Consider the following 72089-nt stretch of genomic DNA (forward strand, 5'->3'; position numbering starts at 1 on the left):
ACAGCATATCCAGTATGAAACCTGCCAGAGGTGTCAGCATATCTGGATCCATCCATATATAACGTAAGTTCTGGATCATCCAAGGGTACTTCCCCCACTAAAACAAGTGGAGTTGACTCCGCATTAATTTGTTCTAGACAGTCATGTGGTAGAGCCTCTTTCCCCTCTCCTTCAGGTGCTGGTAGCAGGGTGGCCGGGTTGATGGTGGTGCACCCATGTAATTTCACATTTTCTGGCAAAATCAATGAACACTGCAGCCGCAGGTGTCTCTGTGTGGACAGATGTTTAGGTTGCTGTAAAGCCAAAACAGCCGCAATATCGTGTGGAGCATAAATGTGAGTCTCATGTCCAAGGATGATGTCCGCCGTCTTCTCAAGTAACTGCTGTGTGGCGTGAACCGCTCGTAGACAGCTGGGGGAGGCCCTAGCTACCGGGACCAGATGCGCTGAATAATAACCGACTGGGCGCTGCTTTGTACAGTGTCTCTACGTGAGTACCCCGGCTGCATGCCCTCCAGTCTCAGAGACATACAAATGGAAAGGTTGAGCATAATCTGGGTTTCCAAGGGCAGGGGCTGTCATTATCCTTGATTTTAGTTGCTCAAAGGCTTGTTGCAGCTGTTCTTGGTGGTCCTTGTTGTTTACATCAGCCAGAGTGTCTTCTTTTAATGCATCATATAGGGGTTGCATCAGACGTGAAGCGTCTGGGATCCATTGTCTGCAATATGTACATAGTCCGAGGAATCGTTGCAGCTCTATGGGATCTTTTGGGAATGGTAGTAGGTAGATGGCCAGCTTTCTTTCTTCTGTGAGATGTCTGGCACCCTGAGTAAGGCAGTGGCCTAAGAAAACCACTTGACCAAGGCAAAACTGAAGTTTCGAGGCTGAGACTCGACAATTCAGTTTTGCTAGATGCTTGAGGAGGCTAACACTGGCCCTGATGGACATTTGCTCCATGGGGGCACACAAGGGAAGATCATCAACATATTGTAATAGTACTACCTCAGAGTTGTCCAGCTGCCACGGCAGCAGACAGCTAGACATGTTCTTTGCAAACTGATTAGGGCTATTCTGCGCTCCCTGCGGCATCACCGTCCAAGTCAATTGCCTGCCCTGATATGTAAATGCAAACAGAAACTGACAGTCTTTATTACAGAGCTAGATAATTTTCCCTTCTTGACATAAAGATAATTGAAATAACCAGGCTTCATCTCCTCCTCTATTTCAACATATCCTTCATCACAAATCTCATGTGCAACTTTCCTAAACTTTTCAGCGTCTTCCAACAATCCACAGTCAACTAGTCTACCCCTTTTCTGCCGGATTCCTTCATCCCACAATGTAGGCTGAAGTCTCCCCTCCACGGGAAAGTTTAACACCTTAAACACTTTCGGTGCATTCTTAAATGATCTTTTCCCTTCTCGACTGACCATGATAGTCATCACATCCTCTCCCTCCTGAAGGGGAGACACTTGCTTTCTGCTCCACAGAAACATTGATTAATCACTGCACTGCTGCCTTTCGACTGACAAAGATCCTTGATTTGTGCACAGTACGAGTCCGGCCGGCCTCAGCTGTTGTTCCACTGACTCACCCCTCTCGTCGGGGGAGTCACATACGGCACTAGGTGAAAGGAGGAGAGCTCTCGTCCGCAGCTCTCCAGACACTCGATATACTTATATCTATGTGCGTGTCCTACCCAATCTTCGATCACCTGCCGTGACTGAAACTAATAGTGTTCAGTCTCCTAAGAATCTTTGTCAGAAGTCAAGGAAGATTCATACAATATTCACTTGTCAATCCGAGGTGGTATTGTTTTAATAGTTATCAATATCAGACCCCTAATGGGACTACACCCTTATAGTCTCACCTCTGACTATATCCAACCAGGACGTCCGGAGATACTGCAAACAACCACGCACCACGTGGAAACCACGCCAAACGGTCAGTATCGCTAGTAAAGAACTCGTGCACTTACCGTGGCTTTTGTGGGGGATGATCAGTCCCAATTCCAGTGGGGGAGGTCGAAAGCAAGTCTCTCTTTGTGGACGTACAGGGGTGGTGGGGCGTCCCTGGTTTGGGATCCAAGTCACGTCACCAAGCTGTTGAGGGAGGGCAGCAATGACCCTTCACGGTTGACCAAGTGAGTGTCAAATTATTATGTTACAAGGTTGATTACAATCAGGAAACCAGATGAAGACAAAGCTCTGTAAGGGAGGATTCGAGAATCTCTAACCCCATTTATTTCTACTTAGCATTATATATTGTTTTGAGTATATCAATAGCCAATCACCTACAGCCATACTACAGGCTTGAACCAATGTTAGTACAATTATTACGTAAACACACATATGGTCATATTATCGTTAGTTCGGTGCATGATGGAAAGTTACAAGGCTACACATCCCGGCTCAGACTAGTTAGATAACAGGAGCAGGGTGTCTCATAGAATGTTCTTGAGAGAAAAAGTTCTTGTGAGAAAATTGCGTGTGAAGCAGGATAAGAGAATGAAAGAATGTATATAGTAATAATAACATGATTTTAGGAGCAAGCTGCAAAAATGGAGTAGCTATAGCATGACTATCAATATGTCCTTTACACTGCCACTAATTTGTCACGGATAACAGCTGGGGGGTTGCGCAGATCCGCAACTCCGCTGCCACCAAACGTCAGGACAAGTATGCAATTGACAGGTGAGTGACGGACGAGGCCATGGCTGCTTCCACTACTAGGCCAGTTATTGGGGAACTCACAGTGAGCATATGGTATACAGTGGCTTTCAAAAGTATTCAACCCCCTTGGCTTTTTACTTAGTTACATTACATCCTGTGTTTAAATATTTCTATAATCCGATTTGTGTGTGATACATCAGCACTAAATAGTTTAAGTTGGCGAAGTGAAGTGAGAAAAATATAGGCATAAATTACATTTATGGGATGAAATGACTAAAAATTGGCATGTGTATATGTATTGAACCCTTTTGCAATAAAGCCTCTAAAAATTTCTGGTACAAGCAATTACCTTCATAAGTCACATGATTAGTGAAAGGAAGCTCACCTCTGTGCAATCTAAGTGTCACATGGTCGGTCAGTATATACACACCTTTTCTGAAAGGCCACAGAGGCTGCAACACCATTAAGCAAGAGGCACCACTAACCAAACAAAACAATGAAGACCGAGGAAATCTCCAAACAAGTCAGGGATAAAGTTGTTGAGAAGTAGAAGTCAGGGTTGAGTTATAAAAAAAATATCCTAATCTCTGATTATCACCCTGAGCACCATCAAATCCATTATCATCAAAAGGAAAGAACATAATATCACAACAAACTTGCCAAGAGAGGACCACCCACCAAAACTGTCAGACCAGGCAAGGAGGGCATTAATCAGAAAGGCAGCACAGAGACCAAAGGTAACCCTGAAGGAGCTGCAGAGTTCCCAAGCAGAGACTGGAATATCTGTTCATACAACCACAGTAAGCCGTACACTCCATAGAGGTGGCCATTATGAAAAAGTGGGCAGGGATATTCGTAAGCAAAAGCTGTTTCAGTCTGTCAGTGATTTGAGACTGGGACGGAGGTTTACCTTCCAACAAGACAATGACCCAAAGCATAATGATAAAGCAACACTCGAGTGGTTTAAGGGGAAACGTGTAAATGTTTTGGAAGTCAAAGTCCAGATCTTAATCCAATTAAGAATCTGTTGTCAGGATTGAAGATTGCTGTTCACCAGAGGAAAATATCTAATCTGAAGGAGCTAGAGCAGTGTTGCCTCAATGAATGAAAAAAATCTAAATGGCAAGATGTGGAAAGCTCATAGAGACTTATCCAAAGCTACTTGCAGCTGTAATTGCCGCAATAGGAGGCTCTACAGAGTACTGACTTTAGGGGGGTGAATAGTTATGCACACTGAAGTTTTCAGTTATTTTGTCCTATTTGTTGTTTGCTTCACAATAAAAAGAAAACCAAATGTTCACAGTTGTAGGCATGTTCATGGAGTTGAACACATTCACTATAATGTACACTAGAAAGTGTACTAAGTACAATTGACTGAAGTACATTTTATGACTCTAGTGCATGAGCAGCCAAAAAGATGTACCTATTCAGTCTTGAAGAATACCCACAAAGCTTACAGTGTCTAAAAATGTGAATGTTTTGATATATATACCCTGAATTATTCAGATCTAGACACATCACAATATATTGCTAAAATAATATGTACCATAAACGTCTACAAAAATGGAAGTAAGTCTTAAACATAAAACTTTGCAGGAAAGACTTAAAGAAGTTGTCAACAACTAGGACAACCCCTGTTCATACCCCTCGCTTGGTCCCCATAAAATAATATATATATCTTATACTCATCTCCGGTGCTGGCGCCATTCATGCAGTGTCAGCACTCGCTCTCCCGGGGCTCCTGTGTGGTTGTTGTGACGCGTGACGCTGGCGCCCAATCAGCGATGGCGTTACTGTACTTGCCTCCTGTCGAATTGAGCATGAAGAGGAAGTCCGAGATCAGCTGCAACCCGGACATCCTCTTCATGTTCGTTTTGTCCGAAGGCGGGGAAAGTGACCCCAACGTTGATTGGGTACCGGCGTCATGTGCCAACACTGCGGGAACGGCGCCAGCACGGGAAGGGAGTATAAGCTTTATTATTTTATGGGGGGCAAATATTTTGTTCAAGAAGGGGTTGTCCTAGTAGTGGACAACCCCTTTTAAAGGGTTAATCTCAACATATCTTTAGAAGTGCACTGCTTCCCAGCTTCCTGACTTGGCTGTTGCTAAGGGGTCCGCACTCCTCCATAAGTGATAGTTCTGGTTCAGCATCATTGTCCTGTTGCTGACCTGAATGTGCTACTGTAACTGACCATGCACTTGTTCTAAAGTCTGCACTGTTATCTCTATATTAATGTTATAGGCTTACCTAGTGAAGTGGATTCTGTAAACTGTACGTCAAGGTAGGTAGCATGAACTGGAGGAGGTGATGACCTGATAATCAGTAAGTGGATCAGCAAGAACAAGGACACCATGATATGCAGACAGACAAGAGGAGCACAAAAAAACTGATCAAACAGAGTTGAGTATGTAGATACATATAGGAATAGTAGATGTATATGCAATCCAGGACTTGCAGCAGAAAATGGTTATAGCAGATATGTATTCAATCAGAGACTTGCAGCAGACAAATGGTTAATGGCAGGTTTATGCTTATAGCAGAGAGATGGTTAACCACAGGACAGCAATGATGAATATGCAAACTGGTTACTTGCTAGTAGTGATGAGTTACCTTGATTTAAAAGAATAAGGTGTGAACTGCCCTGAGAACAATTACAAGAAGTTATTAATATGTAAACTTGATTGTAGATAGGTGTGGACTACTATATCTAGGTAAGTTTGATTGTGTCTGGAAAAAATTGATGGTAGCTGAACAGAAGTTAGAATTAACATGAAATAATCAACCACCTAGCTGGTGCTTTATCCAAGTTTAAGGAGAAGCAACTCCTAAGTAGCAGATTATTGATATCTATTGAGATAGCATTGCACATGATTGCAATGCTATATCAATGGTCAAACAGCATATGCATGCATGAGTCAGTCTTAAAAGGCCATTGGTGATGTAGTCAGAGGTGGAAGTAAGAGAAGAAAAGGGGTTGCATGATTGATATCTTTAAATATGTTAAAACTAAAGTTTAATAATTTTCAGGAGGGAAGTGTTTTAATATGAAACTAAAGAGAAGAACATGAGGGCACAATCTAAAAGGTACATTTCATCATCATACTTTAAATCGTTCTGAGGTCTCAAAACTATCCACTCAGATCATTTGTTTGAGACATCAATATTATCATTTTCGAAGAAATTGACATGACTTTACATGTAGTTTACTGTAATGTACAGTACAGTTACATCTCAGGGATGGCACAAGCACAAGTGTTGTACAAGCCCACGCCATTTGCAGCAGAACCCAGTACACAGCTAAGCTACTGCTGCATGTGCTGGGACCAGACCTAGCTCAGATCCCAGCATATTAACCCCTTTCTGACATGAGATGTATCCATACTTCCCTGTGGCTTGGTACTTATTGACCAGGAACATATGGATACATCTAGCCTCTGTGCACGCACGATCGCCGTCGGGTGTCAGCTGATCCGCACCGCTCCTGGCACTTTAACCCACTAAATGCTGCGATCACAGCATTTAGCGTGCAGGCAGAAGGAAGAAAGCCCCTCTGCCTTTGGATCGGAGACCCTGCAAACTCTTCGCGGGGTCCCGCTCGTTGCTATGGTGACCCGATGTCATGACGACATCTGGGTCACCAGAGCTAGGAAAGTTGCCAAATCATGCGTAGTGCATGATTTGGCAACTTTGTGTCAGTGCAGGATTGGCAGATTGCATAGTATATGAATGCTCCATCCCTATACTATGCAAGTGATCAGCCTACAGTTAGTGAAAGTCCCAAACTGGGACAAACTGTAAAAGTTAAAAAAAAAAAGTGAAAAAAGCTTATAAAAATATTTTTTTAAATATCACAAAATGATAATAAAAAAATAAAATTATATTGTACCGATAAATAAATATTTTTACTAAAAAGAAATAAACAAAAAAAGTACACATATTACAAAAAAAAGTACACGTCCAGAACAACCTGACCTATAAAACTGTTCCACTAGTTAACCACTTCAGTGAACACCATAAAAAAATAAAATAAAAAACGAGGCAAAAAACTTTGCTTTCTCATTATACCACCGGACAAAAAGTAGAATAAAACATGATCAAAAAGATGAATGCAAATAAAAATAGTACCTCTGAAAACGTCCTCTAGTTCTGCAAAAAGCAAGCCACTATACAGCTCCATCAACTGAAAAGTAAAAAAGTTATAGCTCTCAGAATAAAGCGATGCAAAAATAATTATTTTTTCTATAAAATAGTTTATATTGTGTAAAAGCGCCAAAACATAAAACAATGATATAAATGTAGTACCACTGATAATCGCACTGACCCGAAAAATAAAGCTGCCTTATCAATTTTACCACATGCAGAACAACATAAAAAAAAAACAATTCCTGAATTGCTGGTTTTCGTTCATTCTACCTCCCAAAAATCAGAATAGAAAGCAATCAAAATATGTCACGTGTCCGAAAATGGTAACAATAAAAACGTCAACTCGTCCTGCAAAAAACAAGCCCTCACACGACTCTGTAGTCTGAAATATGGAAACATTATAGCTCTCATTTATGGCAATACAAAACTTAGTCTTTTCAATAAAAAGCATGTATTAGTGTGTGATTGCAGCCAAACATAAAAACCCAATGTGACGATACAGCTTAAAATCTTAATCAGCCAGACAATTAGATTTATTAAGTCAAGAGAAATACACTATTATCTTTGCGTTTCTGTTGACTTGTAAATGTATGTGTATTTCAAGAAGGACAGACCAGTATTTGTATAACCCTGTGTGTTATCTCCTCTTGGGTTTGGAAACAATGATGTTTGCTAATATGCTAATTACATACCGTACTAAAAGCCAGCTGAATGTTGATTTAAAGAACCAACTGTATACCAACTATGTAAATTGATTAGCTAAAAAAATGAGATCTGAGCACTGCCCTCTCCCCCCAGCCTGTGACTGGTGACCATACACAGATGTAAATATAAACAGAGATGTCTGTAGTGCAGCAAGCAGAGTCAAGGAGCATCAGAAAGACTTTACAAGGAAAATTAGAGACATCCTTCAGGACAGTAGATGGATTGCATGGCGGCTCCATCCAAAGAGACACAGATTTGGATTCTACATGATTTCGGTCTTAGGGCACGAGGCCCTGACTGGAAAGATATGGATCTACTCCATTGACCATCAGAGAGCCCATGGATACGTTTGGGGAGACCAGGTTGGGACGATGAAGTCACTTGGCCCCATGGATATGTTGTTTGGGGTTGCCATGTGGGACGCTCCGTTCGCCTGGAACCCATGGAGACATTCGTAGAAGCCAGATTGGGACCCACCAGTCATCTGGTCTCAGGGAAACACTCGGAGAGGCCAGGGTGGGACCCTCGGGTCTCCTGGCCTTGTACCTCGATGGACTGCTAGGTTCCTAAGCTTGCTGCTACCTTCTCTCTGTGGGAGCCCCCCAGAAGTGGGGAGTGAGGTAGTTGGCCCTGGAAGTCCCAAAGTCACAGCTATTCTATCCCAGGTGGGCGGAGCGGAAGGGTGAGACTGTGTAATGTTGTAACATCTTGGGTACTTGCTGGGACTGTCCTATGTGTTTATTGTCCGTTTTGGGGTTCAAAAAAGTAATGCCACGCTGTTTTTCTCTCACCCTGTGTTGTCTGAGTGGTACGACGCCCACGGAAGACCCCGGGTCTTCACAACCGTTATAAATTTGGTATCGTTGTAATCGCACCGACCTAAAGAATAAAGTCGCCTAATCAATTATACCGCACGAGGAACGGCATAAAAAATAAATAAAACCAATTCTTCACCTGCTGTTGATTTGTTCATTCTGCCTCCCAAACATCGCAGTAAGGCTCAGCTCACATTTATTCTGCGCTCTGCGCTTACACCGGGGTTTCCGTGTAAATTTCTGAAATAAGTGAGTCAGACAAAACCTATAATGAGGCAGATGGAGGCACGATGGCCTATGATCTGTCAGCGTCCGTCTTTTTATTATCATGCATAAAAGTGCCATCACACACAATTTTGTGCACTTCTGAAAAGGACAACACTGAACAGAGGCTAGGTGCAGTCCAGAGCAACCGTGCTGCCTCATTATAGTGAACTAGCTATTGAACCAGTTCTACGCCTAGGTGGCGAGCATTTTTATTGGTATATGGCTCCCCATCCTGGCATATGCTCCCCCATTCTGGCATTTGCTTTCCCATCCTGCGCCCCCATCCTGTTTTGTGCTGCCCCCATCCTGTTATGTGCTGTCCCATCCTGATCCCCCATCCTGTTCTGTGCTGCCCCCATCCTGTTTTGTGCTTCCCCCATCCTGCTCCTCCATCCTCCTTTGTGCTGCCACCATCCTGCTCCCCCATCCTCTTTTGTGCTGCCTCCGTTTTCCTCCCCATCCTCTTTTGTGCTGCCCCATCCTCTTTTGTGCTGCCTCATCCTGCGCCTCCATCCTCTTTTGTGCTGCCCCATCCTCTTTTGTACTGCCCCCATCCTGCACCCCCATCCTGTTTTGTGCTGCTCCCATCCTGTTTTGTGCTGCCCCCATCCTGTTTTGTGCTGCCCCATCCTCTTTTGTGCTTCCCTCATCTGCTGCCCCATCCTGTTATGTGCTGCCTCATTCTGTACCCCAATCCTCTTTTGTGCTGCCCCATTCTCTTTTGTACTGCCCTTATCTTGTGCCCCCATCCTTTCACATGCTTCCCCAATCCACAGCCCCATCCTGTTATATGCTGCCCCATCCTGCTCCCCCATCCTCTTTTGTGCTGCCCCATCCTTTTTTGTACTGCCCTTATCCTGTGCCCCCATCCTGTTACATGCTTCCCCCATCCGCTGCACCATCCTGTTATGTGCTGCCCCATCCTGCTCCCCCATCCTCTTTTGTACTGTCCCCATCATCTTTTGTGCAGCTCCCATCTGGCACCCACATCCTGTTTTCCTGTTTTGTACTGCCCCCATCCTCGTTTGTGCTGCCTTCATCCGGCACCCCCACCCTGTTTTGTGCTGCCCCCATCCGGTGCCTCCATCCTGTTTTGTGCTGCCCCATACTCTTTTGTACTGCCCCCATCCTGCACCCTCATCCTGTTTTGTGCTGCCCCCATCCTGTTTAGTGCTGCCTTCATCCTGTTTTGTGCTTCCCCCATCCTGTTTTGTGCTTCCCCCATCCTGTTTTGTGCTTCCCCCATCTGCTGCCTCATCCTGCTCCCCCATCCTCTTTTGTATTGCCCTTATCCTGTGCCTCCATCCTGTTATGTGCTTCCCCCATCCTGTTATGTCCTGCCCCCATCCTGTTATGTGCTGCCCCCATCTGGCTCCCCCACCCTGTTTTCCTGTTTTGTACTGCCCCCATCCTCGTTTGTGCTGCCTTCATCCGGCACCCCCATCCTGTTTAGTGCTGCCCCCATCCGGTGCCCCCATCCTCTTTTGTGCTGCCCCTACCCTCTTTTGTGCTGCCCCTACCCTGTGCCCCCATCCTGTGCCCCCATCCTCTTTTGTGCTGCCCCCCTCTTGCGCCCCCATCCTGTTTTGTGCTGCCCCATCCTCTTTTCTGCTGCCCCCATCCTGCGCTCCATCCTCTTTTGTGCTGCCCCATCCTGTTATGTGCTGCCCCAATAATGCGCCCCCATCCTGGTTTGTGCTGCCAGATCCTCCATCAATTAAATAAAAAAAACACTCCTATTTACCTTTCCATCACTCCCCTGCAGCACGTCGCCTGTGTTAATTTAATAAAATGGCGCCGGAATCAGCACAGGCCCATATCGCGTAGTTCGGCGCCATTTTGTTGCAAATGTGTCTTCACTAAAATGCCGCCGAATAGCGCACACGCCGATTCCAACGCCACACTCCTCCCCCGGCCTCCGGACCAAACAGAGGTGTCCTGGGAACACTTCTCCCAGTCAGGTATGTACTTTTTGCGCCGGAAATCGTGGTATGCATTCAGTACCTATGCATACCGCGATCTCCGTTGCCATACTCCTCTTAACTGTAACGACTGGATGTGTTCTTCTGTCTGGGGACAGACTGAGCAGGTGCATCGCGCTTGCGCAGTCTATAGAGGCTTCGGACAGATGGACACATCTCTCGTTATATTATAGATGGATCCCTTGGGGGTTCATCTGAATCACGTCGCTCAGAGATTTAGATGGAAACCCCGATAAAAGTGCTAAGCGTAAAGCGCAGGATAAATGTGATCCAAAAAGTCATGTAAAATGTTCCCAATAAAAACTTCAACTCAATCCACAAAAAAAAAGCAAGTCCCTACTCAGGTCCGCCATCTGTTATTGGTAATTTAGGGGCTTCCACATTACTGGTAGCACAAAGGCTCTGGAAAAGCTCCATGGCATATTGCCCCCCAAAAGAAATTGAGCAAATTCTGTACTCCAAAATCCAAATGCCCCCCTCCCTTCTGAGCTCCAGTGTGTGCCTAAACCGCAGTTATCGTCCACATGTTTGGCATTTCTGTAGTGATGAGAGCCTGCCTAATTTGTAGGTGAGTGTCTTACTCACTTACTGGTCGCTACAATGGCACTTTGCAATTTTCACTCAGCAACATCCACTGCTGCTTGTTTCTGGAAAAGACCCAAGGAGTCAAAATCGTCCCTGCACCTGTAGATAAATTCCCAAAGGGGTATAATTTCCAAAATGGAAATTCCAATTTGAGGGGGGATTCTGCCATTCTAGCACTTAGGGGCTCTGTATATGGAATCCGCATACTATTCTAGAAAAATCGCTGCTCCAGGAGGCAAATAGTGCTCTGTGCCTCCCGATTCTCCCCGTATGGATACGCAGTACTGTACAGCTACATATGGGGTATTTATACATTCAGCAGAAAATGTGGGACAAATTTTCGTGCCATTTTTACCCATTTCCCAGTGTGAAAATGTAAAATCTGGGGCTAAAACAAAATTTTGGTGATAAAAATGTAATTATTTTTTTCTTCACTACCTAATGGTATAAGTTTCTGTGATCCACCTGTGGTGTCAAAATGCTCACTGCACCCCTAGATTAATTCATTGAGAGGTGTAGTTCGTAAAATGCGGTCTTTTATGGGGGTCTGCTGTTCTGGCACCTTAGGGGCTCTGCCAATGTGACATGGCACCCTCAAACCTAGCAAAATCTGAACTTCAATTTGGTGCTTCTTCCCTTCTGAGTTTTGCACTGTGCATCAAAAGTAGTTTTCGACCACATATGGGGTATTGGCATACATACGAAAAATTGCACAACAAATTTTTGGGTCCATTTTTGTGGGAAAAATATTTTTGTTTTATTTTTACAGATCCATGTTGTAAAATTCTGTGAAGCATCTAGGGTTTCAAGATGCTCACCACACATCTAAATAAATTCCTGGAGGGGTCTAATTTCCAAAATGGGGTCACTTGTGGGGGGTGTCCACTGTTTAGGCACATCAGGGGCTCTTCAAATGCGTTATGACACCAGCAGACCATTCCATCAAAGTCTGTGTTCCAAAATGTCACTCCTTCCTTTCTGAGCCCTGCCATGAGCCCAAACAATAGTTTTTACCCACATATGGGGTATCTGCATGCTCAAGAGAAATTGCACAACAAATTTTAAGGTCCATTTTCCCCTTTGAAAATAAAAAAATTGGGGCTAAAAAACATTTTTGAGGGAAAAATGTGATTGTTTTTTTTTACGGCTCAATGTTATAAACCTCTGTGAAGCACCTGGGGGTTCATGGTGCTCACCACACATCTAGATAAGTTCCTTGAGGGTATGTACCCACGATGCAGATTTGATGCAGAGCGTTTTTGCCTCTCCCTGGCAGAAAAAATGCATGTAAATCTGCAGGGAGAAGCGTTTTTTCAGCGTTTTTACATGCGTTTTCGCAAGTGTTTTTTCAAGCGCTTTTCCAAGTGATTTTGAGCATAACTTGGAAAAGTGCTTGACAAGTTGGTCACACAATATAAATCCATGCAACTGACATGTAAAAAAGAATTAAAAAGTTAAAAATAAAAAAAGCCAGTATACTCACCTCTCCGGTCTCCTCCCGGCGGCGGCGATCCTCTCTCCTCGGCATCCCTCGGTGTACTGACAAGACCTGCGGTGACGTCATTTAGTCAGTTGATGGTCACGCGACCATCACCTGACCGCTGATGTCAGCGGTCACGTGACCATCAGCTGATTAAATGACATCACCGCAGGTCCTGCCAGTACACCGTGGGATGCCGAGGAGAGAGGATTGCCGCCGCCGGGAGGAGACCGGAGAGGTGAGTATACAGGTTTTTCTTATTTTTAACTCTTTTATTTCTTTTTTTCACAGTGTGGTAGCTGGGATGAAGAGGAGTTGTAGTCTCCTCTTCATCCTGGTTACCACACGCACCGCGATTATGCAGCGTAATCGCGGTAGAAATGGTCATGCTGCGATTTGCAACGCAATGCGAATTCGGTGCGCTAATTAGCGCATCATGTGCACAGCACATCCGAATTCACATTGCTTTGCATGGCAGATGGTTTTACAAGTGTTTTCGTGGCCGTAAAAACGCCGCAAAAATGCTACAAGAACGATATGCGGGCACATAGCCTGAGGGGTTTTGTTTCAAACAGGTGTCAAATGTGGAGGTTTTTCACTGTTTAGGCACATCAAGGGCTCTCCAAACGCGACATGGCGTCCGTTAATTATTCAAGCAAATTTTATATTCAAAAAGTCAAGTGGTGCTCCTTCCCTTCTGAGCCCTGCCATGTGCCCAAACAGTGGTTTTCCCCCACATATGGGGTATCGGCTTACTAAGGAGAAATTGCACAACAAATGGTATGGTGCAATTTTTCCTGTTACCCTTATGAAAATGCTAAATTTGGGGATGAAAAAACATTTTTGTGGAAAAAATATGAATTTTTTTTTTTACAGCTCAATGTTATAAACCTCTGTGAAGCACCTGGAAGTTCAAGGTGCTCATTACACATCTAGATAAGTTCCATGAGGGGTCTAGTTTTCAAAATGGTGTCACTTGTGGGAGGTTTCCACTGTTTAGGCACATCAGGGGCTCCCCAAACACGACGTGGCATCTGCTAATTATTCAAGCAAATTTTACATTCAAAAAGTCAAATGGCACTTCTTCCCTTCTGAGCCATGCCGTGTGCCCAGTGGTTTTCCCCCATATATGGGGTATCGGCGTGCTGAACAGAAATTGCACAACAAATTTTGGGGTCCATATTTTCCTGTTACCTTTGCAAAAATAAAAAAAATTGGGTCTAAAGTAAAATTTTTGTGAAAAGAAGTTAAATGTTCATTGTTTTCTTCCACATTCCAAAATTCCTGTGAAGCATATGAAGGGTTAATAAACTTCTTGAATGTGGTTTTGGTCACCTTGAGGGGTGCAGTTTTTAGAATGATGCCACTTTTGGGTATTTTCTATCATAAAGGCCCCTCAAAGTCACTTCAAATGTGATGTGGTCCCTAAAAATATGTTTTTTGTAAATTTTGTTGGAAAAATTAGAAATCACTTCCTACCAAAAAAAATATTTTTTTTGGTCTTGCTGATGTCAAGTAGACATGTGGGAAATGTTATTTATTAACTATTTTGTGTGACATATCTCTCTGATTTAAGGGCATGGAAATTCAAAGTTTGAAAATTGCTAAATTTTCTACATTTTCACCAAATTTCCGTTTTTTTCACAAAAAACGCCAGTCATATCAAATAAGTTTTACCACTATCATGAAGTAGTGGGATCCACTGAAGAGTTCTAGAATTATTACCTCATAAAGCTACACTGGTCAGAATTGTAAAAATTGGCCTGTTCATTAACATGGAAACAACCTTTGGGGGTAAAGGGGTTAATTCCTCAGATGCTAGTGACAGCAGCATGTGAGAAGACTGACTGTGGGAGATCGCTTCCCTCTGTTAGCCCATCAGCACTCCCACAATGCAATCGGTGTGGTTGGTTATGACAAGGTGGTCTAAAAATGGTCTTGGTGTTTGCCATAAATGGCTGCCTATAAGATCTTGCCAAGCACTGACAGGTTAGATAAATGCACTGTACTACATAGGTAGTACAGTTTATTATCAATGTGATCAAAGGATACTTTTGTCCTTGTGAGACTAGTAAGAATTGTAAAAAATATGTTTTTACGTATAAAAAATTGTAGCATCGGCGTCTCTGCCTCCTGCTAGGCAGAGACGCCGTCCCTCTCACCTTCCTGTTCAGCGCGCGGCGTCCTCCAGCGCTCCTTCCCTCGCTGCTGCCGGCGCGTGCTCCTTCCCGTGCACTGTGCTTAGGGTGCGCGCGCGCGCTCCCCCTCTCTTAAAGGGACCACGCGCGCCACCCTAAGTAGTCCCCGGCCAATAGCCGGAGGACTTCCCATACATAAGGTACCTCCTCTAAAATGGAGGTGCCCGAGCAAAGTTGTTGCAAAGCATACTCACCTCTGCTTCAGCCCTCAGGTCCCTTTGCCAGCCAGACGTCCAGTCCTGTCTGCCTGCTTGTCTTCCCTTCAGCCCGACAGTCTGTCTCCTGCATCCACCAGTCTGTCTATGGGCAAGTCCACCTGCGGTACAGGAAGCACCTGCCAGTTACCTGCCTGCTACCTGCCGTACCTGCTAACCCGCTCACCTGGGAGCGCTCACCTGCTACCCGCATGCTAGCCTACCTGGAGGCTCCACCGTCATTTGCCGTGACCACCTGCCTGCCAGCCAAGAGACTCTTACCCGCTCACCTGGGAGTGCTCACCTGCTACCTGCCTGCTAGCCTACCTGGAGGCTCCACCGTCACTTGCCGTGACCGCCTGCCTGCCAGCCAAGAGACTATTACTCGCTCAGCCGTCACTTGCCGTGACCGCCTGCCTGCCAGCCAAGAGACTATTACCCGATCAGCCATCACTTGCCGTGACCGCCTGCCTGCCAGCCAAGAGACTCTTACCTGCTCTTCCGTCACTTCCCGTGATCACCCGCCTACTCACCCAGAGACTGCTACCTACCAGCTGTGTCCACCCGCTACTCCGGACCTGCTCTATTACAAGGTCGTCCCCAGTATAACATCTGCCCCTCGAGGTTCCGCCTTGTTCCTGGGCACAGAGGTTCCACCACCCGGCCCCGTTACAGTTTGCTCGGGCCATGGAATCCGGTGGCGCCCAAGCTCCCTCGCTCTCTGACCTGTTCCACGAAGTCTCCCGTCAGAGATCCCAACAGGAATAAATCCTGAACCACCTGCGTAATGTCAACTCCCGCCTGGACACACTGACTGCTCCACCTGGACCGGCCTCCAGTCGTACGACTCACGCCCCGGAACACCGCTACCCATCAATGCCATGGTACCCGGTCCAGGTCCTCGACTCTCTGCACCGCCTCGTTTTGGTGGAGATCCCGCCTTGGCTTGAGGCTTCATTAACCAGTGCACCCTGCACTTTGAACTCTTGGCACATTACTTTACCACCGACCGTGGCTTTCATCATGTCCCATCTCACTGGGGAGGCACTGGCTTGGCTAAATCCCTTGTGGGAGAGAGGGGATCCCCTGGTATCCAAACTGTCAGCTTTCCTCACGGCTTTCCGGAAAGTCTTCGATGAACCGGGACGAAAGACCTCGTCAGCCTCCTCTCTGCTACGTCTCCGCCAAGGGAGTCTCACCGTAGGCCAATATGCCATATGGTTCCGTACCCTCGCTTCTGAGGTTGCCTGGGATAACGAGGCCCTGCTGTCCGTCTTCTGGGAGGGACTTTCCGGATGGATTAAAGATGAACTTGCCGGTCGGGACATCCCTACCACCTTGGACGACCTGGTGTCACTAGCTACCCAGATTGACATCCGGTTCCAGGAACGTACCAAGGAAACCACACGTGAGAGAAGGTTTCCCCGCCTTGCTCCTAACTTCCAGAGACCTGTCTCTTCTCCAGTCACTCCCCAGGCGCACTCACCCGAGCTCATGCAGGTCGACCAGACCAAGTTGGTCAAATCCCGCCAGGAGTCACGCCGGGCCGAGGGGAGCTGTTTCTATTGTGGCAGCAAGGAGCACCTGATCCGTTCCTGCCCGGAGAGGCTGGGAAACGCCGGTGTCTAGGATCACTCAGAGAGGTCGTCCTACACAAATGTAAGTCCTCTCCCTCCCTGACTTTGTCTGTCTCTCTCTCCTGGGGAGAGGATCGGCACTTTGAAATCGCCCACCTAGACTCTGGAGCTGCTGCGAATCTCATCTCCCAGTCCTTGGTAAAGAGATACCGTATTCCCACCAAGCCTCTCACTGAACCTTTGTCAGTTGCCTCCGTGGATGGTAGACTCCTTCCAGTACCCATCCTGCTCGTCACTGAACCCTTAACTCTGCAGGTGGGAATGCTGCACTCAGAGAAGATCTCCTTCCATGTGCTATCCGGACTCTCTCACTCCCTGTTGCTAGGGCTACCTTGGCTCCAGACACATGAACCTGTATTGAACTGGCGATCCGGTGAAGTACTCCGGTGGGGTCCAGACTGCCATAAGACTTTCCTGGTTCCGGTCCGCCCAGCTCGCCCTCCACCTACTCCAGCTAATCTGCTCGGACTCCCGGCTCCATACTGGCCCTATGCGGACGTCTTCGGTAAAAAGGAAGCAGAGACGTTGCCACCCCATAGGCCATATGACTGCCCGATCGACCTGGTACCTGGCGCCACTCCTCTCCATGGGCGTATCTACCCGTTGTCTGCGGCCGAAACCCGGGCCATGTCTGAATACATTGAGGAAAATCTGACTAGGGGATTTATCCGTAAATCTACCTCCCCGGCTGCAGCCAGATTCTTCTTTGTCAAAAAGAAAGACGGCTCGCTACGTCCCTGTATAGACTACAGAGGACGCAATCTAATCACTGTAAAAAACAAATACCCCCTGCCGCTCATCTCCGAATTGTTTGACCGTCTCAAGGGCGCCAGGATCTTCTCCAAGCTGGATCTACGAGGAGCCTACAACCAGGTCCGTATCCGTCAAGGAGACGAGTGGAAGACAGCATTCAATACCCGGGACGGTCACTATGAGTACCTTGTGATGCCCTTTGGTCTCTGTAACGCCCCTGCTGTCTTTCAAGAGCTGGTCAACGACATCTTCCGTGACCTCCTGTACTCCTGCGTAGTGGTATACCTGGACGATATCTTGGTCTTCTCTCCGGATCTCCTCACACACCGGAGGGATGTTCGCCAGGTCCTGCTTAGGCTTCGGCAGAACCACCTCTATGCCAAATACGAGAAGTGCCTCTTCGACCAGACCTCCCTTCCATTCTTGGGCTATGTTATCTCCCAGACAGGCCTGCAAATGGATCCCGAGAAGCTGTCTTCCGTTCTAAAATGGCCCCGTCCAGAAGGTCTGAAGGCGATACAGCGATTCCTGGGCTTCGCCAATTATTATCATCTTTTCATCCCACATTTCTCGACCCGGACTGCTCCCATATCTGCGCTTACCCGCAAGGGGGCAAATCCCAAGGTATGGTCTCCTGAAGCCGAGGAGGCCTTCATTTCCTTAAAGAGAGCCTTCGCCTCTGCCCCCGTTCTGCACCGTCCGGACTGTAATAAACAATTCTACCTGGAGGTTGATGCCTCCTCCTCCGGAGCCGGAGCGGTACTCACCCAAAAATCCTCTACCAGGAGAATGGTAACCTGCGGCTTCTTCTCCAAAATCTTCTCCTCATCTGAGCGCAACTACTCCATAGGAGACCGCGAATTACTAGCCGTCAAATTGGCACTGGGGGAGTGGCGCTATCTGCTTGAAGGGGCTCTTTACCCGGTAATCATCTACACGGATCACAAAAACCTGGCATATCTCCAAAATGCCCAGAGACTCAATCCTCGCCAGGCCCGGTGGTCGTTGTTTTTTGTCCGCTTGGACTTCATTCTTCTTTTCCGCCTGGCGGACAAGAATGTCAAAGCTGATGCCTTGTCCCGATCCTTCCTGTCCTCCGATCAAGAGGAGGAGCCTACGCACATCATTGACTCCTCCACGGTGATGAATGTGGCCCTCTTGGATCTGACTCATCTTCCATCCGGTAAGACTTTTGTAGCAGTACCAGATCGGGAGAGGGTTCTTCGCTGGGGACATTCCTCTAAACTAGCTGGCCATGCTGGCCAAAAGAAGACCTTCCAGCTCATTTCCCGGCATTACTGGTGGCCTACCCTGCGAAAGGACGTCGTGGACTTCGTCGCGGCCCGTTCATCCTGTGCCCGTCACAAAATTCCCAGACATTTACCAGCTGGCCATCTCCAGCCCATTCCTGTACCTGCTGCTCCATGGCAGCACATTGCTATGGACTTTATCACCGATCTTTCTGTTTCTGCCGGTTGTACAGTTATTTGGGTGGTCGCTGACCGCTTTTCTAAAATGGCCCACTTCATTCCCCTGCCTGGTCTCCCATCTGCACCCGAGCTGGCTAAAGACTTTATTCGCCACATCTTCCGTCTCCATGGCCTACCTCTCCACATTGTGTCGGATCGTGGGGTTCAGTTCACCTCTCGCTTCTGGAGAGCCACATGTAAGCTGCTAGACGTCACCCTGGATTTCTCCTCCGCTTACCACCCACAGTCCAATGGTCAAGTGGAGCGGATCAATCAGATCCTGACCAGCTACTTCCAGCAGTTCGTTAATGCCCACCATTCGGATTGGGTGGATCTCCTGCCATGGGCTGAATTCTCTTATAATAACCATGAGAGTGAATCCTCTTCCAAATCCCCGTTCTTTATAGTCAGTGGCCAACATCCCTGGATTCCAGTTTCCTGTCTCCATTTCTGTGGACAACCCTGCCGCGGAGTCTCTTGTTAGCGAATTTTCTACTATTTGGGAGAGTACCAGGTCCGCTCTTCTTCTGTCCTCCGAGTGGATGAAGAGATATGCTGATAAGAGACGTCTGGATCCGCCTCAATTTCGTCCGGGAGACAAGGTTTGGCTCTCTTCCAAACATGTGCAGCTCAAAGTACCCTCCTACAAGTTGGGCCCTCGATTCATCGGACCCTTCGAAGTCCTCAGGCAAATTAACCCAGTGGCTTACAAATTAAAACTCCCGGCCACCCTATGCATTCCCAACTCCTTCCACATATCCCTCCTCAAACCCGTTGTCCTTAACACTTTTTACGACAATCCAGGTACTCCTCCTACTCCGGTTTCTGCTGAGGACGTCTCTGAAGTGGAGAGTATCCTGGCCACCAAGAGGGTAAGAGGGAGAACCTTTTCTCTGGTGGATTGGAAGGGGTTTGGTCCTGAGGAAAGAACTTGGGAACCTAGGGAGAACATCAGCGCTCCGCTTCTCCTTGAGAAATTTCTCTCTGGCCTAAAAAAGGGGGGGCCTAAAGGGGGGGTACTGTAGCATCGGCGTCTCTGCCTCCTGCTAGGCAGAGACGCCGTCCCTCTCACCGTCCTGTTCAGCGCGCGGCGTCCTCCAGCGCTCCTTCCCTCGCTGCTGCCCCTCTCTTAAAGGGACCGCGCGCGCCATCCTAAGGAGTCCCCGGCCAATAGCCGGAGGACTTCCCATATATAAGGCACCTCCTCCAAAATGGAGGTGCCCGAGCAAAGTTGTTGCAAAGCATACTCACCTCTGCTTCAGCCCTCAGGTCCCTTTGCCAGCCTCATGTCCAGTCCTGTCTGCCTGCTTGTCTTCCCTTCAGCCCGACAGTCTGTCTCCTGCATCCGCCAGTCTGTCTATGGGCAAGTCCACCTGCGGTACAGGAAGCACCTCTCAGTTACCTGCTTGCTACCTGCCGCACCTGCTAACCCGCTCACCTGGGAGCGCTCACCTGCTACCTGCCTGCTAGCCTACCTGGAGGCTCCACCATCATTTGCCGTGACCACCTGCCTGCCAGCCAAGAGACTATTACCCGCTCAGCCGTCACTTGCCGTGACCGCCTGCCTGCCAGCCAAGAGACTCTTACCTGCTCTTCCGTCACATCCCGTGATCACCCACCTACTCACCCAGAGACTGCTACCTACCAGCTGTGTCCACCCGCTACTCCGGTCAGTCCCAGCTACCTGACCCGTGGGAGCCACCTGCTCTATTACAAGGTCGTCCCCAGTATAACATCTGCCCCTCGAGGTTCCGCCTTGTTCCTGGGCACAGAGGTTCCACCACCCGGCCCCGTTACAAAAATATATGTAAATATAAAAATCTAAGGTTTCATAATAAAGAAAAATGGTTTATTTGTGGAAAAAAATTCAACTCTCCATCATCAAAAACACTTATTTGGTGTTGCCTTGTTAGTAACAACCCATACTATAAAAAATATTTTATCATTTATCTCACATGTTATAAATATATGGAAGTTTTTGTATCACCAACTATATAGCCTGGAGACATAAGCTTTTGGACTTTTACTCACGTGTTTCGGCTGGACGAACCTTCACTCCCTTTGCTTATGACCACCGCCCTTTGCTGTGCTCCACATGGAGTTTTACAAGTTTCCCAACTTGTTTCAGTGACATAATCTCCCTAAGCCTTTTAAGGCCAGGTTTGACACACTCATGTGTCTCAGTGTTAAGATGGTACTGTGTTAAGCTGCTTCGTGTTTGGACTCTGTCAAAGGCCAAATTGGTCACTCTCATGTGTCTGACTATTAAGATACTACTGTGTTCAGCTGCCATATGTTTGGAATCTGTCAATATCCAGTTTCTTCAGTTCCTACTATCTCCACAGATGTCTGTGATTCTGGAGCTATCACCTAAGGCTCCACAAGACCAGCTAGTTAACCATTGGTTTGCAGTAAGCACTATCAACTGTCATTTAGAGGCTAATGCACAATGCTACACTTATGTTTAAAAATTCCTGTAACTTCTACAAACACTCAGGCATGCTGGTTGACCCTCTAACTCTCCGTGGGTTAACCCATTGTTTGCTGTGAACATCATGAACTGCTATTAGAGACTGTTCATATTAAGCTATTATGCCACTAACCATTGTGTGCTGCTTCAGAACTGCCATTATCCTCTTCATCTCCTGGTTCTGTGGTTTCAATCATGTCCTACCTCTCCTTTTTGCATGCTGTACAGCATAACCAGTTGTCAGGTTCCTACTGTTTCATCTGCCTTTCAGCTTGCTGTGCCAACGCCTTGGATCCATGTATCAACCCTTACCTGCTGCTTTATGAATCCATCTCACCATATGAGCTTCAAGCACACCTGTCAGTAGGATTATGCTCAGTAAACTACATACACTGTCAGGTGGGCGACATTACACTGATTAAAATGGTACCTTGGTTGACGAATTCCGTCCTGTGGTTCTTGTGTAATCTTTACTTTCAGTTTGGAGATAATATGTCCGTGCTTCGGGGTGGCCGGTGTGTGTGTGGGGGGGGGGGGGCTCTATCTGGTGCTCTGCTTAAATATTCATCTGTATGCTCTTATGACAGCTCACTGTGCATTCACTGACCTGCCTCCTACTTTACCTAGCCCCGCACTACTAGATGCATTAAGTAAAATAGGAGGCAGGTCAGTGAAGGCATAGTTTTATAATAATAATAGTTTTTATTTTTATAGTGCCACATATTCCGCAGCACTTTACAAATTTTAGGGGGGACATATACAGACAATACAGAATAAGCATATCTCATATCGAAAAGAGTGAGGGCCCTGCTCGCAAGCTTACAGTCTATGAGGAAATGGGGGAGACACAAAAGGTAAAAAGTACATATATTGTATAATGCAGCCTTGATATACTAAATAGTGTTGAGCCACCCCCGTAGTGTTCGAGTTCGGTTCGGTTCGTCGAACACCCGTGTGTTCGCCGAACTGTTCGTCGAACTGTTCGTCGAACACCTTCGAACACCGTTAAAACCAATGGCAGGCAAACAAAAACACATAGAAACACATAGAAAACACCTTCAAAGGTGTCCAAAAGCTGACAAACTGCTCAGAAGACATAACTAACACATGGAAAAGTGACAAGTACATATAGTCATGCGAAAATAAAGGAGGTGGAGGAGTAAAAGGAGGGGGAGACACAGATATAGGCATGTCATGCCCTTCTAAAATCCAAAAAGTGAGAAGCCGACACGGCCAGTCCGCTCCTGCCCGTGCCACCTCCGTGTCGCCGGGTTTGTGCCAGAGCCGCGGTGAACCCTGACGGCCAGCCCCCCTCTCCCAATACTGGTGCCTGTCCGCTGGTGGGTCGAGCGAGCCCCCCTGTGGTGGAGGCAGCTCTAAGCTTTTTAATTTAAATTGTCTCTCTAATTTGAATGAATACACTTTAAATCCATTTACAAGGATCTATTGGAGGGCAAGTCTCATGCCAGCAGCCGCGGTAATTCCAGCTCCAGTAGCGTCCACTAAAGCTGCTGCAGTTAAAAAGCTTTTATAAGGATCGAGCTCGGCTGTCCACCGCAAGGCATCCTACTGCCAGTCCCAGCCCCTATGCCTTGGGGTGCCTCCTGATGCTCTTCACTAAGTATCCCATGGTCCCGAAGCATTTCCTTTGAAAAAATTAAGTGTCTAAACTACAGGTGGTGCAGCTTGCTTAACAACCGGGATAATCCGCTTACTAGCAGACACTGCTACTAGGCACAAAGTATTTCCTGGGCTAGATGCAGTTAAAAATTTGTAATTAGATACTCTCGTTGGATGCTGAGAAAGCATTCCATAGAGTCTCCTGGCACGCCATATATGATTCTCTTAAAAAGCTTGGGGTAGGGGTCTAGGGGACCCTTTTATAGCCAAAATCACGGCCCTGTATCGCAATACGTCACCTAGGCTGAAGATAAATGCCCTGAGGGCTCGGTTGCTAAAGACGTATTGCACCTCACCCAGAGGTGTGATATCTCACTCTCAGGTAAGGATGGAGTGTGGATCAGGACCCGACACCTGCATGCATTACACCACATTGCCGTGGGGCAGGGCGACCAATATGCCCCTGAGATGGGCACGACAGTCCCTGTCCCTGGCTGGAGTGGGGGGAGGGAACACTGAGGAAGGGGAACCCTGTAGTGCAGGAGCAGGGAGGAAGCAGTTCCTGGGCGCATTGAGAAGGGAGTATAAAAGGTGGGCACCATCTTAGTTCAGTGCAGAGAAGTCTGAGCAGAAGTGGCAGGGAGCAGGGGCTCTGCATGAGCTCTGCTCCGGAGGCGGGCCTAGTAACAGAGGCCCAGGCCTGGAAGAGGGAGAAGGAAGGAAGAGGAGCGGAGAAGGCTCCAGGAACGAGGAATGAAGGGATCCCAGGGGTGCGGACGGGCGAGTCGCCACCGCACGCCCGAATCCACCTGCGTGGAGGGGTCAGGCCAAAGGGGGAGACAGGTCCCCGAACTAGTGGAGGCAGGAAACGACCCTCAGCTAGAAACCGGAGGCTCTGACATTTTATGTGGCGCAGCCCCTCGCTACACCCGCTAGGAAGGCACCACATAGGGTCAGGGAAACTGGCGCCAAGTTTACCAAGAGGAGGCCCGAGGCAGCCGGACAGAAGTGTTGGTAAGAAAGGCCAGACAAAGGACACACAAAGGGGGTCCTGTGAAGTGCTCCAAAGTTATCTGGGAGTTGTCTGAGCCCCTCACCTGGTGAGCACAGTACGACGTGGGCAGCCGTTACCTGCAGACGTGGTCTGGATAATAAGAACTGTGAGTAAAGGCCCTGAACTGCATCACTGACTCCGTGTCGTTACTGCTGCTGCCCTGCACCATCACCCCCATCCTCCGCATACACTGCCCTGAGGCTATACTCCTCCCGTGGGGAGTTATGCTACGCTCTGCTGCACCCACAACACCAGCCTCAGTGGTCTGCCCTGTAGCGGCGGTTCACTCTGACCGCAATCCACGGGTGGCGTAGTCGGACATTTAAACATGAAAACCACATAAATAGTTCCGCCACTGGTTTGACCGCCCTGAGCCACGGAACTGGGTCGCCGCCACGAAGACTACAACCACCAGCATCCACCAAAAAGGGTCGGGCTCCGGGTGTCCCAAGGCCCAGGGGGTGCGTCAGAACATTTTCATCACCTTTCACAATCACCAATGGGACAAGGCAGTGATGTCCTCTGTCCCCTCTCTTATACATCCTAGTGACGGAGCACCTGCTCTCATCAATTCGCCATAACCCCAATATTAGGTGGATTGAGGTGGGAGGCACCGAGTACAAGTGCTCTCTATTTGCTGATGATGTCCTAGTATATATCACTCAATCACATATATCCATCCATGCTGTTATGGCTGAAATAGATCACTTTGTTACATGGTAAAATTTTAAAATCAATGCAGCGAAGTCTGAGGCCCTCGATGTCTCCCTCCCCAAATCCATATAGGATTCCATCCAGTCCAACTTTCCCTTTGCCTGGCCCTCACAGGGTATCAAATACTTAGGAATTCCTATTCATAGAGACCTCTCCCATCTATGTTATCTTAATTTTGGGCCCTTTATTGAACAACTCCATACAGACCACGGTTGGCAAGTTAGAACTGTAAGATTCACTACGTGAACCACTGGTGTTTTGTGGAAAAGCACATGTACACTGCGTTCCAAATTATTATACAAAAAGTGTTTAGGAGTGATAAGGGAAGAATTTGTTTGTTTGTCAGTTAAACTCATTGATGGTGATGTGTGTCAGGGCTCTTTATATCACTGTAAGCAATTGCAGACACCTGTGCTAATTAGTTTGGCAGGTGTGTCCAATGAAAGGCAAGACTACTTAAGAAGGCTCTCTCACATTATTAAGCAGCCTACATTTTCTGCCAAAATGGGAAAGAAAAAGGATGTGTCGGCTGCTGAGAAGCAACAAATTGTGGAGTGTTTAGGTCAAGGCATGACTACAATCAACATTGTGCGATGATCAGGATGAAGTGTCCTGGCAATCAAGAAGTATGTAGCTGATTCACAGTACACACGTGTGCGTGCTGATAAGGGCAAATTGAGGACTCTTTCCTACAGGCAATTACGTCAGGTTGAAAGAGCAGCGGCAAAAAGCCTTGTCATAGCAGCAGACAAGTTTTTGAAGCTGCTTGTGCCTCCAACGTCCCCCGAACAACAAGATGCAGGGTCCTTCAGAGGTTTGCAGCTGTGCATGCGCCATCCTGTCGACCTCCTCTATCCACTTCACACAAGCAGAAACGGCTCCAGTGGGCCAAACATTACATGAAGACTGATTTCAAAACTGTTTTGTTCACGGATGAGTGCCGTGCAGCGCTCGATGGTCCAGATGGATGGAGTGGAGGATGGCTGGTTGATGGACACCCCACGCAAACACGGCTACAGCGCCAACAAGGAGGAGGTGGAGTAATGTTTTGGGCTGGAATCATGGGGAGAGAGATTGTCGGCCCCTTTAGGATCCCTGAAGGCGCTAAAGATGAACTCCATAATGTATGTGGATTTTCTCAAACAGCACTTCCTGCCATGGTTCAAGAAGAAGAACCGTGTATTTCACAGCAAGATCATTTTTCTGCATGATAATGCACCATCTCATGCTGCACATAAAACATCTGCATCTCTGGCTGATATGGGCATAAAAGGGGACAAACTTATGGTGTGACCCCCATGCTCCCCTGACCTCTACCCCATTCAGAACCTTTGGAGCATCATTAAAAGGAGTGTCTATGATGGCGGGAGGCAGTTCACATCTAAGCAACAGCTCTGGGAGGGTATTCTGTCCTCATGCAAAACAATTGAAGCAGAAACCATCCAAAACCTGACAAATTCAATGGACGAGAGAGTTCAGAAGCTCCTTTCGAACAAGGGGTCCTATGTGAAAATGTAACATCACCTAGAATAAAGTTTTGAGTTGAAAACTGTTTGATTTCAGTTTCTAACAACCTGCTAATGCTTATAATTTCAAAAATGACCATTTTTTTGGTCTTTATTAAAATGAAAAGGTTGATCGAAAAGTTTGGGGGATCTAAGAGTGTGGCAACCCAGTAGTCATGATTACTTTGAATTCTGACAATATGAGGGTCATGCTGCAGGTAGTGCAGCAAGAAGGCACTTATGTGCCTTGCGCATCTCGGAGCCCCAAAATTATTTTCCGGGCTAGATGCAGCTAAAAATTATTTTTAATTTTAAATCTGGTGAAGCTTTAGTATAGATGGCCTAATAGGATCAGTGCTGCACACTGCTACAAAGCCCAAATTATTTTCCAGTCAAGATACAGATAAACATGATTAGTAATTTGAAAGCTTAAAACGGTTGGTAGGGTGATTTTAACCAATCATCAAGCTTTTACTCTCCCCAGGATGACACAGGGGTAGAAAAGTCGTTTCGGATCCATGATTTGTTCATCTTTATGAACGTGAGTCTGTCTACATGATCAGTGGAGAGCCGCGTGCGCTTATCTGTCAGCACACCACCAGCAACGCTGAACACACGTTCAGACAGAACGCTGGCTGCGGGGCATGACAAGATCTCCAAGGCGTAAGTGGCTAGCTCCGGCCATTTATCCAGATTGGAAGCCCAAAAAGAGCAAGGGTCCAGTGACACAGTCGTGGCTTCAATGTTTACTTGGAGATACTCCTGTACCATCGTCTCTAGGCGTTGACTATGTGTCAGACTTCTTGTCTCCTGTGGCCTTGCAAAGGATGGGCTAAAAAAGTGGTGAAATGATTCCGCAAAATTGATGTTACCAGCAGATACTGTGGTTCTGTTACGGTTTGAGTGCTGAACACTTGACGGTCCCACGGTTGGCAAGTTGGAACTGTGAGATTCACTACGTGCACCACTGGTATTTTGTGGAAAAGCACATGTAAGATTCTGCAACAGTCTCTGCTGATACTCCTGCATGCGTGCATCCCTTTCTATGGCAGGAATCATTTCTGCAAATTTACTTTTGTACCGGGGATCTAACAGTGTGGCAACCCAGTAGTCAGGATTATTTCTAATTCTCACAATTCGAGGGTCATGTTGCAGGTAGTGCAGCAAGAAGGCACTCATGTGTGTTGCGCATCCAGGAGCACCAAGTCCCTGTTGTGTTGGTGGCGAGGTAACAATCATGCTTCCTTCCTCTGTCCTCTCCCCCCAACCTCGCACAACAGAAATGTGATCAAGGTCTCCCTCATCTGATGAGTCTTCCATCAGTTCGTCCTCCACTTCTTCCTGGGCTCCTGCACCTTCCTCACTAGTTTGGCTGCTACCATGCGCCCTGGTAAAACCATCTCCCCCACCCTCACATGCCTGCCGCCTTGGTGCTGCCGACCGTCTGGACCTTGCAGATGTTAGCCCTTCCGCATACAACTCCTCCTCCTCTACTTCCTCCACCTCCTCTTGTGCCACCACCTGACTCCGAATTCTGTTTAACATGTGCTCCAGCATGTAAATCAAGGGAATAGTCATGCTGATAATGGCATCGTCAGCACTAAACATCTTCGTCGCCATTTCAAAACTGTGCAGAAGGGTGCATAGGTCCCTGATCTGAGACCACTCCTCCAGCGTGATTTGCCCCACCTCTGAATCTCGTTGGCCCAGGCTATACGTCAGAACGTATTGCACCAGGGCTTGTCGGTGCTGCCACAGTCGCTGCAACATGTGCAGAGTTGAATTCCACCGGGTAGGCACATCGCATTTTAGCCGGTGAAGTGGCAGGCCCAACGACTTCTGTAGAGATGTAAGTCGCTGAGCTGCGGGATGCGAACGGCGGAAGTGAGCACACAGCGACCGTGCCCTCTGCAGAAGGCCATCTAGTCTGGGATAGTGGGCTAAAAATTGCTGGACAACCAGGTTCAACACGTGAGCCATACAAGGCACGTGTGTGACATTGCCCCGGCGAAGGGCCGCACCCAGGTTTGCAGCATTGTCGCACACGGCCTTCCCTGGTTTCAGGTCCAGTGGAGACAACCATTCATGAAATTGGTTCTCCAGAGCTGACCACAACTCCTCAGCTGTGTGACTCACATTTCCCAGACATTTCAATGTAAAAACCGCCTGATGACGTTGAGCCCTACTGCCAGCATAGTAAGGAGGTGTGCAGGATCCCTTCTGCGCAGTTAGAAAGCTTGTGGCATGACCAGACAGGCTTTGGGTGCAGGTGGAAGACCGAGAGGAGGTTGAGGAGGCAGAAGCAGTGGAGGAACTTTGACATAAAGAGGATTGACGCACAACTCGTGGGGACGGCAAGACTTGGACAGCAGCCCCTTGTCCTGCTGTCACCATAGTTACCCAGTGCCCAGTCAGCGACATGTAACGCCCCTGTCCATGCCTACTCGTCCAAGTGTCTGTGGTGAAATGCACCCTGTCACACACAGAGTTTCTCAAAGAAGCGGTGATGTTGTGTGCGACATGCTGGTGGAGCGCAGGCATACCTTTCTTTGAGAAGTAGTGCCGACTGGGCATCTGGTACTGGGGCACTGCGACGGACATAAGGTCTCGAAAATCCTCTGTGTCCACCAGGCGGAAAGGCAGCATTTCTGTAGCCAAGAGCTTGCAGATGGTGAAATTCAACCTCTTAGCTTTCTCATGGCTAGGAGGAAATGGTCTTTTACTTGTCCACATCTGAGGGACCGAGGGCTGGCTATTGTGCTTAGACGGGGTTGATAAGGGTGTCCCCGGCAAACTGCCGGTCTGTGAGGAAGATGCAGGCGGACATGTTAGGTTGCCTTGATCCAAAGGTGGTGCTATCGATGTCGGACAGCGCTCAACACCAGCTGGTGTTACCACCTCCAAAGAAAATGATGACCTGCCAATCACGCTGGCTGTTGCGGGTAAAGAGGTGGCAGGTCTGCGCCCCAAAACAGGTGTGACTGCTGTCCCCCCAGTCACAGAGGATGAAGAGGCCGCGGATGCACAAGATATGGCAGACGGTGATTGGCCCGGCCGGCTAGGCCGCATTGTAGCACACTGAGCTTCCCACTGCAACTTATGCTTCATGTCCATGTGCCGGTTCATGCATGAAGTACTCAAACTATGTATTTTTTGGCCTCTACTTAGCTTTTGCTGACAAATGTTACAGATAACACGAGTTGGGTCTCTTTATCGATCTGAAAAAATGCCCAGGCTATGCAAGGCTTAGCACCCATGCGACCTGAAGAGCCACCACGACTTGTGGTGAGAGGCAGAGTTGTGTTTGAGGATGCAGTTGTTGACGTGCTTCCAGTACTACGTCTCTGTCCAGGAAGGCGCAACCTGACCTCGTCGTCACTAGCATCTTCCTCCACCTCCTCTGCTGACCTCATCTCTTGGCTGACTGTGGGTTGACAGTAAGTGGGATCTCCGACCTCATCATCATCACCCTGTGCGTTATCACACCCGTCGTCCTCAGAGCCAACCTGTTCCTGCCCTGACAAAAAACTAAAGTTGTCGCTCCAATCAGGTATTTGAGTCTTATCATCGTCTTCCTCATTGTCTCCACCAACAGGAGTTACAGTTTGGGAATGAGGGTCTACATTATGGTCAGAACCTTCTGCGTCTGGTCCTGGATCCGACTCATAAAGATTCTGGGCATCAGTGCAGATCATTTCCTCGTCTGGATTCACAGAAGCGCTGGAGTCGACCTCTGATTCCCAGGCTATAGTATGAGTAAACAGCTCTGCAGACTCAACCATCTGTTCTACCTCACACTCAGACGGGCAGCTGGAGATTTGGGAGCTGTGAGGAAGCAAGTGCGATTTGGGTGACACCTTTGAGGACTGGAGTATTTGTGATGTTGAAGTTGATGTGGAGGAGAGCCCACTTAAAGGAGCACTTGATATCCGTTGAAGCACCTGCTGTTTTTGTGCCTCATCTGGAATTTGTAGCGATTGGCGTGGCCGTAAGAAAGGGATCTTATCACATTGTCCGCTAAAAGAAGTAGACATTTTAGTTTGGCTGGAAGATGGTCTTTCTTCTGCACCTACCCCACGGACACAACCTTTTTTCCCCTTCCCAACACGCCTATTCCCCTTTCCACCAGCAGCAGGCCTTTTTCCACTCATTTTGGTGGTTAACTAATTCACAACTCTGGAGTTGTTTGCACAAAAAAACAATGGATGGTAACCGAGCAGAGCTGAGTGGCCAAACTGTGGTATTAGGCCAAAACTATTGGCTGGGTTAGATGCAGAAAAAAATTATTTTTAATTTGCAACCTGATGGAGGTCAGTATAGATGGACTAATAGACCAAGTCCCACACACCGCTAGAAGCCCAAATATTTTTTCAGAGCTAGATGCAGAAAATTTTTTTATTCAATTTGCAACCTGATGGAGGTCAGTATAGATGGACTAATAGACCAAGTCCCACACACTGCTAGAAGCCCAAATATTTTTTCAGAGCTAGATGCAGAAAAAAATTATTTTTAATTTGCAACCTGATGGAGGTCAGTATAGATGGACTAATAGACCAAGTCCCACACACTGCTAGAAGCCCAAATATTTTTTCAGAGCTAGATGCAGAAAAAAATTATTTTTAATTTGCAACCTGATGGAGGTCAGTATAGATGGACTAATAGAACAAGTCCCACACGCTGCTAGAAGCCCAAATATTTTTTCAGAGATAAATGAAGAAAAAAATTATTTTTAATTTGCAACCTGATGGAGGTCAGTATAGATGGACTAATAGACCAAGTCCCACACACTGCTAGAAGCCCAAATATTTTTTCAGAGCTAGATGCAGAAAAAAATTATTTTTAATTTGCAACCTGATGGAGGTCAGTATAGATGGACTAATAGACCAAGTCCCACACACTGCTAGAAGCCCAAATATTTTTTCAGAGCTAGATGCAGAAAAAAATTAGTTTTAATTTGCAACCTGATGGAGGTCAGTATAGATGGACTAATAGACCAAGTCCCACACACCGCTAGAAGCCCAAATATTTTTTCAGAGCTAGATGCAGAAAAAAATTATTTTTAATTTGCAACCTGATGGAGGTCAGTATAGATGGACTAATAGACCAAGTCCCACACACTGCTAGAAGCCCAAATATTTTTTCAGAGCTAGATGCAGAAAAAAATTATTTTTAATTTGCAACCTGATGGAGGTCAGTATAGATGGACTAATAGACCAAGTCCCACACACTGCTAGAAGCCCAAATATTTTTTCAGAGCTAGATGCAGAAAAAAATTATTTTTAATTTGCAACCTGATGGAGGTCAGTATAGATGGACTAATAGACCAAGTCCCACATACTGCTAGAAGCCCAAATATTTTTTCAGAGCTAGATGCAGAAAAAAATTATTTTTAATTTGCAACCTGATGGAGGTCAGTATAGATGGACTAATAGACCAAGTCCCACACACCGCTAGAAGCCCAAATATTTTTTCAGAGCTAGATGCAGAAAAAAATTATTTTTAATTTGCAACCTGATGTAGGTCAGTATAGATGGACTAATAGACCAAGTCCCACACACTGCTAGAAGCCCAAATATTTTTTCAGAGCTAGATGCAGAAAAAAATTATTTTTAATTTGCAACCTGATGGAGGTCAGTATAGATGGACTAATAGACCAAGCCCCACACACCGCTAGAAGCCCAAATATTTTTTCAGAGCTAGATGCAGAAAAAAATTATTTTTAATTTGCAACCTGATGTAGGTCAGTATAGATGGACTAATAGACCAAGTCCCACACACTGCTAGAAGCCCAAATATTTTTTCAGAGCTAGATGCAGAAAAAAATTATTTTTAATTTGCAACCTGATGGAGGTCAGTATAGATGGACTAATAGACCAAGTCCCACACACCGCTAGAAGCCCAAATATTTTTTCAGAGCTAGATGCAGAAAAAAATTATTTTTAATTTGCAACCTGATGGAGGTCAGTATAGATGGACTAATAGACCAAGTCCCACACACTGCTAGAAGCCCAAATATTTTTTCAGAGCTAGATGCAGAAAAAAATTATTTTTAATTTGCAACCTGATGGAGGTCAGTATAGATGGACTAATAGACCAAGTCCCACACACTGCTAGAAGCCCAAATATTTTTTCAGAGCTAGATGCAGAAAAAAATTATTTTTAATTTGCAACCTGATGGAGGTCAGTATAGATGGACTAATAGACCAAGTCCCACACACCGCTAGAAGCCCAAATATTTTTTCAGAGCTAGATGCAGAAAAAAATTATTTTTAATTTGCAACCTGATGGAGGTCAGTATAGATGGACTAATAGACCAAGTCCCACACACCGCTAGAAGCCCAAATATTTTTTCAGAGCTAGATGCAGAAAAAAATTATTTTTAATTTTCAACCTGATGTAGGTCAGTATAGATGGACTAATAGACCAAGTCCCACACACTGCTAGAAGCCCAAATATTTTTTCAGAGGTAGATGCAGAAAAAAATTATTTTTAATTTGCAACCTAATGGAGGTCAGTATAGATGGACTAATAGACCAAGTCCCACACACCGCTAGAAGCCCAAATATTTTTTCAGAGCTAGATGCAGAAAAAAATTATATTCAGTTTGCAACCTGATGGAGGTCAGTATAGATGGACTAATAGAATGATGCTATGCCCAAAAGATTTTACTTCACTAGGTGCAGTAAAAAAATTGGTATTCTATACACAGGTGTTATATCTTGCAACACAGATAGGCTACTCCACTGACTAACACACTCTGCAATAGGCCAAAAAGGATTAGCTTTGCTAGATTCAGCCAAATGCTGTGAAAAAAACTTGCACAGCACTGGCACAGACCTGCCTGGCAAAAACTGATAGGAACTCATGTAACCTAGTCCTGAAAAGGACTCCAATTACAATTAGTCTTTACTCCCACAACCTATCTATTTAAGAGCACAGACCTCCCTGATAAAAGTCGTAGGAAATGCTGTAACCTAGTCCTTAAAAGGACTGCAATCACAACTATTCCCTACTCCCAAGCTATCTGTATATTTGTGCGAAAATTGGCTTGAAATTAACAAGGTATAGCACACACTGCAACAGCGGTGCCGTCTAACACGCAGCTGCAGCAGTGAGAAAATGGTGGCGACGGGGAAAATGGCTTGGTCTTATAGGGTAAGGACATGTGACATACACTGCCAATCACACATGCCCTTGCTTGTGTGAAAAAAAGCACTTCGCTCCGTGTGTGCGCTGCTGATAGGCTGACAGATTGCACCTCCCCACTGCAAATGCGGGAAAGAGAAAAAAAAATGGAGATCTTCATTGTTCCTGCAGAGATCCATCCCCTGCCCCTCCCCCCGCCCCGCTGTACACTCAAACTGCGTATTAACATTAATTTTCATCATTACTGAGAAAAAATCCAGTTATGATTTTGGTTTACGAACAGTTATCGAACATAACCTCGAACAGCCGAATTTTTCTCAAATTGTTCGTGTTCGCCGACCGGCTCGAACACCGCCCAAAACAGCTCGAATTTGAGATTGGCGAACAGTTCGAGTAGAACAACGCTCATCTCTAATACTAAATAGGATAAATAATAATACATGGACTGGTCGCCAGCCAGTATGTGTACAGTCCTGACAGAGGCTATTAAGTGCATGCTTGGTATGAAACTGAAGTTGAAGAAGATTTTAATATGGGGGAAAACTGGGATGGACAGAGTGTGTTTAGGCGATACGCCAGTCTAAAGAAATGTGTTTTTAGGGTTCGCTTGAAACTGTGGGTATTGGGAATTAATCAAACTGTCCTGGGTAGTGCATTCCAAAGAATTGGCGCAGCACGCGAGAAATCTTGGAGACGGGAGTGGGAAGTTTGGATTATGGAGGATTTTAGCTACAACAAGAATCTGGCACTCCAATTTTCAGTGAGAAGATTTCAAAAATAATTTCTTTATTATCATGATTCATCAAAATTAAGTTGACGTTTCGGCCGCATGAGAAAAGTACTGATTCTTGAGATGTTTTTGAGGTGTAGATGACATGAACGAGCGAGTGATTTGATGTGAGCAGTGAAAGAAAGATCTGAATCAAAAATGACCCCAAGCGAAAAGAAAAGAAAGGGCGCATGTGTAGACTCACAGGGCTATTTATATAATTTAAAAAGTGCCAGTACACACACCTGTGATGGTTGTGTACGTCTACACAACCAAGATTAAGCGTGTGATTAATGAGGCTCCGGGTCACCTCTATTTGCAGTACCGTCCTGTCGGTGTTTGCCTTGCAACTCCGTGCTCCTCAAGTGGTCACACGATCCTGCTGGACCAGATACCACGTCACCGCAGGTCCTCAGTAGTTTAACCCGGTGGCTGGATAACCGCAGGTCCTCACACATCCAAATATGCCCGGCTGCTCCTGCCGCTTTGGCTCCGTATGGAGATATTTCACAAGTAAACAATGGTGCAGCGGTCTCATGGAGCGCCAAAGGAATACTGGACAATTTAATAGATGGCAACCGACTTTTATTCTTCCTCCAATACCACTGCCAGTGGCAGTGGTATTGGAGGAAGAATAAAAGTCGGTTGCCATCTATTAAATTGTCCAGTATTCCTTTGGCGCTCCCTGAGACCGCTGCACCATTGTTTACTTTTGAAAAATGACCCCAAGACAGCGGGCTTGTTGCTGGGGAGTAATGGTTGAGCCACAAACGGAAATGGCAATATCGGGCACAGGTAGGTTAGTGGAGGGAGGAAAGATGAGTAGTTCAGTTTTTGACAGATTCAGTTTTAGGTAGAGGGAGGACATAATGTTAGACACAGCAGAAAGACAATCACTGGTCTTTTGTAGTAATGCAGGGGTGATGTCCGGAGCAGAGGTGTATAATTGGGTGTCATCAGCATAGAGATGGTACTGAAAACCGAATCTACTGATTGTTTGTCCAATAGGAGCGGTGTATAAGGAGAAAAGAAGGGGGCCTAGGACTGATCCTTGAGGAACCCCGACAGTAAGGGGAAGTAGGGAGGAGGAGGAGCCAGCAAAAGACACAGAGAATGAGCGGTCAGAGAGATAGGAGGAGAACCAGGAGAGAACAGTGTCCTTGAGGCCAATAGTGCGGAGCATCGTGAGGAGGAGCTGGTGATCCACAGTGTCGAATGCTGCAGAGAGATCCAGGAGAATCAGCAGGGAGTAGTGACCATTAGATTTAGCTGTTAGTAAATCATTAGAGACTTTAGTGAGGGCAATTTCAGTAGAATGTAAAGAGCGGAAACCAGATTGTAAAGGGTCAAGAAGAGAGTTGCCTGAGAGATAGCGGATGAGACGGGAGTGGACCAGGCGTTCCAGGAGTTTAGAGATAAAGGGAAGATTGGAAACAGGTCTGTAGTTGGCCGTGCAGTTCTGGTCAAGGGATGGTTTTTTAAGTAATGGTTGTATGCTGGCGTGTTTAAAGAAGAGGGAAAGATACCAGATGAGAGGGAAAGGTTGAAAATTTTAGTTAGGTGAGTGGTGACAGCTGGAGCAAGGGACCGAAGGAGATGTGAGGGAATAGGGTCACTGGTGCAGGTGGTAGGGTGAGAAGATGCAAGGAGCCTGATCACTTCATCTTCCGTGACTAGTTCGAAATCAGAAAGTGAGCAAGATACAATGTGGCGGGGGAGAGCATGCATAACATTTGGGGATTGGGAGAAAATTTCCTGTCGGATATGGTCAATTTTTTCTTTGAAATAATTGGCCAGATCGTCAGCGCTGAGGTCGGTGGTCGGGGCCTGTGTTGTTTGATTGAGGAGAGAATGAAACATGTCAAAGAGTCGTTTAGGATTATTGGAAAGTGAGATGATGAGGTTGTTAAAGTAGGTTTGTTTGGAGAGGTGAAGGGCAGAGTTATATGTTTTCAGCATAAATTTATAATGGAGGAAATCTTCGGGCAGATTTGATTTTCTCCACAGCCGTTCAGCGCACCTGGAGTACCTCTGGAGAAGACGTGTTTGAGGCGTGTGCCAGGGTTGTCGCCATCTATGCTGAATTTTTCTTTGTGTAGGAGGTGAGGCTTCATCCAGGGCGCATAGCATTATTTTGTTATAATGCAGAGTCGGGACATGAGAGGGAGGAGATTGGGGCCAATGATGATTGCAACCTTTTTATCAATTTCTGGGTGTTAATGGCGCGTAAATTTCTATAAGTGTGGACGGTGGGAGTGTCTTGAGTAGAGTCACAGTTCTTGACAGAGAATGAAAGAAGATTATGGTCAGAGAGTGGAAGGGGAGAGTTAGTAAAGTCATGTACTGAGCAAAGCTGGAAGAAGATCAGGTCCAATGTGTTCCCGTCTTCATGTGTAGGAGAATTAGCAAGCTGTGAAAGGCCGAAGGAGGAGGTTAGTGATAAAAGATGCGTGGCAGATAGGGAAAGAAAATCGCCAATTGGGATGTTAAAATCTCCCATGATTATCGTGGGGATGTCGCAGGATAGAAAATTTGGAAGCCAGGCAGCAAAGTGATCCAGGAATTGACGGGGGGACCTGGAGGGCGATAGACAACCACCACTCACAAGGAGAAGGGCTGGTAGAGCCTGACTGTATGGGCCTCAAAAGATGGGAAGATAAGGGAGGGTACAGGGGGGATAACCTGAAAAGTACATTTTGTTGAAAGAAGCAGACCAACACCTCCCCCTGATCTGTTGTCAGGTCGCGGGGTATGAGAGAAATGTAGGCCATCATAGGAGAGAGCTGCAGCGGCGGTGGTGTCCGACTGCTGGATCCAGGTTTCAGTGAGAGCCAGAAGGTTGAGGGAATTAGACAGGAAAAAGTCATGGATGTAAGAGAGTTTATTACAAGCTGAGCGCGCATTCCAAAGGGCACAGTTGAATGAGACAGAAGATATGCAGGGAATATTAATGAGATTAGCAGGGTTTCCGAATGTAACAGGGAAAGAGTTAGTGTTATTATTACTGGAGGGTCCTGGATTGGGAGAAATATCACCTGTGACTAATAGAAGGAAGATACAGAGAGTGAGCAGATGGTTGAGTGATTTGTGAGAGCGTTTCCTGTGTTGTATGGTGGGAATGAATGGATCTGCGTGGTATAACATTGTGAAGAGAGCATGACAACTGTACATAGGAGAAGAGAGGAGAGCGGGGTTAATATGGATGAAGTGTGCCGAATTTGTGGGAGAATGGTGAATGCGGATGATTGTAGCAGCCAGAATATAAATGGCACAGATACAAATGGTGAATACAGTAATTATGTGTTTAGTGATTCCACACAAGGAGTTAGTAATGCAGTTGCAGTAGTCCACTTAATGGACTCCACTGCATTTCAATATATGATGGCATGTGCTCAGCCTTGCTGGCAGATACCCAGCCATCATTATTTCTTGAGGAAATGGGTGCCCGCTCTGTGCTCTCATGTGCAGGAGAACGTGGGATGCTCTCTTGACTTAGCATTGAGTACGGAAGTGCACTGCAATGTAGAGACGTGAAGCAGCATCTATGGACAGTATATCTGTTTTGCGACAAACTTGGTGAATGTTGCAAGACAGGTTGGGTTTCACTGGCAGGCAGTGGTTATCCACCTTCTTCTACACCTACTCCACGAACTTGACCCTATTCACAACAACAACAGGACACAACACTGCATCCACACCCTGCCCTCAGTCTTTTTGTTCTTGTAAGGTTAAGCTTTGGCAAGATGTTTTACAGCTTATGAGCTCTGGCGACAAAACCTATACAGCGGATTAGTTGTTATTGTTAGAACCTTGCTGTTAGGTTTTTTTTCCTTTGCTGGTCACATGACCTTGTTGGCCTATTTAATCCTGCTCCGCCCTTCTGGCTTTGCTGGACTTCATTGTATATCTACTTTCTAGCTAGCCTGTGCTCTGTATCTAACTCTGTTAGTTTGCTTGGTCTACGGACCTCTATGTTCTATCTATTTTGTTTGTTCGTCTGCTACTATTTCTGTTAGGAGGTGTCCCATATTCCTCCCAGTCCTTAGTACTTGTAGGGATTCCCTCCCCACATCTATAGGTCTCCGTACAGACTAGATTAGGACTTTAGCAGGTCTGATCGCAGGATCAGGTTCCCTGTTACATCGTAGGGATTCAGCTGAGTCCTATAGTAGGGACAGATCTCCTCTCTTTCCTTAGCTTTGGTAGCAGAACATAACAGTAAGTCCAGCCTGCAAATTCTCTAAGGAAAGGATTTTTTTTTTTGTTCCATCATGGTGTCGGTTCAGGATTTGGCTAAACACCTGCAGGGACTCTCTCTGGAAGTGGCCGAGCTCCGTCAGCACGTGAGTAACTGTCCTGGAGCATATTTCTTGGAGCCTAAGGTATGTTTGCCGGATTTATTTTTTGGTGAACATCGAGAATTTTTTTCATTTAAAACTGCTTGCTTATTGTATTTTCGTTTGAGACCCAAGTCCTCTGGGGATGAATCCCAGCGCGTAGGGTTCATAATGTCACTTTTGCGCAAAGAGCCTCAGGAGTGGGCCTTTTCTTTGCAACCTAGTGATACATGCTTCAGATCAGTGGATAGTTTTTTTTCTGCTTTAGGACTATTATATGATGATCCTGACCGTGTGGCATCAGCTGAGACTGAGTTGAGACGTTTAAAACAAGGATCAGGTAATGTCGAAAAATATTGTACTCATTTTCGTCGTTGGTCCACTCAAACAGGGTGGAACGATTCTGCTCTGAAAAGTCTATTTCTTGCTGGGCTCAGTGAAAGGGTTAAAGACCTGCTAATTGCTTATCCTACACCTGAGGATTTGCAACAGGCTATGCAATTAGCTATACGGGTGGATAGAAGACTGCGTGCTAGGGTTAATGAGAGCAAATCCTCTGCTATGTCAGTTTCTGGTTATGATAATGTGTGTACTAACAGTGGTGAACCGATGGAGATTGGATCGGTGGCACCTCGCTCTCAAGAAAAAGACCGTCGTTTTTCGGAAGGCTTGTGTTTCTATTGCGGAAAATCTGGTCATTTGATTAAAGGCTGTGAGCTTCGTATGAAGAAAGAAAAAAAAATGGTCAGTCACGCCCGTATTGCCTGTTTAAATTCCAAGGGTATATTTTTAGCTGCTTCCACGATTGCTCAGGAAAAATTAATGGAATTTCGGGTGTTTGTTGATTGCGGGTCTACACTGAATGTAATTGATGGGGGATTCGTGGAAAAACTCAATTTAAAACCTGAACCTTTATCATCCCCCATTGCTGTGGTTTCTGTGGATGGCTCCCCTTTGAAGAATATTACTCTCAAGGTCAGTGAATTTCCTCTCACTATTAATGGTGTTCACCATGAGAAATTGGATTTGGTAGTGTTGAATAACTTGCCTTCTCCAGTAATATTGGGTTTGCCCTGGTTAAAATTTCACAATCCTGTACTGGATTGGTCTACCAGTGAAATTAAATCCTGGAGCCATAAATGTTATGACAAGTGTTGTAACGGGCGTATTGCAGCTTTGGATAGGGGAGAATTGCCTGTTCCTATTCAGGATTTTTGGAGAGTTTTTTCTGAGAAGGAATCACAGGTTTTGCCTCCCCATAGAGACTATGATTGTTCTATTGAATTTGTCCCTGGAGCGACTCTTCCTAAAAGTCGTTTATTTAACCTTACTATTCCTGAGAGGAAGGCTTTGGAGGAATACATACAGACAAGTTTGGCCGCCGGTCACATTAGGCCCTCTAAGTCTCCTGTGGCGGTTGGATTTTTTTTTTGTAAAAAAAAAGGACGGCGGTTTACGTCCTTGTCTGGATTTTCGTGAGATTAACAAAATTACGGTACGCAATCCTTACCCACTGCCATTGATTCCTGATCTGTTTAACCAGTTATTGGGGGCCAAGTGGTTCTCTAAAATTGACCTTAAGGGGGCATACAATCTGTTGCGCATGAAGGAGGGTGATGAATGGAAGACTGCTTTTAACACTCCTGTGGGTCATTTTGAGAATCTGGTTATGCCTTTTGGTCTTACTAATGCTCCTGCATTTTTTCAGAATCTGATTAATGACATCCTTAGACCTTTGATCGGTAAAAATGTGGTTGTGTATTTGGATGACATTTTGATTTATTCGCCAGATCTGGAGTCTCATTGGCGGAGCGTGCGTGAGGTATTACAGTTATTAATGGACAATTCGCTTTTTGCTAAGCTGGAGAAATGTGAGTTCGCTGTACAGAGAATTAGTTTTTTGGGCTACATTATCTCCAGCAAAGGTTTTGAGATGGATCCGGTTAAGGTTCAGGCTGTGCAGGAATGGCCTAGGCCTATTGGTTTGAAATCGATACAGAGGTTTTTGGGTTTCGCCAATTACTACAGAAAATTCATAAAAAATTTTTCTAGTATTGTCAAACCTCTGACTGATCTCACCAGGAAAGGTGCTGATGCGGTTCAGTGGTCTTCTGAGGCCATTGAAGCTTTTGTGTATCTCAAGGAGAGGTTCACCTCTGCTCCCATCCTTATGCAGCCTGATGTTACTAGGCCGTTTTTGGTTGAGGTTGATGCTTCCTCTGTGGGGGTTGGCGCAGTATTGTCTCAGGATAACGGGGATGGATTACATCCCTGTGCCTTTTTTTCAAAAAAATTTTCGGAGACTGAACTGAATTACGATATTGGTAATCGGGAATTATTGGCTATTAAACTCGCATTTGAACACTGGCGCCACTTCTTGGAAGGTGCGGAATTTCCCGTTCAGGTTCTTACGGATCATAAAAATCTGATATATCTTGATGCTGCCAAGCGCCTGAATGCCCGTCAGGCTAGGTGGGCACTGTTTTTCTCGCGGTTTAATTTCTCCGTTACTTACATCCCTGGTACTAAGAATGTTAAGGCGGATGCCTTGTCTCGCAGTTTTTCTCCCATAGTCGGTGCTGAGAAAGAGGAAAACATTTTACAAGAAGGTGTTGTGATTGCTGCTTTAGACTCCGTTTTGGAAGATGAGATTCTTAAAGCTCAGGAGAATGCCCCATCTAACACTCCTCATGGGAGGTTGTTTGTGCCTGGGACCTTAAGGAGAGATTTGTTTGTTGAGTGTCACGAATCTCGGTTGGCAGGTCATCCCGGAATCTCTGAGACCAAGAGACTGGTGGGTCGCAGTTTTTGGTGGCCTGGATGGCAGAAGGAAGTCATTAAGTGGGTGCGCCAATGTACTATATGTGCTAGATCTAAGTCCTCACATACTCCTGCTGCGGGGTTGCTTTGTCCTTTGGAGGTCCCCAGTGCTCCTTGGACACATTTGGCTATGGACTTTATAACTGACCTTCCCCCCTCTGAGGGTTTTACTGTCATCTGGGTGGTCGTGGACCGTTTTAGCAAGATGTGTCACTTGGTTCCCTTCGTCAAACTGCCCTGCGCTAAAACTCTCGCTAAGGCCTTTGTCAAGGAAATTGTCAGACTTCATGGCGTTCCTACTGACATTGTTTCTGATAGGGGTCCTCAGTTCGTGGCTCGTTTTTGGCGTGCCTTTTGTGACAGGTTGGGAATTCATTTGTCGTTTTCGTCCGGATATCATCCTGAATCTAATGGCCAGACAGAAAGGAAAAACCAGGATGTTGAGCAGTTCTTGCGTTGTTTTGTGGCAGACAATCAAGAGGGGTGGTCTGAGTTTCTGCCACTTGCCGAATTTGCTCTGAACAATCATACATCTTCTTCTGCTGGTTGTTCGCCTTTTTTTTGTTGTTCTGGGAGACATCCGTCGTTTGGGTCGTTCTCCAAGTTGGGATCTGCCGTGCCTGAGGAGGAGAATTTTTCCGGTGATTTGGAAAGAGTTTGGACGGATGTGCGTGGTAATCTTCAGGAGGCCAACAGAAAATCTAAAGACTACTTTGATAGGAAACGACAGGAGGTTTTGTTCGCTGTTGGTGACATGGTTTGGTTGTCCTCTAGGAATCTGCGGTTGAGGATTCCTTCTAAGAAATTGGGTCCCAAGTTTGTAGGGCCCTTTAAGGTGCTTCAGGTTGTCAACCAATCTGCTGTTAGGTTGGAGGTTCCTACCTCCTGGAGAATTAATCCGGTCTTTCATGTCTCTCTGTTAAAAAAAGCTGTTGTGTCGGATGGTGACGCCTCTGCCTCTGTTCCTCCGGTGGTGGACGGGGAATATGAAATTTCTCGCATCCTTGACTCTAGACGGTATAGAGGTAGTTTGCAGTATCTTGTGGCCTGGAAAGGTTTCGGACCCGAGGATAACTCTTGGGTGAGGTCAGATGATGTTTCCGCGTCCAGACTTATCAGAGCGTTTCACAGGAGATTTCCTGATAAGCCTGGTCCTAGGGGATCCGGAGGATCCTCTTAGAAGGGGGGGTACTGTTAGAACCTTGCTGTTAGGTTTTTTTTCCTTTGCTGGTCACATGACCTTGTTGGCCTATTTAATCCTGCTCCGCCCTTCTGGCTTTGCTGGACTTCATTGTATATCTACTTTCTAGCTAGCCTGTGCTCTGTATCTAACTCTGTTAGTTTGCTTGGTCTACGGACCTCTATGTTCTATCTATTTTGTTTGTTCGTCTGCTACTATTTCTGTTAGGAGGTGTCCCATATTCCTCCCAGTCCTTAGTACTTGTAGGGATTCCCTCCCCACATCTATAGGTCTCCGTACAGACTAGATTAGGACTTTAGCAGGTCTGATCGCAGGATCAGGTTCCCTGTTACATCGTAGGGATTCAGCTGAGTCCTATAGTAGGGACAGATCTCCTCTCTTTCCTTAGCTTTGGTAGCAGAACATAACAGTTATTCTGCATCAAGCAGTAAATCTCAAGCAGGATGACTCCCCATCAACTGCAACTCTGCATTCTTCTGAGCGACAATGCCTAGAACATTCTGGCCACATGTTTGGGCAAAGCAATTCATGCTTCTGGAATGGTACACATCCTGAATTTAATCGTGCACAATTTCTTAATTATAAATGCTTACCCCTTCCCGACATGCGCTGTATATATACGGCGCTGTGGGAGCTGCATTTCCACAAAACGCCGTATATATACTGTATGCTGAGGCCGCCGCGATCGAGGGCGGGTGTGAGCTCAATGTGAGAGCTGACACATCGCAGCAATGCACGCGATCGGTTCTAGCACCGATCGTGGACGTTAAACCCTTATGATGCCACTATCAATAGTGACAGCGACGTCACGGGGCATCGCAGAGGGAGTGGGCTCCCTCTGTGCTTCCATCAGAACGTGATGCGATCGTGTTGTGCCCCTGGTCACAGGGTCCTTCAGGAAGGTGGTCTGTCAGCTCCTGCTCAGAGAGCAGGAGCTGAGATGCCTCCTCCCTGCCTGTCAGGTGCTGATCTGATGCTCTGCAGAGCAGAAGCATTGCAGAGTATTAGATCAGTGATAAGGGCAGGGAAAGTTGATGTCCCATAGTGGTACAATATAAAAAAGTTAAAAAAAATGTAATAAAAATGATTCAACTATAAAAAAATAAATAAAGAACAAAAAAATAAAAATATTAATCCAATAAATACATTTGTCTGTGTAAAAAAAAAAAAAGTACACATTTGGTATCGCCGCGTCCAGAACGACCCGACCTATAAAACTGTCCCACTAGTTAACCCCTTTATTGAACACCGTAAAAAAAAAGAAAAACATGGCAAACAACTGTGCTTTGTGATCATACTGCATTCACTGCTCGAGATGCTCGGCGCTCGCCGAGTATTTACGGGTTGCTCGGGCGGGAACTCGGGTCCCCTCCCTGCATGTTTGGCGCTCTTTAGAGAGCCAATGAACATCCAGGGACTGCCTGCCATGAACTGTAATGCCGTAGCCATGTTGGTTGTGGGCATTACAGTGATTGTCTGGCCGCACAGCATCATCAGGTCTATATCAGACCTGGTGCCGCCATGCTCGTCACAGTCACTCCGGAATCAGACAGTGTAGGGAGAGGTGCTGCTGCGTCAGGGAGAGATTTGCTTGCCTATTAGGTAGTGTAGGGAGAAAAAACGTACATTACACATATCCATCTTAACAAACAGTCCTTCTGAGGACTAATCCATCTGCAGAGATATCAGGCAGGCAGTGTATATAGGCAGGCAGGCAGTGCATATAGCACAAGAAGCTCCATTCCAATTTTGCCTTCTGCTGCTGTTAGATATTTCTATACAAAGGCCCAGGTCTCAGGGGCCAGGAATACTTTTCTTTGGATCTTACTTACTTATTTGCTTAAAAAGCAATCCAGAGAACACAGTTTTTCTGCGCCATTTGCTTGTTGGCACTGCAGAATACAGCCAGGTCCTTTCCATATTACAGCGCTAGAAATCCAGCTATTTAAAACTGTGTTTTCTCCGTCAAACGGATCACATATACAGTACAGACCAAAAGTTTGGATACACCTTCTCATTTAAAGATTTTTCTGTATTTTCATGACTATGAAAATTGTACATTCACACTGAAGGCATCAAAACTATGAATTAACACATGTGGAATTATATACTTAACAAAAAAAGTGTGAAACAACGGAAAATATGTCTTATATTCTAGGTTCTTCAAAGTAGCCACCTTTTGCTTTGATGACTGCTTTGCACACTCTTGGCATTCTCTTGATGAGCTTCAAGAGGTAGTCACCGGAAATGGTCTTCCAAAAATCTTGAAGGAGTTCCCAGAGATGCTTAGCACTTGTTGGCCCTTTTCCCTTCTCTCTGCGGTCCAGCTCACCCCAAACCTTCTCGATTGGGTTCAGGTCTGGTGACTGTGGAGGCCAGGTCATCTGGAGTAGCACCCCATCACTCTCCTCCTTGGTCAAATAGCCCTTACACAGCCTGAAGGCGAGTTTGGGGTCATTGTCCTGTTGAAAAATAAATGATGGTCCAACTAAACGCAAACCGGATGGAATAGCATGCCGCTGAAAGATTCTGTGGTAGCCATGCTGGTTCAGTATGCCTTCAATTTTGAATAGATCCCCAACAGTGTCACCAGCAAAGCACCCCACACCATCACACCTCCTCCTCCATTCTTCACGGTGGGAACCAGGCATGTAGAGTCCATCCGTTCACCTTTTCTGCATCGCACAAAGACACGGTGGTTGGAACCAAAGATCTCAAATTTGGACTCATCAGACCAAAGCACAGATTTCCACTCGTCTAATGTCCATTCCTTGTGTTCTTTAGCCCAAACAAGTCTCTTCTGCTTGTTGCCTGTCCTTAGCAGTGGTTTCCTAGCAGCTATTTTACCATGAAGGCCTGCTGCACAAAGTCTCCTCTTAACAGTTGTTGAAGAGATGTGTCTGCTGCTAGAACTCTGTGTGGCATTGACCTGGTCTCTAATCTGAGCTGCTGTTAACCTGCGATTTCTGAGGCTGGTGACTCGGATAAACTTATCCTCCGAAGCAGAGGTGACTCTTGGTCTTCCTTTCCTGGGGCGGTCCTCATGTGAGCCAGTTTCTTTGTAGCGCTTGATGGTTTTTGCAACTGCATTTGGGGACACTTTCAAAGTTTTCCCAATTTTTCAGACTGACTGACCTTCATTTCTTAAAGTAATGATGGGCACTTGTTTTTCTTTACTTAGAATTTGTATTATGGCAAGAAAAAAGCAGCTAACAGTCTATTCAGTAGGACTATCAGCTGTGTATCCACCAGACTTCTGCACAACACAACTGATGGTCCCAACCCCATTTATAAGGCAAGAAATCCAACTTATTAAACCTGACAAGGCACACCTGTGAAATGAAAACCATTTCCGGTGACTACCTCTTGAAGCTCATCAAGAGAATGCCAAGAGTGTGCAAAGCAGTCATCAAAGCAAAAGGTGGCTACTTTGAAGACCCTAGAATATAAGACATATTTTCAGTTGCTTCACACTTTATAGAGTATATAATTCCACATGTGTTAATTCATAGTTTTGATGCCTTCAGTGTGAATGTACAATTTTCATAGTCATGAAATTACAGAAAAATCTTTAAATGAGAAGGTGTGTCCAAACTTTTGGTCTGTACTGTATATTGTCAGAAAATACTGCCATTTCTGGCCTCCATTAAAAATTTCCTTTAGTGTGTCAGTGAAGCAATTCACAGCAGTTTGCTGTTCAAACTACTTACCTACAGGCCAGGTATTTAAAACTCTGTTTTCTCCGTCACACGGATCACATATACGTTGTCAGAAAATACTGCCATTTCTGGCCTCCATTAAAAATTTCCTAAAATGTCCCAATTTCTAGGGAACCGCAGCACACCACTATTGAACCCAGAGCAGTGTCAAAAGGTTGTTGGTTGGATAGCGGATAATGCTTCCAGTCACTTAGCCACCACCACCACTACCATGTTTTCCACACGGTCAAGTCTCAGTAGCCGTGAGTCTGGACCACATATTCCTCACCCTGATCCTCCTTCCTCCCACCATGCCGAGTACCTAGAGACAACTGATCCCACACTTGGACACTCTGAAGAGCTGTTCAATTTTCCATTTATAGATTCAGGCCTCTCGCCCGGTCCACTTGAAGCGGGGCAAGAGGAGATCGCGAGTAGTGATGCCCAAATATTTGAGCAGCTACGGTCACACAAAGGCGACGGTGGGAAAGTGTCACAAGAGGTGGACGATGATGAGACACAATTGCCAGAAAGTCAGGAGGAGGACCAGGGTGCAGAAGTGGAAGACGAGGTGGTGGATGATATCGTAACTGACCCAACCTGGCAGGAGGACATGCAGAGCGGGGACAGCAGCACACAGGGGGAGGGAGGCAGAGCACCCCAACAGGCAGGAAGAAGCAGTGTGGTGGCCACAGAAAGAAGGCAGGCAACCATTCCCCGTAACACCAACACAAAGGAAGATGCCAGTACAACTGTTAGGTCTTCCCAAGTCTGGTTGTTTTTTAAAGACTCTGCCGATAACCCCAAAAAGGCAATGTGCACCACCTTCCAGGCCAGCATCAGCAGGGGTGGCAAAACAACCAGCCTGACAACCACCAGCATGATCAGGCACATGGCAGCAAAGCACCTGACTTTGTGGGCTGAACCCCAGGGTCCAGAAACAGTGTCGGGTGGAACAATTGCTTCTTCCGCTGTTGTGCATGCAAGCCAATCCCCTGTCCATGGTGCATGCAAAGATGCCTCCTGCCCTGCACCTGTCATTGCACACTCTCAAGTAGCAGCATCAGGAAGCACGTCTATGTCCTTGTCCCAGCGCAGAGTTAAGTTGTCCATACCCCAGTCCTTGGAAAGCAAGCGCAAATATGCAGCCAACACCTCACAGGCCACACTACTAAATTCTCACATTTCACAACTGCTTGCGCTCGAAATGTTGCCTTTTAGGCTCGTGGAGACGGAAGCATTCCGCAACCTGAAGGCTGCGGCCGTCCCTCGGTACTCGGTCCCCAGCTGCCACTATTTCTCCCGGTGTACCATCCCCGCATTACACAAGCACGTGTCCCAAAACATTAGCCGTGCTCTCAACAACGCAGTTACCGGTAAAGTCCACCTAACCACGGACACGTGGACAAGTGCTTGTGGGCAGAGACGGTACATCTCGCTGACGGCACACTGGGTTAACATAGTGGAAGCCGGGACCCAGTCGGACCTTGGGACCGAACACATCCTCCCGACGCCAAGGATTGCGGGCCCTAGGTCAATCAGGGTTGCCCCCACGGTCTACAGCTCCTGCACCTCATCCTCCTCAGCCTCCTCCTCCTCTTCAGCATCCATCTCCGAAATGACCACATCAGTCACAAGCTTGAAGCACTGCCTCGGCCAAGTGGCAACAGGCTGTGCTGAAGCTAATATGCTTAGGTGAAAAACCGCACAATCCTGAAGAGTTGTGGACAGCTCTGAAAGAGCAGGCAGATCTGTGGCTCACAACGCTGAACCTACAGCCAGGCATGGTCGTGTGTGACAATGGCCAGAACCTGGTGGAGGCTCTGAGGCGAGCTCACACATGTACCATGCCTGGCCCATGTGCTTACCCACGTGGTTCAGCGGTTTCTCAAATCCTACCCGGAGCTGCTGGATCTGCTTCTTAAAATACACCGCCTGTGTGTCCATTTTAGAAAGTCAGCTACAGCTTTCGCTGCCCTTGCAGTGTTCCAGCAGCGTTTGCAGCTTCCGGCTCACAGACTGGTGTGTGATGTCCCCACACGCTGGAACTCTACACTGCAGATGTTGGGAAGGATTTGTGAGCAGAAGAGGGCAGTTGTTGAGTACCAGCATCAACAAGGCCGTCAGTATTCAGTTCAGACTGCACACTTAAGACCTCAGGAGTGGACATGGATGTCAGACATACAGTATGTACCATCCTCCAAAACTTTGAGGACTCCACAAAGATGGTGAACGCCATAATTAGCATTACCATCCCACTTCTCTGTCTTCTGAAACGCTCTCTGCTCACAATCAAAGAGTATGCATTGAAGGCGGAGCACGATGAGATGGAGCAAGGAACCATACAGGGTGATTACACACAGCCAAGCCTCATCTCATCCCAACGTGGATTGGGTGACAATGAGGAAGAGGAGGAGGAGGAAGGACAGGAGCTAGTTTCTTGCACTATAGACGGTACTACCTGCACAGCTGTCATACCGTCTGTTCAGCGTGGATGGCCAGAGGACAGAGAGGAGGAGGGGGAGGAGGAGAGCATGGACAGTCATCCTCTTGGTGAGGACACGGAAGTCTTGCCTGTTAGTAGTCTGGCACGCATGGCTGAGTTTATGTTGCGCTGCCTTTCCTGTGTCCCTCGCGTTCTCAAAATTTTGGGTGACAGTCATTACTGGTTGGTGACACTTCTAGACCCACGCTACAAGGAGAACTTTATATTTCTTATTCCTGTGGCGGACAGGTCTACAAAAATGGGGCTGTACCAGAAGGCCGTTGTTGCGGAACTATTGAAAAAATTCCCAACTGAAAACGCTGGCGGCAGAGGGCACACTTTGTTGGACAACCAAGGAGTACAGGCGAGAGAGACACAACTTCAATCCAGCAGAGGCAGGGGAACACTGTCAAAGTTCTGGGAGAGTTTTCTCAGACCCTCCCATCGCACAGGCCCTGAGGCGCGGGGTACTCTCACAAGGAGTGCAAAGTTTGGGAAGATGCTGAGGGAGTACCTTGCTGACCGTACCAACGTCCTCCATGATTCCGCTGTGCCTTATAATTATTGGGTAGCCAAGCTGGATATGTGGAATGAACTGGCTCTCTATGACTTAGAGGTCCTGGCCTGCCCTGCCGCCAGCATTTTATCAGCGGGTTTTTAGTGCCGCTGGTGGAATTATAACTGATAAGTGCATCCACCTGTCAACTGAAAATGCTAACAGGCTGACTCTTATAAAAATGAACAAGGGCTGGATTGGGCCAGACTTCTCAACACCACCGAATGATAGCAGCGTAACATAAACTCAAATCCAGTGTCTTTTCTTGGGAGGTGTATTTCCATACACCTTTTCGCACCCACACATGGGTATACGCTTCCTGATTTTGGCTATTTGCTCTTGTCCTCCTCCTTCTCCTCATCCTCCACCACAGTATCACCAGGGTGACCGTGGTCCATGATGCAACACCCACATAATTTTTTTAAAGGGTGTTTATGATGCCGGTAAAAAAAAATTTTTTATACAGTATGTTCATGTATACCCCCCAGGGGTAAATGTTTGTCAGCCCATACACTTAGTGCATGGGCATTACAAGTATAGGAGGCCCACTCCTTTCTAATGGGAACATTTTTTTATGAGGCCCTACTCTACGTCTCTTCCAAGGAGCATTGAAGTGCCTCCAAATTTTTGGCAGCCCTTGCATTCACTGCATAGGCCAACACTATGGGAGACTCTCTCCTTTCTAATGGGAATTTGTCATTACTGTGGCCCTGCTCTGTGTGTCTTTAAATTCTTAGTGGGTTTTTCCTAAAATTGGTCAGCCGTTCGACTCACTGCATACCCTATAACTGTATAGCAGACCCTCTCCTTTCTAATTGGAACATGTCGTACCTTGTTACTGTGGCCCTGCTCTGTGTGTCTTTAAATTCTTAGTGGGGTTTTTCCTAAAATTGGTCAGCCGTTAGACTCACTGAATACCCTCTAACTGTATAGCAGACTCTATCCTTTCTAATGGGAACATGTCGTACTTGTTACTGTGGCCCTGCTCTGTGTGTCTTTAAATTCTTAGTGGGGTTTTTCCTAAAATTGGTCAGCCGTTGGACTCACTGCATACCCTATAACTGTATAGCAGACCCTCTCCTTTATAATGGGAACATGTTGTACCTTGTTACTGTAGCCCTGCTCTATATGTCTTTAAATTCTTAGTGGGGTTTTTCCTAAAATTGGTCAGCCGTTGGACTCGCTGCATACCCTATAACTGTATAGCAGACTCTCTCCTTTCTAATGGGAACATGCCATACTTGTTACTGTGGCCCTGCTCTGTGTGTTTTTAAATTCTTAGTGGGGTTTTTCCTAAAATTGGTCAGCCGTTGGACTCACTGCATACCCTATAACAGTATAGCAGACTCTCTCCTTTCTAATGGGAAAATGTCGTACTTGTTACTGTGGCCCTGCTCTGTGTGTCTTTAAATTCTTAGTGGGGTTTTTCCCAAATTTTTGCTGCCCTTCAGTCACAGCATGGGCATTACCACTATAGGAGACCCGCTCCTTTATAATGGGAACATTTTTTTTTACTGAGACCCTCCTCTATGTCTCTTCAAAGTGGTATTGGGTTGCGTCCAAATTTTTGGCAGTCCTTGCAGTCACTGGATACGCAATAACAGTATAGGAGACCCACTTGTTAATAATGGGAACAACAAAGCATAGCCGGCTGATGGCTCTCTAACAATAGCGAGAGCCGACTGCTGGTCTTTTAAGAATAGTAAGGGCTGTCTGATGTCCCTATAAAAATAGGCTTTATGACTTTCAGAGTCCCTCCATCATAAATAAAACAGGATGTGTCTGATGATGTGTCACACACCACATTGCCAGATATGTTTGTAAAATGTTAAAATGACATTTCCCGGTGAATGCATTTGTCTTAAAAAATAACGTAAAAAAAACAAAACAATAGGATCTTTCTTTAGTATAAAAAACAGCGTCACCAATTTAACCTCAATGTAATCACATTGTTCAGCTCATGCACCTCCTCCTCCATCTCCGAAATGACCACATCAGTCACAAGCTGACAGCACTGCAGCACTGCCTTGGCCAAGTGGCAACAGGCTGTGCTGAAGATAACATGCTTAATTGACAAACCGCCCAGCGATGCAGAGTTGTTGAAAGCTGTAACACAGCAGCCTGATCTGTGGCTCTCACCGCTGAACATACAGCCAGGTATGGTCGTGTGTGACAATGGGCAGAACCTGGTGACGGAGAAATGACAGCCGGAGTAGATACGGTTTCCCTCTATGCCAGTCCTTTCACCGAGCTAAATACAACTGTCAGCAAAAAAAGTTGTGGGCTGGCTCCGTACCGTTCCTAGCCACATTCACCTGTCCACGTGTTTGTGGTTAGGCGATCCTTCCCAGTAAGTGCACTGGGGAGGGCACAGGTAATGTTGTGGGACCTGTGCTTGTGGAAGGCGGAGACGATACCTGTAGAAATAGTGGCGGCTGGGGACCGAGTATGGACACCCAGCCACCGCCGGCATGAGGTTGTGAAAAGCTTCCGCCTCCACAAGCTTAAAAGGCCATATTTCAAGTGCAAGCAGCTGCCCAGAAATCTGGCAGTTTAGTGTTGCGGCCTGTGGGTGGGTGGCTGCATACTTGCACTTGCATTCCAAGTAACAGAAAACTAAGCAAATGGTGGCCTCTATCATCATCATGGCCTCACCTCGGCACTATGAACTCTCCTGAAGGAGAAGTAAGGGCCCACCGGAGGAGTCTCCGGTTCTCAGGTGGGCCCGTCCAACCCTGCTGAGAAGTAGCCCTGGCTAAGAAAAGCGTGGGGGAAGGTTCCCGGACACTCTATGGATACTTTTTTAATGTGGATCGGACATGCTAATGCCTGTTATTTCTTAAACCGCATTGCAGATTAGGCCATTGTCCAACTCTGTATTCATGAAATTAAATGCGCAAAGAAAGATGTGTGTGTGTCAAAGCACCACCGACAAGTGCGAGTTGATGTTGGACGGGCTGCCATTGCTTCTGCAACAAGCTGCATTAGAGGACTTCCTGGGAGAAATGACACCCAGGGTAGATAGGGTTTCCCTCTATGCCAGTCCTTTCACCGAGCTAAATACAACTCTCAGCAAAAAAAAGTTGTGGACTGGCAAAGTACCGTCCCTGGCCACATTCACCTGTCCACGTGTTTGTGGTTAGGTTGTCCTTCCCAGTAAGTGCACTGGGGAGGGTACGGGTAATGTTGTGGGACCCGTGCTTGTGGAAGGCAGAGGCGACACCGAGAGAAACAGTGGCGGCTGGGGACAGAGTATGGACACCCGGCCGCCGCCGACATGAGGTTATGAAAAGCTTCTGCCTCTACGAGCCTAAAAGGCCACATTTCAGGTGCAAGCAGCTGTCAAAAATTTGGCAGTATAGTATTGAAGCCTGTGGGTGGGTGGGTGGCTGCATACTTGCGTTTGCATTCCAAGGAATGGGGTAGGGACAACTGAATGCTGCACTGGGACAAGGATGTGGACGGTGATTGTTGCAAGTCTGCAACGACAGGTGCATGGCGGGAGGCATCTTCGCATGTGCCAAGTATCACTTATGATGGGCACACTTTTAGGCAGTGAATGCTTCCAGAGGTCTTCCCCATGCTGTTCCCATGTCTTTTCAGCACTGTATGAATGTGTCTGATGATGTCACACACCACATGGCCAGATAAGGTTGTAAAATGTTAAAATGACATTTCCCAGTGAATATTTTACATAGTTACATAGTTTATAAGGCCGAAAAAAGACAAGCGTCCATCCAGTTCAGCCTATTAAAAACTTATCGCCTGAACAGGGACTTGAACCCTGGACCCTCAGATTAAAAGTCTGATGCTCTACCGACTGAGCTATCCAGGCTCCTTCCTAATGCATTTGTCTTTGTTGAAAGCAATGCAAAAGTGCAAAAACACATCAAAAACGCTACGTATGAACATAGCCCAAGGTGTGGAGGAGTATTTTTGTTTTTGGTTATTTATTTTGCTTTATATACATTGGACATGTCGTGGAAAGGATGTTCCTTAACATATTTCAAAGGAAAATCCATTTTGGTTTTGTTTTGGTATGTTTTATAGTGAGTCCGCAAAAGTGGCGTAATACCTCTGACAATGTTGTTGACAGCAGTGACCTGGTAGTCAGAAATGCTTCCAGGGGTCTTCTCCATGCTGTTCCCATGTCATTTGAGCACTGTTCCCATAAATTTGGGCAATTTTTAGGCCCTCTGCAGACCGCCGGGGTGAGCCGCCTGAAAAATGCACATTGGGCTCATTGCTCGGGTCGAGCACCCGAGTATTCCAATTCGCTCAATCCGAGCAACGAGTACTCGAGCATTTTAGTGCTCACTCATCACTAAAAGTGATCAAAAGATGTTATTTGCCCGAAAATGGTACCAATAAAAACGTCAACTCGTCCTGCAAAAACCAAGTCGTAACTCTGTCGGCAGAAATATGGAAAAATTATAGCTCTCAAAATATGGCGATGCAAAAACTTGTTTTTACAATAAAAAGCGTCTTTTAGTGTGTAACAGCAGCCAAACATAAAAACCCAATATAAATTGCATCGACCCGAAGAATAAAGTGGTCTAATCACTTATACCGCATGAGCAACGGAGTAAAAATAAATAAAACCAATTCTTCACCTGCTGTTGATTTGTTCATTCCACCTTCCAAAGATTGCAGTATGGCTCAGCCCACATTTATTCTATGCTCTGCATTTACACCACGGTTTCAGTGTAAATCTCTGAAATATATGATTCAGATAGAACTCCTGGCGGAAGATTCCCTACAATGAGACAGATGGGGACACTGTGGACGCCGTAGGACCTGCGATCCGGCGGTGTCCGTCTTTTGAGGCGTGCATAAAAGCGGCGTCAGCCACAGTTTTGTGCACTACTGAAAAGAAGTGGCCAGAGGCCAGATGGAGTCCAGAGTAACCCAGCTGCCTCATTATAGTGAATAGATCCCTTGGGGGTTTCATCTGAATCACATCACTCAAAGATTTAAATGGAGACACCGATATAAGTGCTCAGCATGAAACATCGGATAAATGTGATCCCAAATGTTATGTAAAATGTACCCAATAAAACCTTCAACTCCATTCACAAAAAAGCAAGGCATCCCTGACGAAGGAAGTCAGAACCTCAGAAATGTGTTGGATTGACAGCTGGGATTTCCTATCATCTTTGAAGGAAAACCTGCTGCTTTGAGTGACGTCACATTAGTACAGGACGGCGGATTTCTTCAAATCACTGGTAGAACAGATGTGCCCGGCCCTCACGTACTACGGTGGATCAAAGGCAGGGGAGATCCCACAAAAGTACGCCAAGCCACACGTGCATTGAAGCACGGGTAGGACTTTTGTATTAAGGTGTTTTTTAGCGTATATAAATATTATTTCTTCATTTGGTATACAGTTAATCACGCACATGGGCTGGAACTAGGTTTATATGCAGCTTTTGTAAGACCATTGGGGAATGCTTAGGTACATATTTTACATTAAACCTTATTATACCTTAAAAGCAGTTTTCGACCACATACGGGGTATCTGCATACTCAGGAGACATTGCAAAACTAATTTTGGGGTCCATATTTTAGTGCTACCCTTGTGAAAATGCAAGAATTTTTTATTTTCACGGCTCAACGTTATAAACTTCGGTTAACAAATTTTGCATTCAAAAAGTCAAATGGCACTCCTTTACTTCCAAGCCCTGCCATGTGTCTGAACAGTAGTTTTCTTCCACACATTTGGTATCAGTGTACTCAGAAGAAATTGCACAACAAATTGTGCGGTGCAATTTCTCTGTTACCCTTGTGAAAATGAAAAATTTGTGGCTAAAAAACATTTTTGTGGGAAAAATGTGATTTTTCTTTCCACAGCTCAACGTTATAAACTTCTGTGAAACACCTGGGGGTTCAAGGTGCTCACCACACATCTAGATAAGTTCCCTGAGGAGTCTAGTTTCCAAAATGGTGTCACTTGTGGGGGGTTTCCACTGTTTAGGCACATCAGGGGCTCTCCAAACACAACATGGCATCCACTAATTATGGCTGCAAATTTTACAATCAAAAAGTCAAATGGCGCTTTTTCCCTTCCAAGTCATGCCGAGCGCCCATACAGTGGATTTTCCCCACATATTGGGTATCGGTGTGCTCAGGAGAAATTGCACATATTTTGGGGTCCATTTTCTCCTGTTTCCATCGTGATTACATGGTGAAGCATGTCCTCCAGGCTTTGCAAAAACAAAATTGTCAGCCTGAGTGCTGCTTGATTGTGATGTCATAGAGTAATGGAATTCAACACAGGATATTTTGGAGCATGTGTACTACCAGTGAAGACTTGACTGGATTATATAATACACAAGGCAAAATGGAGCAAGTGGGAAACTTTGAAATCCATCACTGGCAGCTAATAAGAGATGTGTATCACCTACTTAAGCCCTTTGATGAAGCTACTAAAAATGTCAGCAGGAAGTGTAGTATTGCAGGATATAACACAATGTTGATGGCACAAAGATGGCAGCCATAAGTGCTTTCAGCAGGTCCCTGGCTGCAAAAGGAACTCATCAGTAACCCACAGTCATGCTGCAGAGTGTAACCATGGCATTCAACCAAATTGGTAAACACTCTATTTGCGCTCGACAGCAGCATTTAACCCTTTCACGACATGTGCTGTACATGTACGGAGCAAGTAGGAAGCGAGTGTATGAAGCGGGTGCAAGGGGTGAGCCTGCCCTATACCCAGCAGGTAATAGCTGTGTGTAACAGCCAGGACCTGACTTCAACAATTGCGGATGGCACTTGTGATGTGATAACGGGTTGCCAATGGGATGCTATGACAGCAGGAGGTCTGCTGGAGACCTCCGTGCTTGTCATTATGGAACTCCCTTGAGACCCTGCAGTGACCAGGCTTCCAAGGATACCGTGATTTTTACTTGTTTCTGATTATTTTCAGTTCTGGTGGGTGGTTAAGGTTGGTGTTACTGAGCTTCTAAGGTGGTTCATACTTTCGTGCCTGTGTTTGGTTTAACACTGTTCACCTTAGTTTATGCTATTGCACTGCGGTTTTCGGTTCTAGTGTGTCTGCCCTGACTTCAGTTTGTGCGTCCGTTCACCAGCTGCCGTGCTGCTCTCTGCCTGGGAAGGGCTCTGCTAAAGTTCAGCTTTGCCAGGACCACGAGGCAGGTGAAGAGTATAACCGGCCCTCAAGGGCATGCGGCAGTGCGACGACTAGTGCCAAATGTGACCGACACACTGTTCTTGCTGGCTAGCAGTGGGTCACACCACCATCACCCAGCATTACATAATAATCAGCCGAGATAGAATGGATCCAGCCGGTCAGCTGGTGGTGCAGCTGCAAAATCTGCTTAGCATGTTTCAGGATTTGGCTGCTACTGTGGGGCATCATACCCAAGCCCTGGCTCAATTGAGTACTGAAGAGCCCTCTCATGGGGTAGCTTCTATATCCCATGTACCGGACCCTGTGGTTGGGGCCAGAAGATTCCGTGAGCCTAAAGTTCCATTGCCAGATTTCTATTTGGGAGAGCACAAGCAATTTCTTAATTTTTGAGAGAATTACAAGTTATATTTTCAGCTTAAACCCTTTTCAGGAGGTTTCTAGGTTGGTCATCTCCTTACTTAGGGAGAATCCCCAGACATGGGCCTTTACACTGGCGTATGAGTCCCTGGCCTGTAACTCTGTTGAGGAATGTTTTAGGGCACTGGCACTCATTTATGATGAACCAGATAGGGACGCTATTGCTGAATCTAACCACTCATTTAGGGTAGCCTCCTGGAGGAGGATTATTGTTCTCAATTCAGACAGTGGTCTGTCGAGGTGGGGTGAAATGATGCAGCCTTATGGAGCATGTACCTGGATGGACTGGCGGATTCTGTAAAGGACATGTTGATGCACCACTCACCACCACAAAATCTGGAGGCCACCGTGACTCTGGTCGCGTGTCACGGGTGTGTCAAAGGTGACAGACAGTCGCCCTGCAGTTGATTACAGGAGATCCCTACGTTTGGCATTACAGACATCTTCTTAGAGGCTGGCTGTTTCTAGGACCCAGCAGCTACCTCCTTTAGGCTAATTAGCTCCCTGAGTGTATAAATACCTGGTGTGTCTGAGAGGGAGGTGCTGGCGATATTCATTACTACTTGTGAGGCTTTAGCAAGAGCAGTACTTCTTCCTCTCTGGAGAATGAGGCCGTGTGCACATTTGGCTGGAGTCGTCTAAAGCTAAGCAATCCCCCCCCCTGTTTGTCTACTCTTGCTGTCTATAGAGTTTAGTGGAGATCGACTAGTGCTCATCTCCTCCCTTCCCTAGCCTTAGCCATACACCAGCTATTTAAAACTGTAGTTTGTCCGTCACACAGATCACATATAATTGCGCTGAAAATTCTGCCATTTCTGGCCTCCATTAAATTTTGTTTCAGTGTGTCAGCGAAGTTATTGACACCAGTTTGCTGTTGAAAATAGTTACCTACAGGCCAGCTATTTAAAACTGTGGTTTGTCATCACATACATCACATATAATAGCGCTGAAAATATTGCCATTTCTGGCCTTGATTTCAATTTTGTTGCAGTGTGTCAGTGAACTTATTGACACGAGGTCGGCGCTGTTAAAAATAGTTACCTACAGGCCAGATATTTAAAACTGTGGTCTGTCCGTCACACGGATCACATTTAAGTTCGCTCCAAATTCAGCCATTTGGAGTGAGCGTGGAAGATATTGTCCTCCATTTAAAATGGGCAAGGAGCGTGGCAAGGGACAGGGAACTAGACGTGATGGTGATGGTGCATGCAGAGGCCGTGGGCAAGCTGAAATTGTGCTACAACAAACACCCACATCTTCTCGCTCGACCTTCCGGCCCCAATTAATAGGGGACCGCAGAACACCACTACTGAACACAGAGCAGTGTGAAAAGGTTATTGGTTGGATAGCACATAATGCTTCCAGTCACTTAGCCACCACCACCACCACCCTTTCTTCCACACGGTCAAGTCTCAGTAGCCGTGAGTATGGACCGCATATTCCTCACCCTGACCCTGCTTCCTGCCACCATGCCGAGTGCTGGGAGACAACTGATCCCAAACTTGGACACTCCGAAGAGCTGTTCACTTTTCCATTTATAGATTCGGGCCTCTCGCCTGGTCCACTTGAAGCGGGGCAAGAGGAAATCGCATGTAGCGATGCCTAAATATTTGAGCAGCCACGCTCATACAAAGGCGTTGGTGGGAAAGTGTCACAAGAGGTGGATGATGATAAGACACAAAGAAGTGTGGTGGCCGCAGACAGAAGGCGGGCAACCGTTCCCCGTAACACCAACACGATGGAAGTTGCTGTAATGGGGCCGGGTGGTGGAACCACTGTGCCTTGGAACAAGGAGGGACCCCGAGGGGCAGGTGTTAGTCTGGGGACGACCTTGTAATTGAGCAGGTGGCTCCCACGAGTCAGATAGCGGGGACTGACCGGTGTAGTGGGTGGACACAACAGAAGGGTAGCAGTCTCTGGTGAGCAGGCGGGTGGTCACGGCAAGTGACGGCAGAACGGGTAAGAGTCTCTTGGCAGGCAGGCAGGTGGTCACGGCAAGTGACGGCAGAGCAGGTAAGAGTCTCTTGGCAGGCAGGCAGGTGGTCACGGCAAGTGACGGCAGAGCAGGTAAGAGTCTCTTGGCTGGCAGGCAGGTGGTCACGGGAAGTGACGGCAGAACGGGTAAGAGTCTCTTGGCTGGCAGGCAGGTGGTCACGGCAAGTGACAGCAGAGCCTCCAGGTAGGCTAGCAGGCGGGTAGCAGGTGAGCGCTCCCAGGTGAGCGGGCTAGCAAGTACGGCAGATGCTTCCTGGTCCGTAGGTGGACTTGCCCATAGACAGACTGGTGGATGCTTGAGACCGACTGTCAGGCTGAAGAGCAGACAAGCAGGCAGACTGGACTAGTAGTCAGGCTGGCAACGGGACCTGAGGGCTGAAGCAGAGGTGAGTATGCTTTGCAAGAACTTTGCTCGGGCACCTCCATTTTGGAGGAGGTGCCTTATATATGGGAGGTCCTCCGGCTATCGGCCGGGGACTCCTTAGAACGGCGCGCGCGGTCCCTTTAAGAGAGGGGGAGCGCGCGCACGCGCACCCTAAGCACAGTGCCCGGGAAGGAGCGTGCGCCGGCAGCAGCGAGGGAAGGAGCGCTGGAGGACGCTGCGCCCGGAACAGGAAGGTGAGAGGGACGGTGTCTCTGCCTAGCAGGGGGCAGAGATGCGACGCTACAGTTGCCAGTACAACTGTTAGGTCTTCCCGAGTCTGGTTGTTTTTTAAAGACTCTGCCGATAACCCCAAAAAGGCCATTTGCACCACCTGCCAGGCCAGCATCAGCAGGGGTAGCAAAACTACCAGCCTGACCACAACCAGCATCATCAGGCACATGGCAGCAAAGCACCTGACTTTGGGGGCCAAACCCCAGGGTCCAGGAACAGTGTCTGCGGGTGACACCACTGCTTCTTCCGCTGTTGTGCGTGCAAGCCAATCCCCAGTCCATAGTGCACGCGAAGATGCCTCCTGCCCTGCACCTGTCGTTGCACACTCTCTACTAGCACCATCAGCAAGCATGTCCTTGTCCCAGCGCAGCATTCAGTTGTCCATACTCCAGGCGTTGAAATGCAAATACGCAGCCAACGCCCCACAGGCCACATTACTAAATTCCCACATTTCACAACTGCTTGGCTCGTGGAGAAGAAGTTTCCATAACCTGATGGCGGCAGCAGTCCCTCGGTACTCAATCCCCAGCCGCCACTATTTCTCCCGGTGTGCCATTCCCTCATTACACAAGCACATGTCCCAAAACATTAGCCGTGCCCTAAACAATGCAGTTACTGGGAAAGTCCACCTAACTACGGGCACATGGACAAGTGCTTGTGGGCAGGGACGGTACATCTCATTGACGGCACACTGGGTTAACATAGTGGAAGCAGGGACCCAGTCGAACCTTGGGACAGAACACGTCCTCCTGACGCCGAGGATTGTGGGCCCTAGGTCAATCAGGGTTGCCCCCACAGTCTACAGCTCCTGAACCACATCCTCCTCCGTCTCCTCCTCCTCTTCAGCCTCTATCTCTGAAATGACCACATTAGTCACAAGCTGGAAGCACTGCAGCACTGCCTCAGCCAAGCAGCAACAAGCTGTGCTGAAGCTAATATACTTAGGTGACAAACTGCACAATGCTGAAGAGTTGTGGACAGCTCTGAAAGAGCAGGCAGGTCTGTGGCTGACACCGCTGAACCTACATCCAGGCATGGTCGTGTGTGACAATGGCCAGGATCTGGTGGTGGCTCTGAGGCGAGCTCACACATGTACCATTCCTGGCCCATGTGCTTAACCTCGTGGTTTCTCAAAACCTACCCGGAGCTGCTTGTCAAAATACGCTGCCTGTGTGCCCATTTTAGAAAGTCAGCTACAGCTTCCATCGCCCTTGCCGTGCATCAGCAGCATGCATGGGGACATCACACCGGCTCACAGACTGGTGTGTGATGTCCCCATGCATAGGAACTCTACACTGCAGATGTTGGGAAGGATTTGTGAGCAGAAGACGGCAGTTGTTGACTACCAGCATCAACAAGGCTGTCGGTATTCAGTTCAGACTCCACACATAAGACCTCAGGAGTGGACATGGATGTCAGACATCTGTACCATCCTCCAAAACTTTGAGGACTCCACCAAGATGGTGAGCAGCGATGATGCCATAATTAGAGTCACCATCCCACTTCTCTGTCTTCTGAAACGCTCTCTGCTCACAATCAGAGAGGATGCATTGCAGGTGGAGCACGATGAGATGGAGCAAGGAACCATACAGGGTGATTACACACAGCACAGACTCATCTCATCCCAACGTGGATTGGGTGACACTGAGGAAGAGGAGGAGGAAGAACAGGAGCTAGTTTTATGCTCTATAGACGGTACTACCTGCACAACTGTCATACCGTTTGTTCAGCGTGGATGGCCTGAGGACAGGGAGGAGGAGGAGATCATGGTCAGTCGTCCTCTTGGTGAGGACACGGAAGTCTTGCCTGTTAGCAGTCTGGCACACATGGCTGAGTTTATGTTACGCTGCCTTTCCCGTGACCCTCACGTTCTCAAAATTTTGGGTGGCAGTCATTACTGGTTGGTGACACTTCTAGACTCATGCTACAAGGAGAACTTTATCTCTTATTCCTGAGGTGGACAGGTTTACAAAAATGGGGCAGTACCAGAAGGCCCTTGTTGCAGAACTATTAAAAAAATTTGCATCTGAAAACGCTGGCAGCAGAGGTCACAGTTCGTTGGACAACCTCCGTGATTCCTCTGAGCCTTATAATTATTGGGTATCCCAGCTGGACACGTGGAATCAACTGGCTCTCTACGCCTTGGAGGTCCTGGCCAGCCCTGCTGCCAGCGTTTTATCAGAGCGGGTTTTTAGTGCCGCTGGTGGAATTATAACTGATAAGCGCATCCACCTGTCAACTGAAAATGCTGACAGGCTAACTCTTATAAAAATGAACAAGGGCTGGATTGGGCGAGACTTCTCAACACCACCGAATGATAGCAGCGCAACATAAACTCAAATCCAGTGTCGTTTTTTGGGAGGTATATTTCCATACACCTTTTTACACCCACACATGGGTATACGCTTCCTGATTTTCGCGATTTGCTCTTGTCCTCCTCCTTCTCCTCATTCTCATCCTCCACCACCATATCGCCAGGGTGACCGTGGTCCGTGATGCAACACCCACATAATTTTTTTAAAGGGTGTTTATGATGCCGATAATTTTTTTTTTTTTATACAGTATGTTCATGTATACCCCCCAGGGGTAAATGTTTGTCAGCCTATACACTTAGTGCATGGGCATTACAAGTATAGGAGACCCGCTCCTTTCTAATGGGAACATTTTTTATGAGGCCCTCTAAGTCTCTTACAAGGGGCATTGGAGTGCCTCCCAATTTTTGGCCGCCCTTGCATTCACTGCACAGGCCAACACTATGGGAGACCCACTTCCTAATAATGGGAACATTTTTTCATGAGGCCATCTACGTCTCTTCCAAGGGGCATTGAAGTGCCTCCCAATTTTTTTCAGCCCTTGCATTCACTGCATAGGCCAACACTCTCGGAGACCCACTTTCTAATAATGGGAACATTGTTTTCAGGAGGCCCTCTGACCTCCACGTCTCTTCCAAGGGGCATTGGAGTGCCTCCAAATTTTTGGCAACCCTTGCATTCACTGCATAGGCAAACACAATAGGAGACCCATTTCCTAATAATGGCAACATTGTTTCCAGGAGGCCCTCTGACCTCCACATCTCTTCCAAGGGGCATTGGAGTGCCTCCAAATTTTTGGCAACCCTTGCATTCACTGCATAGGCAAACACAATGGGAGACCCACTTCCTAATAATAGAAACATTTTTTTTCAGGAGGCCCTCCTCTATGTCTCTTCCAAGGGGCATTGGAGTAGGTCCAAATTTTTGGCGGCCCTTGCATTCACTGCATAGACAAGCAGTATGGGAGACCCACTTCCAATAATGGGAACATTGTTTTCAGGAGGCCCTCCTCTAAGCCTCTTCAAAGGGGTATTGGGGTGCATACAAATTTTCAAAGGGGTATTGGGGTGTGTCCAAATTTTGGGCAGACCTGCCACTCACTGCATACGCAATAACGGTATAGGAGACCCACTCTTTAGTAATGGGAACAACAAAGAATAGCCGGCTGATGGCTTTCTAAGAATAGTGAGGGCCGATTGCTGTCCCTTTTGGAATAGTAAAGGCCGTCTGATGGCCCTATAAAAATAGGCTTTGTGACTTTCAGAGTCCCTCCTTCATAAATGGAACAGGATGTGTGTGATCATGTCTCACACACCACATGGCCAGATAAGGTTGTAAAATGTTAAAATGACATTTCCCGGTGAATGCATTTGTCACGGTTGAAAGCAATGCAAAAGTGCAAAAACGCATCAGAAACGCTATGTGCGAACATAACCCAAGGTGTGGAGGAGCATTTTTGTTTATTTATTTTGCCTTATATACAAGTCATTACCATGGAAAGGATGTTCCTTAACATATTTCCCAGGAAAATACATTTTGGTTTAGTTTTTGAATGTTTTATTGTAAGTCCATAAAAGTGGTGTAATACCTCTGACGTTGTTCGCAGAAGTGACCTGGGGGTCATAGATGCTTCCAGGAGTCTTCCCCATGCTGTTCCCATGTCATTTGAGCACTGCTCCCATCGATTTGGGCAATTTTTAGGCCCTCTGCAGACCGCCGAGGGGAGCCACGGGAAAAATGCTCGAGTTTCCCATAGACTTACATTGGGCTAGTTGCTTGGGTTGAGCACTCGGGTATTCCAATTTGCTCGACTCGAGCATCTGAGCATTTTAGCGCTCGCCCCTGACTACTACTGACACATAAAGAATTGGCTTGGGATAACCCCTTATTGTAACTCATGATGATCGATTTAATGATCTGGAGGCTTTCCTAGCAGCCATAAGCCAGGTGTTTGATGACCTTAATCGTTGTGCAACAGCTTCAGCTACACTGATGGAGCTATGTAAGGGTAAATGATCTGTTGTGGAGTACGCCACAGAATTCAGACGGTGGGTGATTGATACTAAATGGAATAATGCTACAAAATTATCTTTTTTTTAAGAAAGGTTTCTCCAGCGCACTCAAAGATGAACTGGACCAGGCTGATGTTCTCACAAATTTTGATTACTTCATTCACCATTATACTTGTATAGACAACCAATTATCAGAGAGAAGATTGGAAAATTGGAATTCAAACTGGTCCTGCAACAATAATCGTTATCCACCTGCTTCAACCACCAGTCCCAGAGACTTTGAGAGAAAGAGTCCTCACACATTTGAAGTTGAATCCGTGCAGGTCGAAAGCCTGTTAAAATGTGATAGTGCTGAGAGAAAAGAATGGAGACTTCGGGTAAATCAGTGTTTCTATTGTGGCAAGATTGACCGCTTTTTTGTTAATTGTCCTTCTCGATTACGTAAAACAGTGGCAGTGGTAGCGGATCCCAACTTTTCCGACGAAGCATCAGTCTTGTCTGAACCAGCGCCTCCAGTGAATACTGTCATCCATTCAATTTCTTCTATTGCACTCAACATTAAAAAAGAAAACAAGGACTCTCATTGCTTCCGTTCTATCAAGTTTCAAGTTGATTCTCAATGGATTTCCACATCAGCCATGGTTGATTCAGGAGCAAATGGAAATTTTATGGACATCTCTTTTGCAAAGGAACATGGAGTAAAAATTCAAAACAGAGTTTCATCTATTATCATTGAAACTGTTGACGGATCTCCACTAAATTCGGGACCACTGAATCGAGAGACTGAACCCTTAGAGATAGTTATGGAACCTAATCACCATGAGGTCTTATCCTTCTTACTAATCTCATCTCCACATTTTTCAATAATCCTGGGGTTGCCATGGTTACAGACTCAAAATCCCACAATCAATTGGGGTACAAAAGAAGTGTATTTTCCATCTACTTGCCACTCCCCACAGGCTTCACCAAATGAATTTATAAAAGATCCTGAACAAATTTCTAAATTATAATCTATATATAAGATGCATTTACCCACTGGCAGAACAGGAATTAAAAACACTCAAGGAACACATAGATGAAAATGTAGCCAAAGGGTTTATTTGTCCATCTTCATCACCAGCAGGTGTGCCTATATTTTTTGTCAAAAAGAAAGATGGTTCCTTAAGGCTGTGTGCCCACTATGAGTTTTTTAAGCATTTCCGCAGCGGCAATTCCGCTGCAGAAACGCTTAAAAAATGCTTGGTAGGTCTGCCATGTTCCCCAATGATAATTCGCATGTGCTGTGCACATGCTGAGGAAATTTCCGCTGCGGATTATCATTGTGGAAAAATCCACAGCACTACCAATTATTTTGCGGAAGCGAGGCGTTTTCGCCACCATTGACTTTGATTGAACTGCATGTCATCCACATCACTGGATCTGTACATGCGGACACCATGCGTTTCAATGTGTGGAAGGTAACCGGGTTTGGAGAAGAGGAGACTCTCCTCCGGACCGGGGTACCATAGTACCTGTAAAAAAAAAGAATAAAATAAAAAATAAATATTATACTTACCTTCTGATGGCCCCCGGTGTCCTTGTCTCGGCTTGCTGGCAGATCGCCGTAGACTAAAAGGACCTGCGTTGACGTCATTTAATCATGTGATGGGACACGTGACCGCTGACGTCGGCAGGTCCTTTAATCTACCGCGAGCTGCTGGTAAGCTGAGATAAGGACACCGGGGGCCATCAGTAGGTAAGTATATTTATTTTTTACCATTCTTTCGGTCACACTATATACAGTGGTGGCCAAAAGTATTGGCACCCCTGCAATTCTGTCAGATAATACTCAGTTTCTTCCTGAAAATGAATTCAATCAAAAATTCTTTGGTATTATTATCTTCATTTAATTTGCTTGCAAGGAAAAATCACAAAAGAGAATGAAGCAAAAATCAAATCATTGATCATTTCACACAAAACTCCAAAAATGGGCCAGACAAAAGTATTGGCACCCTCAGCCTAATACTTGGTTGCATAACCTTTAGCCAAAATAACTGCGAACAACCGCTTCCGGTAACCATCAATGAGTTTCTTACAATGCTCTGCTGGAATTGTAGACCATTCTTCTTTGACAAACTGCTCCAGGTCCCTGATATTTGAAGGGTGCCTTCTCCAAACGGCCATTTTGAGATCTCTCCACAGGTGTTCTATGGGATTCAGGTTTGGACTCATTGCTGGCCACCTTAGAAGAAGTCTCCAGTGCTTTCTCTCAAACCATTTTATAGTGCTTTTGGAAGTGTGTTTTGGGTCATTGTCCAGCTGGAAGACCCATGACCTCTGAGGGAGACACAGCTTTCTCACACTGGGCCCTACATTATGCTGCAAAATTTGTTGGTAGTCTTCAGACTTCATAATGCCATGCACACGGTCAAGCAGTCCAGTGCAAGAGGCAGCAAAGCAACCCCAAAACATCAGGGAACCTTCGTGTTACGGGTCCGGGAAGTGGAACCTCTGAGCTGCAATACAAGGGGGAAGTCCTTGTAAGGAAGCGGGTGACTCCCAGGGAGGGCAAGCAGGTAGTCACAGCAAGTGACGGGGACAGTCTCTGGGTAGACAGGCAGGTGGTCACGGCAAGTGATGGGGGCAGTCTTTGGGTAGATAGGCAGGTGGTCATGGCAAGTGACCGGGGCAGTCTCTGGGTAGACAGGCGAGGCGGGTACCTGACAGGTAGCTGGCGGGCGCTCCCAGGTGAGCGGGCAGACTGAGACAGCAGGAAACAGTCAGGTAACTGGTGGACGCTCCCAGGTGAGCAGTCTGACAGACGAGGCAGGAGACAGGCAGGTGACTGGTGGGCGCTCCCAGGTGAGCAGTCAGCAGACAAGGCAGGTAACAGGCAAGTAACTGGTGTACGCTCCCAGGTGAGCGGTCTGACAGACGAGGCAGGAGACAGGCAGGTGACTGGTGGGCGCTCCCAGGTGAGCAGTCAGCAGACAAGGCAGGTAACAGGCAAGTAACTGGTGTACGCTACCAGGTGAGCGGTCTGACAGACGAGGCAGGTAACAGGCAGGTAACTGAAGGACGCTCCCAGGTGAGCGGACTGGCAGACAAGGCAGGTAAGTAGAAGATGCTCCCAGGTGAGCGGTCTGACGGACTAGGCAAGTAACAGGCTGGCATGCAGGACGAGAAGTCAGGCTAGCAGCGGAACCTGAGGGCTGAAGCACAGGTGAGACACAGTGCAAACAACATAGCTCGGGCACCTCCATTTTGGAGGAGGTGCCTTATAAATGGGAGGTCCTCCGGCAATTGGCCGGGGACTCCTTAGGACGGCGCGCGCGGTCCCTTTAAGAGCGGGGGAGCGCGCGCGCGCGTGCCCTAAGCACACTGCCGGGGAAGGAGCGCGTGCCGGAAGCAGCGGGGAGAGAAGCGCTGGAGGACGCCGCGCCAGGAGTGGGGAGGTGAGAGGGACGGCGTCTCTGCCTAGCACGGGGCAGAGACGCCGATGTTACAGTACCCCCCCCTTTAGGCCCCCTCTTTTTTTGGCCAGAAAGAAATTTTTCAAGGAGAAGCGGGGCGTTGATGTTCTCCCTGGGCTCCCAAGTTCTCTCCTCAGGACCAAACCCCCTCCAATCTACCAGAAAAAAGGTCTTTCCTCTTACCCTCTTGGAGGCCAGAATACTCTCTACCTCAAAGACGTCATCAGCGGAAACCGGAGCAGGAGGGGCACCTGGATTATTGGAAAAAGAGTTAAAGACAACGGGTTTGAGGAGAGACACATGGAAGGAGTTAGGAATCCGTAAGGTGGCCGGGAGTTTTAGTTTGTAGGCCACCGGATTTATTTGCCTGAGGATTTCGAATGGGCCGATGAAGCGAGGACCTAACTTGTAGGAGGGTATCTTGAGCCGTACATGTTTGGAGGAGAGCCAAACCTTGTCTCCCGGATGGAATTGAGGCGGATCCAGACGTCTCTTATCAGCATATCTCTTCATCCGCTCGGAGGACAGAAGAAGTGCGGATCTAGTACTCTCCCAAATGGTAGAAAACTCGCTGACAAGAGACTGCGCGGCAGGGTTGTCCACAGAGGCGGAGACGGGAAACGGAATCCGGGGGTGCTGGCCAAAGACAACAAAGAACGGGGATTTGGAAGAGGACTCGCTCTCGTGGTTATTGTAAGAAAACTCGGCCCAAGGGAGGAGGTCCACCCAATCAGAATGGTGGGCATTAACAAAGTGCCGGAGATAGCTGGTAAGGATCTGATTGATCCGCTCCACTTGACCATTGGACTGAGGGTGGTAAGCGGAGAAGTCCAGGGTGACGTCCAGCAGTTTACATGTGGCTCTCCAGAAGCGCGAGGTGAACTGAACTCCTCGATCCGACACGATGTGGAGGGGTAGGCCATGAAGACGGAAGATATGGCGGATAAAGTCCTTAGCCAGCTCAGGTGCAGATGGAAGACCAGGCAGGGGAATGAAGTGGGCCATTTTAGAAAAGCGGTCAGCGACCACCCAAATGACAGTACACCCGGCAGAGACAGGAAGATCGGTAATGAAGTCCATAGCGATGTGTTGCCACGGGGCAACAGGTATGGGAAGCGGCAGGAGATGACCAGCTGGTAAGTGTCTGGGAACCTTGTTGCGGCCACAAGATGAACATGCAGAGACGAAGTCTACCACATCCTTACGCAGGGTAGGCCACCAGTAATGCCGGGAAATGAGTAGGAAGGTCTTTTTTTGGCCGGCATGGCCAGCAAGTTTAGAAGAATGACCCCAGTGAAGAACCTTCTCACGGTCAGGAGGCGCCACGAACGTCTTGCCGGGTGGAAGACGAGTCAAATCCAGGGGGGCCACATTCATCACCTTGGAGGGGTCGATAATGTGCATAGGCTCCTCCTCTTGGTCGGAGGACAGGAAGGATCGGGACAAGGCATCAGCTTTGACATTCTTGTCCGCCGGGCGGAAATGAAGGATGAAATCGAAGCGGGCAAAAAACAAAGACCACCGGGCCTGACGTGGATTAAGTCTCTGGGCATTTTGGAGATATGCCAGGTTTTTGTGATCCGTGTAGATGATCACCGGGTATAGAGCCCCTTCAAGCAGGTAACGCCACTCCTCCAGCGCCAATTTAACAGCTAACAGTTCTCGGTCTCCAATGGAGTAATTGCGCTCAGAGGAGGAGAAGATTTTAGAGAAGAAACCGCAGGTTACCATTCTCCCGGAAGAAGACTTTTGGGTGAGCACCGCTCCGGCTCCAGAGGAGGAAGCATCAACCTCCAGGTAGAACTGTTTGTTGCAGTCCGGACGGTGCAGCACAGGGGCAGAGGAGAAGGCTTGCTTCAGGGAAAGGAAGGCCTCCTCAGCTTCGGGTGGCCATACCTTGGGATTTGCTCCCTTACGGGTGAGCGCAGATATGGGCGCAGTCCGAGACGAGAAGTGAGGAATGAAGAGACGATAGTAATTAACGAAGCCCAGGAATCGCTGTATCACCTTCAAGCCCTCCGGACGGGGCCACTTTAGGACAGCAGAGAGCTTCTCGGGATCCATTCGCAAACCCGTCTGGGAGATAACATAGCCCAGGAATGGAAGAGAGGTCTGCTCAAAAAGGCACTTCTCGTATTTAGCATAGAGGTGGTTCTGCCTGAGCCTCAGCAGGACCTGACGAACATCCCTCCAGTGTGAGGGAAGATCCGGAGAGAAGGCCAAGATGTCGTCCAGGTATACCACCACGCAGGAGTAAAGAAGGTCACGGAAGATGTCGTTGACCAGTTCTTGGAAGACGGCGGGAGCATTGCAGAGACCGAAGGGCATCACACGGTACTCATAGTGTCCGTCACGGGTATTAAATGCCGTTTTCCACTCGTCTCCCTGACGGATACGGACCAGGTTATACGCTCCACGTAGATCCAGCTTGGAAAAGATCCTGGCGCCTTTAAGGCGATCAAATAACTCGGAGATGAGCGGAAGGGGGTATTTATTTTTAACCGTGATCTGATTGAGTCCTCTATAGTCAATACAGGGGCGTAGCGAGCCATCCTTTTTTTTGACAAAGAAGAATCCGGCTCCAGCCGGGGAAGTAGACTTCCGGATGAATCCCCTGGCCAGATTCTCCTCTATGTACTCAGACATGGCCCGGGTTTCGGCCGCAGACAACGGATAAATACGCCCACGGGGTGGAGTGGCGCCAGGAACCAGGTCAATCGGGCAATCATATGGCCTATGAGGTGGCAATGTCTCTGCTTCCTTCTTACCAAAGACGTCAGCATAGGTCCAGTAAGGAGCCGGAAGACCGGGTAAATTAGCTGGGGTAGGTGGAGGACGAACCGGAACCAGGCAGGTCTTATGGCAGTCCGGCCCCCACCGGAGTACTTCACCGGAATGCCAGTTCAACACGGGTTCGTGTGTTTGGAGCCAAGGTAGACCTAGCAATAGGGAGTGGGAGAGTCCGGGCAACACATGGAAGGAGATTACCTCAGAGTGCAGCATTCCCACCTGCAGGGTTATGGGTTCTTTATCCACCATCCGCACAATCTTGCGTTGAAATCTCTCGTCAATTTTTCTTTTCCGTCCACATCTAGGGAGGTTAGCCACAGTGCCATGGGCTTTAAACTTCTTGATGACACTGCGCACGGAAGACACAGGAACATTCAGGTCTTTGGAGATGGACTTGTAGCCTTGAGATTGCTCATGCTTCCTCACAATTTGGTTTCTCAAGTCATCAGACAGCTCTTTGGTCTTCTTTCTTTTCTCCATGCTCAATGTGGTACACACAAGGACACAGGACAGAGGTTGAGTCCATGTTAACTGGCTGCAAGTGTGATTTAGTTATTGCCAATACCTGTTAGGTGCCACAGGTAAGTTACAGGTGCTGTTAATTACACGAATTAGAGAAGCATCACATGATTTTTCAAACAGTGCCAATACTTTTGTCCACCCCCTTTTTTAGGTTTGGTGTGGAATTGTATCCAATTTGGCTTTAGGACAATTCTTTTTGTGTTTTTTCATTGAAGACAAATTAAATGAAGATAATAAAACAAAAGAATTTGTGATTGCAATCATTTTCAGGAAGAAACTGAGTATTATCTGACAGAATTGCAGGGGTGCCAATACTTTTGGCCACCACTGTAAATCCATGCCATTTGCATGGATTTATATAGTGTGACCAAGTTGTCAAGCACTTTCCAAGTGATGCTAAAATCACTTCACTTCCGCTTGTCCCTGGCAGGAAAAACGCATGTACAGTACAGACCAAAAGTTTGGACACACCTTCTCATTTAAAGATTTTTCTGTATTTTCTTGACTATGAAAATTGTACATTCACACTGAAGGCATCAAAACTATGAATTAACACATGTGGAATTACACTACTGTTCAAAAGTTTTGGGTCACCCAGACAATTTTGTGTTTTCCATGAAAACTCATGCTTTTATTTATCAAATGAGTTGCAAAATGATTAGAAAATATAGTCCAGATATTGACAAGGTTAGAAATAATGATTTTTATTAGAAAGAATAATTTTATCCTTCAAACTTTGCTTTCGTCAAAGAATGCTCCCGTTGCAGCAATTACAGCATTGCAGACCTTTGGCATTCTAACTGTTAATTTGCTGAGGTAATATTGAGAAATTTCACCCCATGCTTCCTGAAGCCCCTCCCACAAGTTGGATTGGCTTGATGGGCACTTTGTGTGTACCATAAAGGTCAAGCTGCTCCCACAACAGCTCAATGGGGTTGAGATCTGGTGACTGCGCTGGCCACTCCATTACAGATAGAATACCAGCTGCCTGCTTCTTCCCTAAATAGTTTATGCATAATTTGGAGGTGTGCTTTGGGTCATTGTCCTGTTGTAGGATGAAATTGGCTCCAATCAAGCGCTGTCCACAGGGTATGGCATGGCGTTGAAAAATGGAGTGATAGCCTTCCTTATACAAAATCCCATTTACCTTGTACAAATCTCCCACTTTACCAGGACCAAAGCAACCCCAGACCATCACATTACCTCCACCATGCTTGACAGAAGGCATCAGGCACTCTTCCAGCATCTTTTCAGTTGTTCTGCGTTTCACAAATGTTCTTCTCTGTGATCCAAACACCTCAAACTTTGATTCGTCTGTCCATAAAACTTTTTTCCAATCTTCCTCTGTCCAATGTCAGTGTTCTTTTGCCCATATTGATCTTTTCCTTTTATTAGTCAGTCTCAGATATGGCTTTTTCTTTGCCCTGACTCCAGCATCCCGGAGTCGCCTCTTCACTGTAGAAGTTGACACTGGCGTTTTGAGTGTACTTGTAATGGGTCTGGGAGGC

The 72089-nt window shown here is 46.9% G+C and overlaps 1 non-coding gene across 1 annotated transcript; it reads right to left on the minus strand.

Annotated features, from left to right (window-relative positions):
• Window positions 1-53038: 53038 nt before the first annotated feature.
• On the minus strand, window positions 53039-53111 carry TRNAK-UUU (transfer RNA lysine (anticodon UUU)). The gene has a single exon. It is a non-coding gene; the product is annotated as a tRNA-Lys (tRNA).
• Window positions 53112-72089: the final 18978 nt, after the last annotated feature.

This window comes from Phyllobates terribilis, unplaced genomic scaffold (genome assembly GCF_046119375.1).
Source record: "Phyllobates terribilis strain yellow unplaced genomic scaffold, ASM4611937v1 Scaffold_1__5_contigs__length_1240528914, whole genome shotgun sequence".
Classification (NCBI taxonomy): Eukaryota; Metazoa; Chordata; class Amphibia; order Anura; family Dendrobatidae; genus Phyllobates; species Phyllobates terribilis.